Source organism: Salmo trutta, unplaced genomic scaffold (genome assembly GCF_901001165.1).
Source record: "Salmo trutta unplaced genomic scaffold, fSalTru1.1, whole genome shotgun sequence".
Lineage (NCBI taxonomy): Eukaryota > Metazoa > Chordata > Actinopteri > Salmoniformes > Salmonidae > Salmo > Salmo trutta.
Window position 1 is genome coordinate 1 of NW_021823065.1, and position 59,683 is coordinate 59,683.

Here is a 59,683-nt window from a genome sequence, read left to right on the forward strand (position 1 = left end):
CATCCAGCCCTCTAATATTAGTTGTGTTACCAGGGAATGGATGGTCCAGAGGCCTACATCGCTACCCAGGGTCCTCTACCCAACACTGTCGTCGACTTCTGGAGAATGAACTGGGAGTACAGTGTAGCCGTGAGTCTCTCTCACTCAAACACACACACACACACACACACACACACACACACACACACACACACTGAGACACACATATATATATACACACACACACACACACACACACACTGAGACACACATATATATATATATACACACACACACACTGAGACACACACACATGTATACATATACACACACTGTTTTTGCCACTGCTCTCAGAGTTTAATTCCTAGGAAGCGCTGTTTGTTAATGTGTTTATAACATATGCTGTGTGTCAGGTTTATTACCATGTGATGGAACAGAATACAGACATTGGAATGTCCATTTTTCTAGCGTGATGTAAATTGAAAACCTTTCCGTTTCTTATGTCGCAGGTCATCGTAATGGCATGTCGAGAATTCGAGATGGGAAGGGTAAGAGTTTGGTCCTGAAGCCGTCCATATGGTATTATACTATAGTAATATGGAAGAACCACTTTCACTGTTGATTTGACAGGAAGAGCCTGAGTGTCTGGAGTAAGATATTTCTGTTGATAATACTGAAGGGTTTTCATATCTCCCTCTTTCATATGTGTTTGATAGAGTTTCATATGTTCTTTTGTGGAGAATGTGGTTTAGGCTTTGAAACGGAGCAAAAGTCTCAAACGCAAACGTGTCTTTTTCCTCTTTTCTGTTAGAAAAAGTGTGAGCGGTACTTTCCCCAGTTTGGTGATGAGCCCATGTCTTTTGGCCCGTTCAGAATCTCCTGTGTAAGTGACACACACACACACACACACACACACACACACTCACACTCACACACTCACACTCACACACACACACACACACACACACACTCACACTCACACTCACACACACACATTCACACACTCACTCACACACACTCACTCACACACACTCACTCACACACACACATTCACACACATTCACACACATTCACACACATTCACACACATCACACACATCACACACAGTCACTCACATTCTCACACACATACACACACACCCCTTCATTGTATTTAGTGAGCGCCAGCCAGCCCATCCTCCAGCTATGCAGAGCCTCATATTAAAGGAGAGAGCTATTTTAAAGTGTCCTCTTTAGTCACAGCGTTGTACAGTGATGAACTTGTCCTCCAGAGACGGTGGAGGTCCATGCTCTGGGTTAGTATGCTGCCCAGTATGGAAGGGCTAAGTGGGAGCTACTTGGGCTGTGTTATTACATATGGAGTCTTTACTAGAGCCAGTCACTGTGGCTGTAGTATTCAGTATTCATGTAAAGGGAACGTGTACATTTGATACACACACACACACACACACACACACACACAGAGTCCAGTCAGAAGTCCTCAGTGTAACAGGCAGACAGAGGGCCAGACAGGACTGTATAAAGAGGCAGACCGTGGCCTTTGACTAACTGAAGAGACTCCGAGTGTTCTCTGTGTGTCCCAAGCCAATACACACAGTCAGAAGTAGCTTCTGTAGAAAGGCTCATTGTAACAAGTAGACTAGGACTTAGTGTCTTGTTGTTTTACAATAGAACATGTTAGCTGATCTCCGCCACTATGGTTAGCTGTTATTGGAAATAACAATTTGTTCTTAACTGACTTCCCTATTTAAATAACCATATATATATCTATATCTATATCTATATATATATATATATCTGAAGCATTGCTTTTTGAAGCCTGTTATCTGTTACAGTTGGGTTTAATCCTCTGTTTCTCCTGGCAGGAATCAGAACAGCCCAGAACGGACTATTTCATCAGGACCCTGACAGTGGAGCATGAGAATGTGAGTTCTCTTTTCTTCCCCACTAACATATAGAAACACAATGGCCTTTCAGTTTCATCATTCACATGACATCAATCTGCTCTTTCTGGAAACTCATTTCCTCTCTCTCCCCTTCTCTCTCACGCCCTCTTTCTATCGCTTCTTGCTCCTCGCTCTCTCTCGCTCTCTCTCTCTCACTCTCTCTCCCTTTCTGCGTGTCTCTCCCCCCTTCTCTTCCTCTCCCCCCTCCCCCCCTCCCTACAGGAGACACGGAGGATAACCCAGTTCCATTACATCAACTGGCCAGACCATGACGTTCCCTCGTCCTTTGACTCCATCTTGGATATGATTGGTCTGATGAGAGAGTACCAGGAGCATGATGATGTACCCATCTGTATACACTGCAGGTACACACACACACACACACACACACACACACACACACACCGTGAAGCCGTCCATTTAAAGCTAGAAGCAATGGATAGAGAAGTGCAGAAACAATATCACAGGAGACACACACATACTTGGTAGTTATCTTCAGACCACTGCTGCTCCGCAGCCACTGAAGAAAAGGTGATGTTAAGTCTGACACACACACACACACACACACACACACACACACAGCTGCGGAGGTCTGTGGGGGGCGCTCTCCAAACCATCAGCTCTTTCTATTCCCCTTTGATTTCTGGTCCTCAATTAATTAACGTCAAGAAGTCCCTTCAGGGCCGTCGTTATTATTATCATCATCAGGCTGATCGGAGCCACATGTATGTTCCTCTACTGGCCCTGGGGATTCACTGCTCACTACCGTGGGAGAATGGAGGGGGGAGACGGGATGTTGTGGCCAGGGGGGCTTAAGGATGTTAAGTGTGTCAACATAAACTCAGCAAAAAAAGAAACGTCCTGTCACTGTCAATTGCGTTTATTTTCAGCAAACTTAAAATGTGTAAATATTTGTATGAAAATAACAAGATTCAACAACTGAGACATAAACTGAATAAGTTCCACAGACTCGTGACTAACAGAAATGGAATAATGTGTCCCTGAACAAAGGGGGGTCAAAATGAAAAGTAACAGTCAGTATCTGTTGTGGCCACCAGCTGCATTAAGTACTGCTGTGCATCTCCTCCTCATGGACTGCACCAGATTTGCCAGTTCTAGCTGTGAGATGTTACTCCACTCTTCCATCAAGGCACCTGCAAGTTCCCGGACATTTCTGGGGGGAATGGCCTTAACCCTCACCCTCCGATCCAACAGGTCCCAGACGTGCTCAATGGGATTGAGATCCACTGACATTCCTGTCTTGCAGGAAATCACGAGCAGAACGAGCAGTATGGCTGGTGGCATTGTCATGCTGGAGGGTCATGTCAGGATGAGCCTGCAGGAAGGGTACCACATGAGGGAGGAGGATGTCTTCCCTGTAATGCACAGCGTTGAGATTGCCTGCAATGACAACAAGCTCAGTCCGATGATGCTGTGACACACCGCCCCAGACCATGACAGACCCTCCACCTCCAAATCGATCCTGCTCCAGAGTACAGGCCTCAGTGTAACGCTCATTCCTTCGACATTAAACGTGAATCCGACCATCACCCCTGGTGAGACAAAACCACGACTTGTCAGTGAAGAGCACTTTTTGCCAGTCCTGTCTGGTCCAGCGACAGTGATGTCTGGTGAGGACCTGCCTTACAACAGGCCTACAAGCCCTCAGTCCAGCCTCTCTCAGCCTACTGAGGACAGTCTGAGCACTGATGGAGGGATTGTGCGTTCCTGGTGTAACTCGGGCAGTTGTTGTTGCCATCCTGTACCTGTCCCGCAGGTGTGATGTTCGGATGTACCGACCCTGTGCAGGTGTTGTTACATGTGGTCTGCCACTGTGAGGACGATCAGCTGTTCGTTCTGTCTCCCTGTAGCGCTGTCTTAGGCGTCTTACAGTACGGACATTGCAATTTATTTCCCTGGCCACATCTGCAGCCTTCATGCCTCCTTGCAGCATGCCTAAGGCATGTTCACACAGATGAGCAGGGACCCTGGGCATCTTTCTTTTGGTGTTTTTCAGAGTCAGTAGAAAGGCCTCTTTAGTGTCATAACTGTGACCTTAATTGCCTACCGTCTGTAAGCGTCTTAACGACCGTTCCACAGGCGCAAGTTCATTAATTGTTTATGGTTCATTGAACAAGCATGGGAAACAGTGTTTAAACCCTTTACAATGAAGATCTGTGAAGTTATTTGGATTTTTACGAATTGTCTTTGAAAGACAAGGTCTTGAAAAAGGGAAGTTTTTTTTTTTGCTGAGTTTATATACCGTAGCTTAGAACATACACTCTCTGAATATTAGTTCCAGCTGTAAATCCACCAAGCCTAATGGAAGCTGTGAGATGTAGTCTGTGTGTCTCTAGGCTGTGCATTGTGTTTCTTTCTGATTGTTGTTGTGTTTTGACAGTGCTGGCTGTGGGAGGACAGGTGCCATCTGTGCTATAGACTACACGTGGAACCTACTAAAGGCTGGGGTACGTATAATATGAAACACACACACAGTGTTGCCTTTGCTGTTTCCTGGAGCACCGATAGACCACTGAGTGTATTGTTCTTGTTGGTTTGTAGAAGATTCCAGAAGACTTCAACGTGTTCCGGCTGATTCAGGAGATGAGAACACAGAGGCATTCTGCTGTTCAGACCAAGGTAATGAGGCATTCTGCTGTTCAGACCAAGGTAATGTGGCGTTCTGCTGTTCAGACCAAGGTAATGAGGCATTCTGCTGTTCAGACCAAGGTAATGTGGCGTTCTGCTGTTCAGACCAAGGTAATGAGGCATTCTGCTGTTCAGACCAAGGTAATGAGGCATTCTGCTGTTCAGACCAAGGTAATGAGGCGTTCTGCTGTTCAGACCAAGGTAATGAGGCGTTCTGCTGTTCAGACCAAGGTAATGAGGCGTTCTGCTGTTCAGACCAAGATAATGAGGCATTCTGCTGTTCAGACCAAGGTAATGAGGCATTCTGCTGTTCAGACCAAGATAATGAGGCATTCTGCTGTTCAGACCAAGGTAATGAGGCATTCTGCTGTTCAGACCAAGGTAATGAGGCGTTCTGCTGTTCAGACCAAGGTAATGAGGCGTTCTGCTGTTCAGACCAAGGTAATGAGGCGTTCTGCTGTTCAGACCAAGGTAATGAGGCGTTCTGCTGTTCAGACCAAGGTAATGAGGCGTTCTGCTGTTCAGACCAAGGTAATGAGGCGTTCTGCTGTTCAGACCAAGGTAATGAGGCATTCTGCTGTTCAGACCAAGGTAATGAGGCATTCTGCTGTTCAGACCAAGGTAATGAGGCATTCTGCTGTTCAGACCAAGGTAATGAGGCGTTCTGCTGTTCAGACCAAGGTAATGTGGCGTTCTGCTGTTCAGACCAAGGTAATGTGGCGTTCTGCTGTTCAGACCAAGGTAATGTGGCGTTCTGCTGTTCAGACCAAGGTAATGTGGCGTTCTGCTGTTCAGACCAAGGTAATGAGGCATTCTGCTGTTCAGACCAAGGTAATGTGGCGTATATAGGTGCTGTCTTCATCGTGTTCTGTGTTGCTGTATAATCCCAGTGGGTATTAGAGCGTTGTGGCCCCGCCCGCCTGTGGTGAAAACAGCCTGTGGTTACCTAGATTACCCCACTGGCTCACAGCAAAAACTTGACCTTTTTCAATTGCAATTTTCTTGTTTCTTGACAAAAGAGGTCAATAGGAAAGAATGTTGATTTTCCCTAATTTGTGGGTGTGGTTGAGGGGAATATGGACTGAGTATCTGGGCCTTGTTATGGTTTTAATATGAATACAAGTGTTGTGTTCTGTGTTGACTCTCTCTCCCTCCCCTCCCCCTCTCTCTCTCCCTCCCTCCCCTCTCTCTCTCCCTCCCTCCCCTCTCTCTCTCCCTCCCCTCTCTCTCTCCTCCTCCCCTCTCTCCCTCCCTCCCTCCCGTCTCTCCTCTCCCTCTCTCCTCTCCCTCTCTCCTCTCCCTCTCTCCTCTCCCTCTCCTCTCCTCTCCCTCTCCTCTCCTCTCCCCTCTCCTCTCTCCCTCCCCTCTTCCTCTCTCCCTCCCCTCTTCCTCTCTCCCTCCCCTCTTCCTCTCTCCCTCCCCTCTTCCTCTCTCCTCCCTCTCCTCTCTCCTCCTCTCTCCCTCTCTCCCTCTCTCCCTCTCTCCCTCCCCCTCTCCCCCTCCCCCTCTCTCCCTCTCTCCCTCTCCCCCTCTCTCCCTCTCTCCCTCTCTCCCTCTCTCTCCCCTATAGGAACAGTATGAGTTGGTTCACAGAGCCATCTCTCAGCTCTTTGAGAAACAGCTGCAGCTCCTGGAGAGCCCCACCAACTCAGAGATCCATGTTGGCATGGTGAGAACTACACTACACTACCCTACACTACCCTACACTACCCCTACACTACCCCTACACTACCCCTACACTACCCCTACACTACACTACCCCTACACTACACTACCCCTACACTACCACTACCCCTACACTACACTACCCTACCCCATCAATACACTACCCTACCCTACACTACACTACCCCTACACTACACTACCCTACACTACACTACACCTACACTACCCTACACTACCCCAACACTACACTACCCCAACACTACACTACCCCTACACTACACTACACCTACACTACCCCCACGCTACACTACCCCCACGCTACACTACGCTACCCCCACGCTACACTACGCTACCCCCACGCTACACTACACTACGCTACCCCCACGCTACACTACCCCCACGCTATACTTCCCCAACACTACACTACCCCCACACTACGCTACACAACCCCCACACTACGCTACACTACCCCCACACTACGCTACACAACCCCCACACTACGCTACACTACCCCCACGCTACACTACGCTACCCCCACGCTACACTACCCCCACGCTATACTTCCCCAACACTACACTACCCCCACACTACGCTACACTACCCCCACACTACGCTACACTATCCCCACGCTACGCTACACTACCCCCACACTACGCTACACTACCCCCACACTACGCTACACTACCCCCACACTACGCTACACACAACACTATAGCTTACCACCATGTCTAACATTACATTACATTACAGCGCCTGCACGTCTAACATTACAGCGCCTGCACGTCTAACATTACAGCGCCACCACGTCTAACATTACAGCGCCACCACGTCTAACATTACAGCGCCACCACGTCTAACATTACAGCGCCACCACGTCTAACATTACAGCGCCACCACGTCTAACATTACAGCGCCACCACGTCTAACATTACATTACAGCGCCACCACGTCTAACATTACATTACAGCGCCACCACGTCTAACATTACAGCGCCACCACGTCTAACATTACATTACAGCGCCACCACGTCTAACATTACATTACAGCGCCACCACGTCTAACATTACATTACAGCGCCACCACGTCTAACATTACATTACAGCGCCACCACGTCTAACATTACAGCGCCACCACGTCTAACATTACATTACAGCGCCACCACGTCTAACATTACATTACAGCGCCACCACGTCTAACATTACATTACAGCGCCACCACGTCTAACATTACATTACAGTGCCACCACGTCTAACATTACAGCGCCACCACGTCTAACATTACAGCGCCACCACGTCTAACATTACATTACAGCGCCACCACGTCTAACATTACATTACAGCGCCACCACGTCTAACATTACATTACAGCGCCACCACGTCTAACATTACATTACAGCGCCACCACGTCTAACATTACATTACAGCGCCACCACGTCTAACATTACAGCGCCACCACGTCTAACATTACAGCGCCACCACGTCTAACATTACAGCGCCACCACGTCTAACATTACAGCGCCACCACGTCTAACATTACATTACAGCGCCACCACGTCTAACATTACAGCGCCACCACGTCTAACATTACATTACAGCGCCACCACGTCTAACATTACAGCGCCACCACGTCTAACATTACAGCGCCACCACGTCTAACATTACATTACTACCTCGCACTACCCCAATACCTCCCAAATACTTGACAACTCAAGCTTGGGCGACGTCACCGCTCTAGCTGGGCGACGTCACCGCTCTAGCTGGGCGATGTCCTGCCTCTTCTTCCCCATCTCACAACACCCCATCACACTCACTCCCCCACAACACTAAGAAATGTCTGTCTTCCTCTGAAGTGCTTCAGGTTCTAAATTCCTCCTCAGAAACAGAACGGCTGGCCATGTTGCCCCATTCCCCCCCTCTCTACACTCACTCACTCATTCTGTGTCATACACAAACACACTGGACACACACACTCCCTCCCTTCCTCTCACACACACACACACACTGTTTCTCCCTCTTAAACACACTGTACTTTTTGTCTCCAGGAAATGTTATTAACTCACAACAATAAGAGCTTCTAAACTGATTCACTGAGCAGATGGGCTGGTCAGAGAGTTCTGTGAACACACACACACACACACACACACACACACACACACACACACACACACACACACACACACACACAGACACGGCTGTGTTCTAAGAATTTGACTGGCCTCAAGGTGTGGCAGAACTCTGTCTGTGTTGCTCTCTTCCTCCCTCTCTCTTCCTTTCTTCCTGCTATCACAGAAGCCTGTAGCGCGAGAGAGAGAGGGAGTCAGGGGAAAGATGGAAGGAGAGAGAGACCCTACCCATTTGCTTTAATTGGGTCCTCTGCAGATCTCTACTTCCCTACAGAACATCTGTCTGGCAGAACACACACACACATTTTCACTCTGGCTGGGATTTATATACTGTATCACACAAACACTGACTACTCACTCTCTCTCTCACTCTCTCACACACAGAGAGAGGACGTGTCCGAAGCTAAAGAAAGACAGGATGTTACTCCACTATGACGAACAGAGGCCAAGAGAGAAAGAAAAATTACTTAGTCACACGATAAATCAAATCAAAATGTATTTGCCACATGCGCCAAATACAACAAGTGTAGACTTTACAGTGAAATGCTTACTTACAAGCCCTTAACCAACAGTGCAGTTCAAGAAGAAGAAGAAAATATTTACCAAGTAGGCTAAAATAAAAAGTAATGATTAAAAGTAACACAATGAGAATAACAATAACGAGGCTTTATACAGGGGGCACCGGTACCGAGTCAGTGTGGAGGCTATATACAGGGGGCACCGGTACCGAGTCAGTGTGGAGGCTATATACAGGGGGCACCGGTACCGAGTCAGTGTGGAGGCTATATACAGGGGGCACCGGTACAGAGTCAGTGTGGAGGCTATATACAGGGGGCACCGGTACCGAGTCAGTGTGGAGGCTATATACAGGGGGTACCGGTACCGAGTCAGTGTGGAGGCTATATACAGGGAGCACCGGTACCGAGTCAGTGTGGAGGCTATATACAGGGGGCACCGGTACCGAGTCAGTGTGGAGGCTATATACAGGGGGCACCGGTACCGAGTCAGTGTGGAGGCTTTATACAGGGGGCACCGGTACCGAGTCAGTGTGGAGGCTATATACAGTGGGCACCGGTACCGAGTCAGTGTGGAGGCTATATACAGGGGGCACCGGTACCGAGTCAGTGTGGAGGCTATATACAGGGGGCACCGGTACCGAGTCAGTGTGGAGGCTATATACAGGGAGCACCGGTACCGAGTCAGTGTGGAGGCTATATACAGGGGGCACCGGTACCGAGTCAGTGTGGAGGCTATATACAGGGGGCACCGGTACCGAGTCAGTGTGGAGGCTATATACAGGGGGCACCGGTACCGAGTCAGTGTGGAGGCTATATACAGGGGGCACCGGTTACCGAGTCAGTTGTGGAGGCTTTATACAGGGGGCACCGGTACCGAGTCAGTGTGGAGGCTATATACAGGGGGCACCGGTTACCGAGTTCAGTGTGGAGGCTATATACAGGGGGCACCTGGTACCGAGTCAGTGTGGAGGCTATATACAGGGGGCACCGGTACCGAGTCAGTGTGGAGGCTATATACAGGGGGCACCGGTACCGAGTCAGTGTGGAGGCTATATACAGGGGGCACCGGTACCGAGTCAGTGTGGAGGCTATATACAGGGGGCACCGGTACCGAGTCAGTGTGGAGGCTATATACAGGGGGCACCGGTACCGAGTCAGTGTGGAGGCTATATACAGGGGGCACCGGTACCGAGTCAGTGTGGAGGCTATATACAGGGAGCACCGGTACCGAGTCAGTGTGCAGGGTACAGGCTAGTTGAGGTAATCTGTACATGTAGGTGGGGGCGAAGTGACTATGCATAGGTAACAAACAAACAGCGAGAAGCAGCAGTGTACAAGAGGGGGGGTCAATGTAAATTGTCCGGTGGCGATTTTTATGGATTGTTCAGCATTCTAATGGCTTGGGGTAGAAGCTGTTGAGGAGCCTTTTGGTCCTAGACTTGGTGCTCCGGTACCGCTTGCCGTGTGGTAGCAGAGAGAACAGTCTATAACTTGGGTGACTGGAGTCTCTGACAATTTTATGGGCCTTCCTCTGACACCACCTATTATATAGGTCCTGGATGGCAGGAAGCTTGGCCCCAGTGATGTACTGGGCCGTTCGCATTACCCTCTGTAGCGCCTTACGTTCAGATGCCGAGCAGTTGCCATACCAGGCGGTGATGCAACCGGTCAGGATGCTCTCGATGGTACAGTTGTTAAACCTTTTGAGGATCTGGGGGCCCATGCCAAAACTTTTCAGTCTCCTGAGGGGGAAAAGGTTTTGTCGTGCCCTCTTCACGACTGTCTTGGTATGTTTGGACCATGTTAGTTTGTTGGTGATGTGGACACCAAGGAACTTGAAACTCTCGACCCACTCCACTACAGCCCGGTCGATGTTAATGGGGGCCTGTTTGGGCCGCCTTTTCCTGTAGTCCACGATCAGCTCCTTTGTCTTGCTCACATTGAGGGAGAGGTTGTTGTCCTGGCACCACACTGCGAGTTCTCTGACCACCTCCCTATAGGCCTTCTCATCGTTGTCATTGATCAGGCCTACCACTGTTGTGTCGTCAGCAAACTTAATGATGGTGTTGGAGTCGCGTTTGGCCACGCAGTCGTGGGTGAACAGGGAATACAGGAGGGGACTAAGTACACACTCCTGAGGGGCCCCAGTGTTAAGGATCAGCGTGGCAGACGTGTTGTTGCCTACTCTTACCACTTCGGGGTGGCCCTTCAGGAAGTCCTGGTAATCCTTCTGGCCCAGCGGCTTTGTGAATGTTGACCTGTTTTAAAGGTTTTGTTCACATCGGCTACCGAGAACGTTATCACACAGTCATCCAGAACAGCTGGTGCTCTCGTGCATGCTTCAGTGTTGCTTGTCTCAACGCGAGCATAAAAGGCATTTAGCTCGTCTGGTATGCTCGCGTCACTGGGCAGCTCGCATCTGGGTTTCCCTTTGTAGTCCGTAATAGTTTTCAAGCCCTTCCACATCCGACAAGCGTCAGAGCCGGTGTAGTAGGATTCAATCTTAGTCCTGTACTGACCCTTTGCTTGTTTGATGGTTCGTCTGAGAGCATAGCGGGATTTCTTATAAGCGTCCGGATTAGTCTCCCTCTCCTTGAGAGCAGCAGCTCTAGCTTTTAGCTCGATGCGGATGTTGCCTGTAATCCATGGCTTCTGGTTGGGATATGTACGTACAGTCACTGTGGGGACGATGTCATCGAGGCACTTATTGATGAAGCCAATGACTGAGGTGGTGTATTCCTCAATGCCATTGCATGAATCCCGGAACATATTCCAGTCTGTGCTAGCAAAACAGTCCTGTAGCGTAGCATCCACGTCATCTGACCATGACTAAGCGAGTCACTGGTACTTCCTGCTTTAGTTTTTGCTTGTAAGCAGGAATCTGGAGGATATAATTATGGTCTGATTTGCCAAATGGAGGGAGAGGGAGAGCTTTGTATGCATCTCTGTGTGTGGAGTAAAGGTGGTCTAGAGTTTTTTTTCTCTGGTTGCACATGTGACATGCTGGTAAAAATGTGTTAAAACTGATTTAAGTTTGCCTGCATTAAAGTCCCCGGCCACTTCTGGGTGAGCATTTTCTTCTTTGCTTATGGCCTTATAGAGTTGGTTGAGAGCGGTCTTAGTGTCAGCTTTGCTTTGTGGTGGTAAATAGACGGCTATGAATAATACAGATGAGAACTCTCTTAGTATATATAGGCTGTGTATTAGGCAATATGTAAGCTGTGTATTAGGCAATATGTAGGCTGTGTGTATTCTGTGTAATCATGTCTATACAGGCACATGTATAGTCCCACTGTTGGCTATGTTTAGCAACTAGCTAGCAACAAATGAAAACTAGCTGTGCTTTTACACATAAACAATGTTTGGACACAGACTATCCAGTATAATCTCCCTATTTAGGATCAGGAGCCTGGGACAATGGCAGGACCAATAGCCACACACACCACACACACTGGCACACATGACCAGGGTGACCTGAGCTGACCTCCTTACCTCATCGTGTTCGATATAGGTTTGGACGCTGCACACACACCTACTGTTTTAAAATGTACTGTGAGTACACAGCCAGCCCCTGGGACTATGTATAGGAAAGCCCAGTGATGATATGAACAGGACTGGAAACCATGGTGCCTTGCTGTCATTAGAACCAGTGCAGACAGACCCAAAAGATATTTTCTTTTTTCTTCATCCCTCTGTTTCTCCTCCTCAGGACGATGGGCTCAGCCCAGAGAAAGCTGGACACCACTCAGACGAGGAGCGATGGGACACACCGCCCCCCAAACCACCCCGCATACGCAGGTACAGTACAGTGACTTCATCACGTATTCAGCAACACTGTATATACTCAGCCCTGGTTGGTGTTCTAGCCTGCGGTTTGTTTGATGTGGAACCACATCTCGGCCTCCTGCTGAGCTCTCTTTCTCTAGACCAGACTCTTTCTGGTCTGGTCTAGGACCTGTACTCAGTACTGGAGACTCTTTCTGGTCTAGGACCTGTACTCAGTACTGGAGGCTCTTTCTGGTCTGGTCTAGGACCTGTACTCAGTACTGGAGGCTCTTTCTGGTCTAGTCTAGGACCTGTACTCAGTACTGGAGACTCTTTCTGGTCTGGTCTAGGACCTGTACTCAGTACTGGAGACTCTCTGGTCTGGTCTAGGACCTGTACTCAGTACGTGTGGCCATTGCGTGAATCATACCCTCGGTAATGGTATATTAGGAGCTCTATGGTGGTCATCAGCACCATAATAGGTTGTTCTGAGCTTGTTCAGATCAATAGACAGGAACAGCTGTGATATTCTTCCCCCAAAGATCCCATCATGCCCTACTCATCAACAACATGCAGGTAACTGACAAAATAAAGGAAACACTAGAGTAAATGAGGAACACAGAGTATATTGAAAGTGTGGTCCATACATGTCTGATTCCTGAGTTAATTAAGCAATTAACATCCCATCATGCTTAGGGTCATGTATAAAATACCCAGTTGCCCATTATCTTGGCTACCATGGCTAGAAGAAGAGATCTCTGTGACTAAGTCTCAAAGGAGCATAGGGGGCTTAAAGTGTGTGTGTTTGTGTGAGTCATCAGATCTCAACCTAATTGAACATTTCTGGTAGATTCTGAAGCAGTGACTGAGACAGCGTTTTCAATAACCACCATTAAAAAAACAAATGATGGAATTTATCTTGGAAGAATGGTGTCACATCCCTCCAATAGAGATCCAGACACTTGTAGAATCTATGACAAGGTGCATTAAATCTGTTCTGGCTCGTGGAGGCCCAACACCCTATAAAGACACTTTATGTTGGTGTTTCCTTTATTTTGACAGTTACGGTAACGGAGATCTTCTTCAAGCCACTTGCCTGATTGTAGTCCTAGCTAGCTGACTGTAGTCTTAGCTAGCTGACTGTAGTCTTAGCTAGCTGACTGTAGTCTTAGCTAGCTGACTGTAGTCCTAGCTAGCTGACTGTAGTCTTAGCTAGCTGACTGTAGTCCTAGCAAGCTGACTGTAGTCCTAGCTAGCTGACTGTAGTCTTAGCTAGCTGACTGTAGTCTTAGCTAGCTGACTGTAGTCTTAGCTAGCTGACTGTAGTCTTAGCTAGCTGACTGTAGTCCTAGCTAGCTGACTGTAGTCTTAGCTAGCTGACTGTAGTCCTAGCAAGCTGACTGTAGTCCTAGCTAGCTGACTGTAGTCTTAGCTAGCTGACTGTAGTCTTAGCTAGCTGACTGTAGTCTTAGCTAGCTGACTGTAGTCTTAGCTAGCTGACTGTAGTCTTAGCTAGCTGACTGTAGTCTTAGCTGGCTGACTGTGGTCTTAGCTGGCTGACTGTGGTCTTAGCTGGCTGACTGTGGTCTTAGCTGGCTGACTGTGGTCTTAGCTGGCTGACTGTGGTCTTAGCTGGCTGACTGTGGTCCTAGCTGGCTGACTGTGGTCCTAGCTGGCTGACTGTGGTCCTAGTTGGCTGACTGTGGTCCTAGTTGGCTGACTGTGGTCCTAGTTGGCTGACTGTGGTCCTAGCCGGCTGACTGTGGTCCTAGCCGGCTGACTGTGGTCCTAGCCGGCTGACTGTGGTCCTAGCCGGCTGACTGTGGTCCTAGCCGGCTGACTGTGGTCCTAGCCGGCTGACTGTGGTCCTAGCCGGCTGACTGTGGTCCTAGCCGGCTGACTGTGGTCCTAGCCGGCTGACTGTAGACCTAGCCGGCTGACTGTAGACCTGGCTGGCTGGCTGGCTGTAGTCCTGGCTGGCTGGCTGGCTGTAGACCTGGCTGGCTGACTGGCTGTAGTCCTGGCTGGCTGACTGGCTGTAGTCCTGGCTGGCTGACTGGCTGTAGTCCTAGCTGGCTGACTGGCTGTAGTCCTAGCTGGCTGACTGGCTGTAGTCCTAGCTGGCTGACTGGCTGTAGTCCTAGCTGGCTTGCTGGCTGGCTGTAGTCCTAGCTGGCTTGCTGGCTGGCTGTAGTCCTAGCTGGCTTGCTGGCTGGCTGTAGTCCTAGCTGGCTTGCTGGCTGGCTGTAGTCCTAGCTGGCTTGCTGGCTGGCTGTAGTCCTAGCTGGCTTGCTGGCTGGCTGTAGTCCTAGCTGGCTTGCTGGCTGGCTGTAGTTCTAGCTGACTGACTGTAGTCCTAGCTGGCTGGCTGACTGACTGTAGACCTAGCTGGCTGGCTGACTGTAGTCCTAGCTGGCTGGCTGACTGTAGTCCTAGCTGGCTGGCTGGCTGTAGTCCTAGCTGGCTGGCTGACTGTAGACCTAGCTGGCTGGCTGACTGTAGACCTAGCTGGCTGGCTGACTGTAGACCTAGCTGGCTGGCTGACTGTAGTCCTAGCTAGCTGGCTGGCTGACTGTAGTCCTAGCTGGCTGGCTGGCTGACTGTAGTCCTAGCTGGCTGGCTGGCTGACTGTAGTCCTAGCTGGCTGGCTGGCTGACTGTAGTCCTAGCTGGCTGGCTGGCTGACTGTAGTCCTGGCTGGCTGACTGTAGTCCTAGCTGGCTGGCTGGCTGACTGTAGTCCTGGCTGGCTGACTGTAGACCTAGCTGGCTGACTGTAGACCTAGCTGGCTGACTGTAGTCCTAGCTGGCTGACTGTAGACCTAGCTGGCTGACTCTCTGAGAACACACTGACTGTATGTACTGCGTAGTCATGTGCAGGGCATTAACCTGCGTTTGTCATGTGATCTTTATTTGGCACACGACCACATCTTGCTGAAAGTGTGTGTGAGAGAGTTCAGGAGATGGAACTTGACAGTTCACACACGTTTCTGAAGTTCTGAATGTTCCATCCCTCTGTGGTTACCATGTCACCCACTCTAGCAGACAACCTCAGTTTCCTGGAAAGGAAGGCTGGTCGACTATCTCTCTCTGAGTTCCATTCAGCCAGATTCCACTGTGTTATGTTACAGTGGAGGAAATAGAGGTCTACTGTGTTACCCCCCCGTGTTCACTAGGTAACTGTGTTACCCCCGTGTTCACTAGGTAACTGTGTTACCCCCCCCGTGTTCACTAGGTAACTGTGTTACCCCCCCGTGTTCACTAGGTAACTGTGTTACCCCCCCGTGTTCACTAGGTAACTGTGTTACCCCCCGTGTTCACTAGGTAACTGTGTTACCCCCCGTGTTCACTAGGTAACTGTGTTACCCCCCGTGTTCACTAGGTAACTGTGTTACCCCCCGTGTTCACTAGGTAACTGCGTTACCCCCCCGTGTTCACTAGGTAACTGCGTTACCCCCCCGTGTTCACTAGGTAACTGCGTTACCCCCCCGTGTTCACTAGGTAACTGCGTTTACCCCCCCCCCCGTGTTCACTAGGTAACTGCGTTACCCCCCCCCCCATGTTCACTAGGTAACTGCGTTACCCCCCCCCCCCGTGTTCACTAGGTAACCTGCGTTACCCCCCCCCCCCGTGTTCACTAGGTAACTGCGTTACCCCCCCCCCACCGTGTTCACTAGGTAACTGCGTTACCCCCCCCCCCCCGTGTTCACTAGGTAACTGCGTTACCCCCCCCCGTGTTCACTAGGTAACTGCGTTACCCCCCCGTGTTCACTAGGTAACTGCGTTACCCCCCGTGTTCACTAGGTAACTGCGTTACCCCCCGTGTTCACTAGGTAACTGCGTTACCCCCCGTGTTCACTAGGTAACTGCGTTACCCCCCGTGTTCACTAGGTAACTGCGTTACCCCCCTGTTCACTAGGTAACTGCGTTACCCCCCGTGTTCACTAGGTAACTGCGTTACCCCCCGTGTTCACTAGGTAACTGCGTTACCCCCGTGTTCACTAGGTAACTGAGTTACCCCCCCGTGTTCACTAGGTAACTGCGTTACCCCCCCGCGTTCACTAGGTAACTGCGTTACCCCCCCCGCGTTCACTAGGTAACTGCGTTACCCCCCCGCGTTCACTAGGTAACTGCGTTACCCCCCGCGTTCACTAGGTAACTGCGTTACCCCCCCCGTGTTCACTAGGTAACTGCGTTACCCCCCCCGTGTTCACTAGGTAACTGCGTTACCCCCCCGTGTTCACTAGGTAACTGCGTTACCCCCCGTGTTCACTAGGTAACTGCGTTAACCCCGTGTTCACTAGGTAACTGCGTTACCCCCCGTGTTCACTAGGTAACTGCGTTACCCCCCGTGTTCACTAGGTAACTGCGTTACCCCCCGTGTTCACTAGGTAACTGCGTTACCCCCCGTGTTCACTAGGTAACTGCGTTACCCCCCGTGTTCACTAGGTAACTGCGTTACCCCCCGTGTTCACTAGGTAACTGCGTTACCCCCGTGTTCACTAGGTAACTGCGTTACCCCCGTGTTCACTAGGTAACTGCGTTACCCCCCCGCGTTCACTAGGTAACTGCGTTACCCCCCCGCGTTCACTAGGTAACTGCGTTACCCCCCCGCGTTCACTAGGTAACTGCGTTACCCCCCGCGTTCACTAGGTAACTGCGTTACCCCCCGCGTTCACTAGGTAACTGCGTTACCCCCCGCGTTCACTAGGTAACTGCGTTACCCCCCGCGTTCACTAGGTAACTGCGTTACCCCCCGCGTTCACTAGGTTACTGCGTTACCCCCCGCGTTCACTAGGTTACTGCGTTACCCCCCGCGTTCACTAGGTTACTGCGTTACCCCCCGCGTTCACTAGGTTACTGCGTTACCCCCCGCGTTCACTAGGTTACTGCGTTACCCCCCGCGTTCACTAGGTTACTGCGTTACCCCCCGCGTTCACTAGGTTACTGCGTTACCCCCCGCGTTCACTAGGTAACTGCGTTCCCCCCGCGGTCACTAGGTAACTCCCCGCGGTCACTAGGTAACTCCCCGCGGTCACTAGGTAACTCCCCGCGGTCACTAGGTAACTCCCCGTGGTCACTAGGTAACTGCGTTACACACATTGTATTAGATGATCTGCTCTTATGTTGTGATGTATTTCAGGTAGATTACTGTGGTAAATCCATGATATTATGTACGTTTGGAGAAGTTGTTTTGGATTTAGACACATGTTTTGCCCTGCTATTGTCGTGTACATTGAAGTCTGCCATCTAGTGGTAGAATTTTTTGCATAAATATGAAGTTTGAATTGCTATTCGCTGTCTTTATTTCTCTCTCCCATCCCCCCCTCCCCCCCCCCTCTCTCTCAGCAGTCAGTTGGAAGGGGACGTGAAAGAGGAGATCCTTCAGCCCCCAGAGCCACGCCCGGTTCCTCCCATCCTGACCCCGTCTCCCCCCTCTGCCTTCCCCACCGTCACCAACGTACGTCAGGACAACGACCGCTACCACCCCAAGCCTGTCATCCACGTCCTGGCCTCTGCACAACAACAGCAGCAGCCCCAGAAAGCCCAGCAAGCCCCCGACCTGAAGGAGAACTATAACAAGACATCGTTGGACAGTGTCCCCTCAGGAGGCCCCCCTGCCCAGGCCCCCTCTCCCTCCTCCCCAGTGGACGGGGCAGTGCGTCTAGAGAGGAAGCTGAGTATTGAGATACAGAAGGTTCCGTTACAGGAGGGTCCTAAGAGCTTCGATGGTAACAGCAAGCTGCATAGATCCCTTGCCTTCAAGGCCCGCTCCAACACCTCCAGTTCCTCTCTTTCTGAGGACTCAGGGGCCGACGGGGGGCCCCCCAACATAACGCACCAGGGCGCCTTCGGACCCCTCCCCTCCCGCCCCAACCACCTGCCCCTTAAGGGGGAGAAGGGGGGTCAGGCAGGCTGGGTCAGCCCAGAGAAAGCCCCCACACCTCCAGCCCTGGTGGCTGGGTCAGAGAGCCTCCCCATCTCCAATCTGTCCTCTTCCCAGCCCCTCTCCTCCACCTCCACCCCTGTCAGGACTGCTCTGAGCTTCACCAATCCTCTGCACTCAGACTTCCCTGATGTGAAGGGAGATGGAGGAGGGGAGGGTTCCAGACCTTCATGGTCCTCCAAGGCTACGGCCACGGTTACGGCGGCCCATGGAGAACACCCGCCCAGGAAGGTGTCGACCATGTCCATCGCCGAGCAACGGTCGCCGACGGAAACGGCATCAAGTACGTGGTTACGTTAGGGCTTTTACTACCTAACCTACTTCCCTAACTCTGTTGGGCTGTGGTACTACTGACCAAAACAGACTAGGGACCAGACACAGGGACAGAAGATGGGCTGGGAGTCAGGGTCAGAGCTGGGTTCAAACACCATTTGAAATCATTGCAAATACTTTATCTGTGCTTGACTGAGCTTGCCTGGGGGCAATGGATCAATTTACGTCTCCAGGAAGACTAAAGCAAACGCTGAAAGTATGTTAAAGATTTCAAATAGTATTTGAACCCAGGTGGTCTGGTTGGGGTCCTATTATAAGGGCTGACTAAGGGTCAGGGGTTGTTGTGGTCAGCTGTAGGGTGGAGTAGCAGCTGACAGGCAGATCTAGGGTCAGTTTGTGGAGAGCTGGAGACTACATCCGTGGCCAGAGGGCACTGGCAGGCCACACTGTAATGACAGGCTGTCGAAACACACACACACACACACACACACACACACACACACACACACAAGGTATGTAGACCACAGGTCTATATAAACACACAGCACTGCGAGGGACAATGGAGACTGACCAGTCCAACTGCCAGTTTCAGACCACTGACTTGCAATATAGACTAATTATATACACACAGACTTGCTTATGGATGGCTTATGTGGAGAATTAACATTTTAATTATGTATAAAACAGATACTGTTTGTATACATTGAATATATTGTTATAAAATTTGTTAAACCATGGAACTAAAATGATCATGTCTTGTAACCCCCCCCCCCAAAAAGCGTCAATAAACTGAATTATTTCTGTATTTTTTCTTCCAACTCTGACCTGCTATAGTCACTCATTTTCTGAAGTACAGTAAATGTGTAATCTGCCGTTTTACCATGGTAACCCAGTCCTAGTCCACTGTAGAATGAGGACAAGACACACACACACACACACACACTCACACATAATGGTCTCACTGGAGGCTAATAAACGGACCAGGGCACGATAGTGTCACACCACACTGTGTGTGTTATTAGATGGTGTCTAGTTGTGTATTTCAGCTGTTCTAGCAGGCCTTGGCTTAGGGTTTAGGCTGTAGACTCAAGGCTCACGTTGGAGTTACCATAGTATTCTGTGACAGTGAAGGGACAGGACAGTACAGGACAGGACAGGAGGCTATGTGGGGCTATGTAAAGATGGTGGGGTTATGTCTATGGGTTGTGTGGGAGATGGGGCGGCCTGAGTGGGAGGAAGCATCTTATGGTAAGTCTTAAGATGAGAGGGGTAATGGTAAGTCTAAGGTGGGGTTATGTTGATGGGTAATGTAAGACTTGTCAGACAGTCTGTTATTGGATGATTTGTTGACTATGTGAAATGTTCTGAAGGTGAGATGAGTAAACATCTGATCATGTGTCTTCGGGCTCTGCTGTTCATGTCTCTGAGCTCATGGCATGTGGTGCTTTCTGACCATCCGTGCTTGGCGGGGGAGGTGTCTGCCTGCATGTCACCCCATTGGATGTGAGCCATTAGTGGTGCTCTGTGGGCCAAAGCATGGATTCATCTAACATCTGTCTGTGGTGCAGACATGGCCCACGACTGAGCTGGTTTGCAATGTAGGCTATATCCCAAATGGCTCCCTATATAGTGCACTACCTTTGACAAAAGGGTGCCATTTGGGGGACAGACTGTAATGCACCAGGCTGTTCTGCTTTCCCCAAGGAGAAGTATTGCTCGGCCTCAACAGGGTGTTTCAGACAGGAGAGGTGTTGCTCGGCCTCAACAGGGTGTTTCAGACAGGAGAGGTGTTGCTAGGCCTCAACAGGGTGTTTCAGACAGGAGAGGTGTTGCTCGGCCTCAACAGGGTGTTTCAGACAGGAGAGGTGTTGCTAGGCCTCAACAGGGTGTTTCAGACAGGAGAGGTGTTGCTAGGCCTCAACAGGGTGTTTCAGACAGGAGAGGAGTTGCTAGGCCTCAACAGGGTGTTTCAGACAGGAGAGGTGTTGCTCGGCCTCAACAGGGTGTTTCAGACAGGAGAGGTGTTGCTCGGCCTCAACAGGGTGTTTCAGACAGGAGAGGTGTTGCTAGGCCTCAACAGGGTGTTTCAGACAGGAGAGGTGTTGCTAGGCCTCAACAGGGTGTTTCAGACAGGAGAGGTGTTGCTAGGCCTCAACAGGGTGTTTCAGACAGGAGAGGTGTTGCTCGGCCTCAACAGGGTGTTTCAGACAGGAGAGGTGTTGCTCGGCCTCAACAGGGTGTTTCAGACAGGAGAGGTGTTGCTAGGCCTCAACAGGGTGTTTCAGACAGGAGAGGTGTTGCTCGGCCTCAACAGGGTGTTTCAGACAGGAGAGGTGTTGCTCGGCCTCAACAGGGTGTTTCAGACAGGAGAGGTGTTGCTAGGCCTCAACAGGGTGTTTCAGACAGGAGAGGTGTTGCTAGGCCTCAACAGGGTGTTTCAGACAGGAGAGGTGTTGCTCGGCCTCAACAGGGTGTTTCAGACAGGAGAGGTGTTGCTCGGCCTCAACAGGGTGTTTCAGACAGGAAAGGAGACAGTAGAATAGCCATTTGAGTGTCCGTGCATAATCGCAGACTTCTAGACAGGAAATAAAGTGGGCTATGGATGTGCAAAAGGCTCTGCTAGCAGGCGAGTGGTGTGGATAACCTGAAGCACAATCCAGTACAGCTCAATAATGTGTTTTCACAATGAACAATGTCTCCTGGAACCTCTTGTGTTTCGCTCCGTGCCCTCGTCAGAGTTGTTAGGCTGAGTGAGGAAGCAGACAGCGTCTGGGAGGATAGTTGATGTGGAAAGACTCCTCAGTAGAGATGGAAGGATGGAGATAGTGGTGAAGGGAGGGATGGAGCGGAGAGTGCTGTGAGCATGTGAGAGGTCACACTTGGATGAGCTGAGGCAGGCTGTGTGTGAGACTGAGAGCTGGCTAGTGGTCAAGCACCATGAAATGTTTCAGTGGGTCCTGGAAAGGGGATCGGTGGGTGCCTGGATGGATTTGTGTGGGTGGGGGGTAACAGTGCATGTGTGCACGGGTGTAAAGCCTCCTATATTGCCACGCTATGCACAATGTCCTGACAATCACTTAACTGCCCAGAGATGGGATTTTGATCAAAAGCAGCTGATGGGAATCGAGCGATATCCTAATCATGATCTCAAAATCACCTGATCTCTGATTGTATGATCTCTTGGCTTGTGATGTAAACAGCTGTGATTTGATGGGAATGATTGAATGTTTTGGTGTTGATTTTGGCTCTGCTTGGCTTTGTGGTGTGTTGTCTTGGTGGTTATGGCTCTGAATCTGGGAGGATGTATTCTGAGCTTCTCTCTGGCTGCATCTGAAATGGTACCTTTGTCTTTACACTGCACTGCTTCACCTAGTGCACTGCTTCACCTAGTGCACTGCTTCACCTAGTGCACTACTTCACCTAGTGCACTACTTCACCTAGTGCACTACTTCACCTAGTGCACTACTTCACCTAGTGCACTGCTTCACCTAGTGCACTACTTCACCTAGAGCTCTGGCTAAAAGTGGTGCACTACTTCACCTAGTGCTCTGGCTAAAAGTAGTGCACTACTTCACCTAGAGCTCTGGCTAAAAGTGGTGCACTACTTCACCTAGTGCTCTGGCTAAAAGTAGTGCACTACTTCACCTAGAGCTCTGGCTAAAAGTAGTGCACTACTTCACCTAGAGCTCTGGCTAAAAGTGGTGCACTACTTCACCTAGAGCTCTGGCTAAAAGTAGTGCACTACTTCCCCTAGTGCTCTGGCTAAAAGTGGTGCACTACTTCACCTAGAGCTCTGGCTAAAAGTAGTGCACTTAATCATTAGGAATAGGGCACCATTTCAGATGTACCTGTTTCTCGCTGTCGTTTGATTGTTGATTGGCCGTCGATTTGACCTTTGACCCCTGGTAGTAACCCCTGCTGTACTCTGACCTCTGACCCAGACAGTGACCAGAGTGAAGATTCCCCTCCCCCTCTACCTGAGAGAACCCCAGAGTCCTTCGTTTTGGCCACAGGTGTGTTTTAACGGTCCGAGACGAGGGATCAACTTGATCTCCCAGTCTTGGTCTCATACATCAGGAATGGTGAGATGTAGTAAGATGAATGGCGTCATGAGACTACAGACGAGGGTCTGCAATTTCCAACATCCTGGAGAGCCACTGTGTTGCAGGCTTTTGTTCCAGCCCAACTGTAAGTTAACACATCTGATTTAAAATGATCAACTAATCATAGTCTCCTATTTTAAATTGTGAAAAGGTGAATTGAGTGTTTTTGACCTGGGCTGGAACAAAAACCTGCACCTTCGGGAATTCTTCAGCCCTCCAGGACTGGCTCCACCCCTTGGTCTGCCTGCTGTCTTCTGCTGCAGTGTGGTGGCTTGACACAAGAGGGCGCCAGAAACAACTCTGCAGACCCTGAACATGGATGGGTTTGCCTTCTCAATCAGTCATCTCAGCTTCAGAACTCTTCCAGATTACTGTTGATATGACTGTTGTTGAGAGAGCACGGAAATGAAATTACGGCCTTTTTAATGAAGTCATCTCGGATTCTCTGCAGTATATATCCAGTCTGTAGATGTAAGCCGGACACCACCATACAAAAGGGGGGGGGCTCTCGAGTGGCTCAGCGGTCTAAGGCACTGCATCTCAGTGCTAGAGGCGTCACTACAGACCCTGGTTCGATTCCAGGCTGTATCACAACCGGCTGTGATTGGGAGTCCCATCGGGCGGTGCAGAATTGGCCCAGCGTCGTTAGGGTTTGGACGGGGTAGGCCGTCATTGTAAAAATAATTTGTTGTTAACGGACTTGCCCAGTTAAATAAATAAAAAGCCTTGAGGTTGCCCAAACATCTCCTTACTGTTCCAACACCACTCAACTTCTATTAGGGACGTACATATGGCCAGGAGGTTTTCATCACCATGTGACCAGACCAGGAAGTACTTCAGGCCCCAGGAAAAGTCTACAAATACAACTAGGGCCCTGAGTTTTTACAGATCAGCTCAGATGATCTGAAAAACTCCTGATCCTATGTCTCCCCAGCAGCAGTACCTGACTGACATTGATACTATGGTGATGTCATTAGGCCCAAGGGCAGAAGTTGCAGGACCGCCAGATAATTCATTCTAGAGATCATTATAAGCAGAGTCCAACTGGGTCCAGCTCTGAGGGTTAATGGTAATGGACGTTTCCCCAACTAGAACTTTTCATCATAGCCTCCAGAGAGCTGTGTTATTGTTACCACAGGCAGCAGGGCTACTGACTGGTTCATAGCCTCCAGAGAGCTGTGTTATTGTTACCACAGGCAGCAGGGCTACTGACTGGTTCATAGCCTCCAGAGAGCTGTGTTATTGTTACCACAGGCAGCAGGGCTACTGACTGGTTCATAGCCTCCAGAGAGCTGTGTTATTGTTACCACAGGCAGCAGGGCTACTGACTGGTTCATAGCCTCCAGAGAGCTGTGTTATTGTTACCACAGGCAGCAGGGCTACTGACTGGTTCATAGCCTCCAGAGAGCTGTGTTATTGTTACCACAGGCAGCAGGGCTACTGACTGGTTCTCAATGCAAGATTGTTTTTGTTTGTTTACACATATGATAATGCGGTGCCACAATTACCAAGGTGGCACAAATATTGCCACTTCCAAATTAGCTTCTGAGTTGGTTAAGGAACTTTTTGTACCAGCAGGGCGATGTCAAATAACCCTGGTCCGCTCAAACCAGAGTCCCACCCCCCACTGTCCTCTAATGGTTCCTCTCTGAATCCCCATTCAACTGTTATGTACCCCTGTGCTGCTGTGAAGGGAGGGAGGTAGGGATGAATGGATGGAGCGAGACAGGGATGGAGGTAGGGATGAATGGATGGAGCGAGACAGGGATGGAGGGAGGTAGTGATGAATGGATGGAGCGAGACAGGGATGGAGGGAGGTAGGGATGAATGGATGGAGCAAGACAGGGATGGAGGGAGGTAGAGATGAATGGATGGAGCGAGACAGGGATGGAGGGAGGTAGGGATGAATGGATGGAGCGAGACAGGGAGGTAGGGATGAATGGATGGAGCGAGACAGGGAGGGATGGAGGTAGGGATGAATGGATGGAGCGAGACAGGGATGGAGGGAGGTAGTGATGAATGGATGGAGCGAGACAGGGATGGAGGGAGGTAGGGATGAATGGATGGAGCGAGACAGGGATGGAGGGAGGTAGGGATGAATGGATGGAGCGAGACAGGGATGGAGGGAGGTAGGGATGAATGGATGGAGTGAGACAGGGATGGAGGGAGGTAGGGATGAATGGATGGAGTGAGACAGGGACGGAGGGAGGTAGGGATGAATGGATGGAGCGAGACAGGGACGGAGGGAGGTAGGGATGAATGGATGGAGCGAGACAGGGACGGAGGGAGGTAGGGATGAATGGATGGAGCGAGACAGGGACGGAGGGAGGTAGGGATGAATGGATGGAGCGAGACAGGGATGGAGGTAGGGATGAATGGATGGAGCGAGACAGGGATGGAGGTAGGGATGAATGGATGGAGCGAGACAGGGAGGTAGGGATGAATGGATGGAGCGAGACAGGGATGGAGGGAGGTAGGGATGAATGGATGGAGCGAGACAGGGATGGAGGGAGGTAGGGATGAATGGATGGAGCGAGACAGGGACGGAGGGAGGTAGGGATGAATGGATGGAGCGAGACAGGGATGGAGGGAGGTAGAGATGAATGGATGGAGCGAGACAGGGAGGTAGGGATGAATGGATGGAGCGAGACAGGGATGGAGGGAGGTAGGGATGAATGGATGGAGCGAGACAGGGACGGAGGGAGGTAGGGATGAATGGATGGAGCGAGACAGGGACGGAGGGAGGTAGGGATGAATGGATGGAGCGAGACAGGGATGGAGGGAGGTAGGGATGAATGGATGGAGCGAGACAGGGATGGAGGGAGGTAGTGATGAATGGATGGAGCGAGACAGGGACGGAGGGAGGTAGGGATGAATGGATGGAGCGAGACAGGGATGGAGGTAGTGATGAATGGATGGAGCGAGACAGGGATGGAGGTAGGGATGAATGGATGGAGCGAGACAGGGATGGAGGGCAGAGTTAACATGCTCTCATTAGATTGTGTGTTCGTGACATTTATCAAATGACAGTTTTAGTAACGTGAACAGGGTACAGTGAAATTCTTCAGCTCCAAACTACAACATGCAGGTCAAAGAAGTTAATAGAACAACTAATATTAATAATAATACTAAGTCAAATACTAGAATATAAAAAGATCACAAGACCGCATATATACGTTTCCAACTGGTGTTGCGTTTCCAACTAGTGTTGCGTTTCCAACTAGTGTTGCGTTTCCAACTGGTGTTGCGTTTGGTGTTGCGTTTCCAACTGGTGTTGCGTTTCCAACTGGTGTTGCGTTTCCAACTGGTGTTGCGTTTCCAACTGGTGTTGCGTTTCCAACTGGTGTTGCGTTTCCAACTGGTGTTGCGTTTCCAACTGGTGTTAAACACAATGAAGACAGGAAGGGCAGGGTCAACATTAAAAGCTGAGGAGACAGAGGTTGATCAACGGAACAGTCGTAATTGGCGCTTAAATGACCTCCAGCATGTAAGAACAGTTACAGCTACAATGGAATGAATGAGGAGGTCAGTGGTTCATAAAGACGGTTGAAAAGGGACGTCTCATGGCCAGACTCTTGTGTCCGCAGCCTAGAAACCTGCCACCTAAGGCTACCAAATATATAGAGTTATGGTGTCTCTCTATGGAAGTCTCTCTCTTGTCTTTTACTTTCTCCCTCTTTCTCTCTCTCTCTGTGCATCTCCAGACCCATCAGAGTTGGAGGCACCAGGATCATCAGACTGGACTATCTCAGAGGACCAGTCAGGAAAAGGTTTTCCTAAGGTAAACACCATTATCACCAGCTTCATAGAAACAACCTCTAGACTTCTGTTCTCCAGTCCTGCTTCTGGGGACCCACGGGGTGTGCAGGGTTTTGTTCCAGCCCAGTACTAGCAGACCTGATTCAACTCATTAAGGGCTTGATGATGCGTTGATTGAGTTGTGGTATTACTAGGCAGGAACAACTGCTTTAGGCTACTTTATATGTTCCGTTGAGATACGCCCTCATCAACTCTTCTTCAGCCCTGTTATTAATCTGTGTCCTCTGTCTCTGTCCACAGGAGCAGAGGAGTGCACAGGTAGCAGAGAGAGGTAGGTGGCTCATCTCTTCAGTGTTTAGGCTAAATGATTGGCTGCCCAGGCTTCCTCTGATGGCATGGTGGGGGGGCGATCTCATTGCCCAACATAAGCCCTAATATGCATCCCAAATGACACCCTATTCCCTATATAGTGCATGGGCCCTGGTCCAAAGTAGTGCACTATGAAGGGGATAGAGTGCAGTTTGGGCCTCACTATGAAGGGATTAGAGTGTGATTTGGGCCTCAGTCAGTCTCAGATGTGGTTTTGTCCCTCCCTCTCAGATGGGTGATTAGGAGAGAGCAGGGGTTTGGCTGTAAAACACCACTCTGTTCTGCTGTTTGATGTTCAGATTGGTGATTAGGAGAGAGCAGGGGTTTGGCTGTAAAACACCATGTCGTTAAATGATCTAAAAGGTCTGGTCTGGAGGTCTGTCTGGTCTGGAGGTCTGTCTGGTCTGGAGGTCTGTCTGGTCTGGAGGTCTGTCTGGTCTGGAGGTCTGGAGTTCTGTCTGGAGGTCTGGAGTTCTGTCTGGAGGTCTGGAGTTCTGTCTGGAGGTCTGGAGTTCTGTCTGGAAGGAGGTCTGGAGTTCTGTCTGGAAGGAGGTCTGGAGTTCTGTCTGGAAGGAGGTCTGGAGTTCTGTCTGGAAGGAGGTCTGGAGTTCTGTCTGGAAGGAGGTCTGGAGTTCTGTCTGGTCTGGAGTTCTGTCTGGTCTGGAGTTCTGTCTGGAAGGAGGTCTGGAGTTCTGTCTGGAAGGAGGTCTGGAGTTCTGTCTGGAAGGAGGTCTGGAGTTCTGTCTGGAAGGAGGTCTGGAGTTCTGTCTGGTCTGGAGTTCTGTCTGGAGTTCTGTCTGGTCTGGAGTTCTGTCTGGAGTTCTGTCTGGTCTGGAGTTCTGTCTGGAGTTCTGTCTGGTCTGGAGTTCTGTCTGGAGTTCTGTCTGGTCTGGAGTTCTGTCTGGAGTTCTGTCTGGTCTGGAGTTCTGCCTGGAGTTCTGTCTGGTCTGGAGTTCTGTCTGGTCTGGAGTTCTGGAGTTCTGTCTGGTCTGGAGTTCTGTCTGGTCTGGAGTTCTGTCTGGTCTGGAGGTCTGGAGTTCTGTCTGGTCTGGAGGTCTGGAGTTCTGTCTGGTCTGGAGTTCTGTCTGGTCTGGAGGTCTGGAGTTCTGTCTGGTCTGGAGGTCTGGAGTTCTGTCTGGTCTGGAGGTCTGGAGTTCTGTCTGGAAGGAGGTCTGGAGTTCTGTCTGGAAGGAGGTCTGGAGTTCTGTCTGGAAGGAGGTCTGGAGTTCTGTCTGGAAGGAGGTCTGGAGTTCTGTCTGGTCTGGTGTTCTGTCTGGTCTGGAGTTCTGTCTGGTCTGGAGTTCTGTCTCTCTGGTCTGGTCTGGAGTTCTGTCTATCTGTCTCTCTGGTCTGGACTGGAGTTCTGTCTGTCTGGTCTGGACTGGAGTTCTGTCTGTCTGTCTGGTCTGGACTGGAGTTCTGTCTGTCTGTCTGGTCTGGACTGGAGTTCTGTCTGTCTGTCTGGTCTGGACTGGAGTTCTGTCTGTCTGTCTGGTCTGGACTGGAGTTCTGTCTGTCTGTCTGGACTGGAGTTCTGTCTGTCTGTCTGTCTGGTCTGGACTGGAGTTCTGTCTGTCTGTCTGTCTGGTCTGGACTGGAGTTCTGTCTGTCTGTCTGTCTGGTCTGGACTGGAGTTCTGTCTGTCTGTCTGTCTGTCTGGTCTGGACTGGAGTTCTGTCTGTCTGTCTGTCTGTCTGTCTGGTCTGGACTGGAGTTCTGTCTGTCTGTCTGTCTGGTCTGGACTGGAGTTCTGTCTGTCTGTCTGTCTGGTCTGGACTGGAGTTCTGTCTGTCTGGTCTGGACTGGAGTTCTGTCTGTCTGTCTGTCTGTCTGGTCTGGACTGGAGTTCTGTCTGTCTGTCTGGTCTGGACTGGAGTTCTGTCTGTCTGTCTGGTCTGGACTGGAGTTCTGTCGGTCTGTCTGGTCTGGACTGGAGGTCTGTCTGTCTGTCTGTCTGGTCTGGACTGGAGGTCTGTCTGTCTGTCTGGTCTGGACTGGAGGTCTGTCTGTCTGTCTGTCTGGTCTGGACTGGAGGTCTGTCTGGTCTGGACTGGAGTTCTGTCGGTCTGTCTGGTCTGGACTGGAGTTCTGTCGGTCTGTCTGGTCTGGACTGGAGTTCTGTCGGTCTGGTCTGGAAGGAGGTCTGTCGGTCTGGTCTGGAAGGAGGTCTGTCTGTCTGTGGTCTGGTCTGGAAGGAGGTCTGTCGGTCTGGAGTTCTGTCTGTCGGTCTGGTCTGGAAGGAGGTCTGTCTGTCTGTGGTCTGGTCTGGAAGGAGGTCTGTCTGTCTGTGGTCTGGTCTGGAAGGAGGTCTGTCTGTCTGTGGTCTGGTCTGGAAGGAGGTCTGTCGGTCTGTGGTCTGGTCTGGAAGGAGGCAAACACTGTTCCACAAATGACCCTGAAATGATAAGACTGTAGGCATTTATTAAAGGAACAGCTGTGTGTGTGTGCTACGGTGTGTTACTGCGTGACAGGGAAACCTGACACTGTGTCTGTTTGTCCTAGAACCGTCAGGAGAGAGGAGTAAGAAGATTTCAGATGCAGCAGGAGTAGAAACATCAGCTGCCAACACCACAGTAGCAGACAGCACAGCAGAGAGCAAGGCTTCCTCAGAGATGGGTGGGTGAGAGGAGGAGGAGGAGGGAAAGTCATAGTAAATATGGTCATGTTGTTTACTATAACTAGGGCCCTGAGTTGTTCCTGACCAGGAAAACTCTGCTTTCTAGTCATAACATATAACCACAACCAAGAACCAGAATTTTTCCTGGTCAGGTGACGTGGCCTGAAAAACTCCCAAACGCTTTAATCATATCACTGTTCTTCTCTTGTCTTCCAGGTTACGGTAACCGCTGCACACAACCCAAAGGCCCCAGGGACCCCCCTACACAGTGGACATGATCATGGCTTCTACCTATAGCCAACGCCTCCTTCACTGCCCTCCTCCACCCTCCAAATCCTCCTTGATCCTCACCTTGTCTCTTTCAAGTGCCACTGTGTATGAAGGAGATGACTGGGTGCTGTCCCATCCTTGGACACTGCCATCTTTTCCTAACTAATAGGGCAGATGTGAAATGGCACCCTATTCCCTATATAGTGCACTGTATATTTGGCCAGAGTCTTGTACATGTAGGTAACAGGGTGCCATTTGAGACAAAGCCTAAAACACAATCTGCAAAGCAATTTAGATAATCTACCCAGGATGCAACGGTACACCTTTCTGCTGTACTTGTGCCAGTTGCCAGGGGCTCTCTGTGTGCTGGTGCTATTATGTGTTTCCCAAATGGAACTCCATTCCATATATAGTGCACTACTTTTGACCAGTGACCATGGGCTCTGGTCAAAAGTAGTGCACTACTTAGGGAATAGTGTGTCATTTGGGATGTACAATTATCTTATCTCCTTCTCTGCTGGGACCATACAAACCTGCCTTATTCCCTTTGGGGGCAAATCCTAACTTCCACTTAAGTTGAATTTTCACTTAGTCATGAGGATGTGAATGGGAGACAATTTGTCTTAAATGCAAGTTAGGATTTGACTCTTAGTCCGAAACAATCCGTCACATTGGATCCTGATTCATCTTTTTGTTTAGTTTTCTATTCCAGAACAATACTTGACTTTCTTATCTTCTGTACTTTTAGACTTGTATTATGCCATGACAGAAGAAGACATTTATCACTAGGGACAGAGGACTACTGTTATTATTTACTTTCATTTTCATTTCTTTGCTAACTTCTCGATAGCTATATATGCATTGTTATATAAATGTACAGGGCAACTAGGTATATAATATTTAATGTGCTATCTCTAAATATTCTTATTAACAGAAGATGTAACATCTGTCCATGACACCCCTCCCTCTCCCCAGTGTTCCTCCAACTGTAAATTATTTGCCCTCTTGTTCTAGCAAATATTGCAGGGTTTTGTTCTAATGATGTTTAAAGGTTTTGGATCAGCTGGACCTGGCATAGCGCCGTCCTCTTGCTGAGATGGCAAACGGGCTCAAGATTGTGTGATAATGCTCTTTTTGTAAATTCTATTGTAAAGGATATTTTTGTATATGCCGTTTCTCCTCTCTTCAGTTTCTGCCCTACTACACCAGGGATAGTCCACTCCAGTCCGGGAGGACTTCAAGACTCCTGGATTTCTTTCTCTCTCGCTCCTTCTAATCAGACTAATTAAGACCTGGTGATGACATCACCAGATGATTAGACTCTCTGGCCAATCAGAGACATGATTCAATCAATCAATTAACTAAACCAGGAGTACTTTGTCGTTCCAGGCCTGGAGTTGAATTCCCTTGGACCCTAACTGCTACCACTAGCATTTGTTTTGGAGCCCGCCTGTGCCTTTTGGAGAGTGCTGCCCCCTCCCATCATCAGCAGCTGCAGCACGTGTAGCGACGTGCTCAGCCGTGTTGGTTGGTCCACTCCTCTTGGAAACTGCTTGCATCCCAAATGGAACCCTATTCCTTATATAGTCCACTACTTTTGACCAGACCAGTCTCGAGTCAAAAGTAGTGCACTATGTAGGGAATAGGGCCCTATGGGGACTCTGGTCAAAAGTAGTGCACTATATAGGGAACATGGTGCCATTTTGGGACACAGGCCTCTCTAAGAAACACCCCTCCTCCTCCCACACAACACAGACCTGTTTGTATGTTGCAGAAATCAATGGACCCGTCAGTAAAGACTAAAGACATCAAGTAGAACATGCTTCCTTGTTTTCCTACATCGTGTTTTAAAGAGTCTCTAGAGGGGCTGGGGGAGTAGTGCTGGGGCTTCCTGTGTGTGGGTGGGGATTCTCTCTCTCTGTGTATGTGTGTGTGTGTGTGTGTGTGAGATCATGCTGTAGGTGTTCAGAGGGATGAGTACATTGCACTGTCTTGGGACTTAGCAGGAAGTGAGCTCAGCGGGAGTTCTCATCAACCTGGGGTTTTCCCCACACACAGACACACACACACACACGGTTCCATATAAGGTCCACTTAGGCCTGGGGTTTATCCTTCATATGTTCTAATGTGACACATTTTCTCACTGTAGGTTGGCACATGATGCATGACACACACTTCATTTGGAAGGGTTTTAGTATGTGTTAGAAATGACTTCCCACACACCTGGGGGTTTCCTCTGCATGTGTTTGACACTCATTTCCTCCCTGTGACTGCAGGTGGGGGAGTTATTGATGAGGCATGTCACACTGACACCAACACACTTCTATCGGGGGCAGATTTCTGGAATGTATTGGGCTCACGTGTTCCAATAACATGACATTGTTTACACGTTTCAAATCCGAAGCTACTGGTCCCATTGAGGAAGCTCAGTTTAATGAATAAAGATCTACAACTGGAATGAATTGTGTACTGGCCAACACTCTTCTTCGCTTCATATCTGGCTCAGGTCCTGGACTAGTCTCTCAGATAATTATTGAGAAAGCGGAGCTGTGCAAACACCAATTTTAAAGGTATTGATTTATGAATAAGTGTGCCTAGCAGTAGTAGTGCATCCTTCAATGATCTGGAGAGAATAACGGTAGAGTACAGTTGGGAAGTGCTTTGTGGCTTAATAACACACACACACAGTATACATTACAGTATCTTTAGCTTGTTAGCTACCTAGCTAATCAAAATATCAGTTTGCATGTATTGATTAACCTCAGCTTGATACCACCATATAGCTAGCTATATGCAGTAGCCTAGGTTTGTTCCAATACACTTCTTATGACTGGCGGTGGTAACATGGTCCAATCAGCTGTGTTGTATGTAGCCTATGTTCATGGTGTGCCAACTCCCTATTGCTTGGGAAATGAAGATGGATTCATATTTAATGCCAGGGTAGTGTTTCTGTTTCCAAAGAAAAGACGGATGTTGCAGACGTGACTGGCCGTAACAGCATCCACTTCTGTCTACTTCAGTGCCTGGCTGCCACACAGCCTGTCTGCGCTGCTGCGCTTCAGTTTCAACTCTAGTTCTGTAACTCTTACGTCTTAAACAGAACATAAACCATACAGACATATTTCTCACTGACATACTGAACTCAAGGCCGCATATCTCTGTGATCAGTGTATCCTGTGTGTGTGTATATATATATATATATATATTGCAATGAACCGATGCAGCGATGTCTTGACTGCCACTGACTGCACTCACACATGATTTCAGAGAAGCTGACAGATGAGAAGTGATTCAGAACACGGAGGGCCGGTATTATCTCAGAGTATTCTATTAGTCTGTTTCTATGTTCTCTGTTCTCTCGCTCTGTGGTTGAACTGGTGTTAGCGGCACCAGAAAAGGGGAATAATGAAATGGCATTTTTATTCAGCATCAGTGGCATAGCAGGTCTTGGTTTACCGTCAAGTAATTGCGAAGGGACTGAGATATTCTATTGTAGGCCGTTTTTAGATTGCTAAAGCACGCCACGGACAGACTTAAAGCACAAAGGGGATTATATCATACTAATGCGTGGCTTGCTGTTCTGGACTGTCATCTCTCACTGTCTGTTGCTCTGAGGGGCAAGGGGGAAGACTGCACTGTTTTCACAATGAGTATTGAGCAAACTCTCTGGTTTCCTGTCAGATCTCATGAGAAAATAAAGTGCTTCAGCAAAACTGCATGGGGCTGATTTAGTTCATCTATGGTTGACCATGTAACCATGGTGAAAACCTGTCCTTGATCATCCAATAAGGTCACTGAACAAAGATCTCTCAAAATCGGCATTTCACACGTTAGTAGATGCTTTAAAACTTTGCAATAACGATGTAGTATGACCATGAATGGTTTCATGATGCGCACATGTCCTTGATCGTCCATTAAGGTCACTGAACAACATCCTATCCGTGTATACTTCCTAACATTGTAATTGCATGTAGCATTGGGGCCATATGGGTCTCTTTATAAAACATATGTTAATCACAAAGACTAACCTGGATAAATCAAGGTTAAAAAAATGTTACTCATAATTTGCTCTGAGAGCATTTACAGAGAAATACTCAACAATGAACACATCCAGAGAGAATTGTCAAACAGCAATTTTCCTCCCTATCTGTGAACAGTTGGCACCTGTAAACGGCAGACAGCAGGTGAGCCTGTGTAGTGGCCAGCAGCACTAAATAGACCTTCAATCATCACCTGGGGTTTGTCAATGGATAAAAGCATTTATAAACCCCCACATTACAGCATTCACACAGAGACAGCTGGTGGTTGTGCACAGTAGCCTACTAAAACGGTATATATGGCTGTAACAGCCTGGATTTTTTTATAATGGAAAATGCAGTCAGATCTCCCTTAGGAAAGAGGTCTTCTGACCACAATGGGACTTGAATTGTTAAATAAAAGACTGAGCAGAAGGTAAGGTTGTTCAGAGCCCAAGTTGCAGGTTTATCCAACCAAGGATGTACTGTTTTATATCTTTGATCTTATTGGAAGTCCACCTCAGTGAATAGGTCTGGCTCGGCCTATAGGAGCATGGCTTTCTGTCTCAGTGAGTGCACTACCAGATAGCCACTCCTGTCCAGTGGTGGTTCTAGACCACTTGAACTGGGGGGGCCAAGCTGGGGCCAGTTACATTAGACGTTATTGTTGTCATATCGTTTTCTTCACTGCATTGCAGGCATTAGCAGGCAGAAGACCATGTTCATAATGCAGATGCATGTGGTACGATACTGTTGTGTTTCGCCTAAAGCCGTCCCTCTAGAAAATGTGGGTTAAATTAGTGTTCCGCGTTGCCACTGTCTAATAACGGATGTAAAAAAAGAACGATAGCAAAAATGAGTTATGTAAAAATGATTTCATACCCCACATTTAGGGGGGCCACAGGGCCACAAGGGGGTCCAAAATTGTTGTCACAGGGGCACTGCCCCCCGCCTCCCCTCCCCAGAACCGCTAGTGCTCCTGTCCCGTCTCTCTCCACATGAGTGCACCAGTGAGAAGTGTGTCAGCCAGAGTTAAGCCCCAGGGCCAGCCAGGGTTGAGGTGGTGCTCTGCTCTCTCTCTCTGCCCAGGCCATTTGCCATCCACCCAGGCTGGGTCACACACATACACAACCTTTTGGTTACTGGCCCAACGCTCTTAACCCTAGACTACCTGCCGCAGGTCAAAGGACCAGATGGTCGCACGATGTCGGAAGGATCAAGCGCAAGTACCAGAACACTTTCCTTGCACAGTGCACAAAACTTGGCACATTGAGTGTGAAGGCCTAATGGGCTATTCATTTATTAAACTGATCCTCCTCAGTTTTAATATGTTTTAATAGAGTTTAGAGGAGCTTATAATATATTTATTTTGGGTGTTAAATCAACAGACACTAATAAAGGGGTCCCTATAAACAGATGTGTATAAATATATTACCTTAGGTTGGCTAATGTAATGTTATGAAGCCGAGGGCATATGTGTGTAATAATCTGTTGTTAATAATAAGATAGGCTTATACACCCTCCACGACAGAGTTAAGGCTGTTCTGCGGTATGTTTCCCGCGTAATGTGTCCCATTTCTCCTCGCACCAATCCGTATACTTAGTCCAGACCCCACCTCCAACCCGGCCTGCCTGTCAGTTAGCCACCAGACTCCGCCCCTGCCTGCCTAGCACAAACAGCGGTCGGAGAGTAAATACAGAAATCCCCAAGATGGCGGAGTCACTGAGCTTCATTCACTTTGGTGCAGCGACCAAAAGCCCGCTCGCCAAATCTAGAGAACCGAAACTAGCGTCGGACACCCGGCCGCAGTCTTCCCGGGACATTCACCCGCCGCCGCCCAAGCGAGTCCGAAACGATGAGAAGAGCCTTAAACCTAAGAAACTAAATGGGGAAGGAGGTGGCGGCGCAGTGGAAAAGCAGCACCAGAAGCAGAGTTCAGGCAACCCGACAACATGGAGCTTCAGCCCCGTCAAGGCGAGCAGCAACCCCTCGGCGCCCCTCCAGCCTCCCATTCACACAGTGTTCAAGCAGAGCGCTTTCCTCGCCTCCCATACCAAACCACCATCCAAAAAGCCCAAGGAAAAACGAGAGAAAGAGAAGGATTTCAAGGAAAAGAAGAAACATAAACCAGTCCCTGGTACTCCTGGAAATATTAGCAGCAGTCTGAGTAACGTCACTACTGTAATGAAGAAGGAGAACGGGGAGATGAAGTTGGTACAAAAAGGTATTTTATATGTATGCGCAATTTTACGCACAAAACGATTGGCTGGATATAACGTTACATGAATAGAAAGTGTTAGTGCACGTTATTGTCCATAGAAAGACGTCAGGGTCCATTAACCACGTAGCTGTTCAGTGCTAGTGGCTGTCGCTCTTCAGGACTATGAAGCATGTGGGGCCGACAGTGTGACAATGTGTCCAGTCCACAACTGCGTCTGTTATCGCATCTTATTCCAAATAGTTTTGGCGTTATTTTGGAAAGGACCGTTTACATTTCTAATTCTAGGCACGATTGTACATCTAAGGACATTTTTTACGGTGAAATGGTACGGTTTTTGTCGGAGTTTCGCTGTTCTTCTCGCTTGTTTGGCTAATGGCTGCGGATTTACCCGCTCTTGAACCTGCATAGAAAATGCTCGGTCGAATGTTACAAAGTATCGAGCGATCTTCTGCAAGCTGTTACATAGCGGTCCACTGATTTCAAGCCACGGTTGGAAACATTATTGCACATTTTACAAACACACGTTTTAGTTCAATTCAAACGGGAAATACAATTGATCAACCAGAGCGGAACAAATTGTCGTGGTTGTATAAACAAACAACTGTAAGATCAGCATTACGCTCTGGGAGAGCGTTAGAGACGTGTTGGCGAAACATTGACCGATCGTTCGGCCTACACATAACTGGTGTTTTAATTGTAACGGGTGGTTTTAAGACGGTGTTCAAATGACGGTTTATTAAACAATCGCCCGCCATCAACTGTTGTTTTTGTATCACCACCACGCCCCCCAAATAACACCGGAGCAGCGAGCGAGGCAGTGGAGTCGAGGAACAGCTATCTCTACCTCTGAATATTATTACATGCTGCTGCCACTATCAACCACATGAATAGATCTGTCTCAAACTGCCATTCTAACACAAAGGATGTTATGCATACAGTTTAGTTTGCATCCAATCTTTTAGGACTAATTCATTTCTTAAATTTGACCAATGTGAGAGAAATGAAGACTGTACGTATTATAAAACGGAGAGCCCCCCCCCCCTTCTCAGGGCATTAGAGGGACCTTGTGACAGATACTTAAAAGGGGATAAAATACATATTCCAGCATTGTAATTCGATGTTTAACAGGATGATTTCAAGTAGGCCTACAAAATATACATTCAAGTTTATATTCGAATTCTAGGTATTCCAATAATATTTAAGTTCAAAATAAGATTATAATTCTATGTATTCCAAGGTAATTTAAAATTCAAAATAAGATTATAATTCTATTCCAAGTTCACCTGGAGTTGATTCTCAGCATTAAAAAACAGGCCTACTGCATTGCTGTTGGATCCCAAGTTCAGGCTGGTGTTGGCTCCATTGAGATAAGCAGGTGTGAGCTGGTAGGACAGAAGGCTGTTGAGAGGGAGAGATGTGAAAGCTGGAGGACTTGAACTCAAGTCAAGCAGAGAGAGAGAGATTGGCAATTCCAGGGTAAGAGTGTTGCTTAGACACATTTTAAAGCGAAAAATCTGGATGTCAAACACACATCAATGATGTCAAATTTAAACAAATCATATACCTCTCTATGCACAAGGATTACATTTAACAATGTCCATGGAACATTTCACAAGAACACATTTACTTGAACAACAAGGCAGATGCAAAGTTTGACGTCATTCTGTTACAAAACAGTACATCTGCATTGCTTGCCGTTTGGGGTTTTAGGCTGGGTTTCTGTATAGCACTTTGTGACATCGGCTGATTGTAAAAAGGGCTTTATAAATACATTTGATTTGATCTGACCTGTTCTCATGCACACCTCCAACATGTTTTTGGCAGATAGAACACCAACACTTGTAATAATTTCTATGACCCCGGTGGAATGTCCCGAATGTTGATAGTCTATTTATTGAATTTCTGTATGTTAAATAATATGATTTTAGGTGCTGTTTTAGACTGATAAAATCCCCACTAGGGAGTAATATTGTAGGTGCTGTTTTAGGCTGATAAAATCCCCAGTAGGGAGTAATATTTTAGGTGCTGTTTTAGGCTGATAAAATCCCCACTAGGGAGTAATATTGTAGGTGCTGTTTTAGGCTGATAAAATCCCCACTAGGGAGTAATATTTTAGGTGCTGTTTTAGGCTGATAAAATCCCCACTAGGGAGTAATATTGTAGGTGCTGTTTTAGACTGAAAAAATTCCCAGTAGGGAGTAATATTGTAGGTGCTGTTTTAGGCTGATAAAATCCCCACTAGGGAGTCATATTTTAGGTGCTGTTTTAGGCTGATAAAATCCCCAGTAGGGAGTCATATTTTAGGTGCTGTTTTAGGCTGATAAAATCCCCACTAGGGAGTCATATTTTAGGTGCTGTTTTAGGCTGATAAAATCCCCACTAGGGAGTAATATTTTAGGTGCTGTTTTAGGCTGATAAAATCCCCAGTAGGGAGTAATGAGTCACTTATTATTTTATATGAATGAGTAACAAGTTATTGAACAATCGGAAGCCTCGTGCTGTGCAATACTATTACTTCTCCCTTTTGTCCGCAAAAACAATTAGGCCCAACGTTTGAATTTGAAGCTTGCACACATTCCAGTGGTGTGACATGGTGTCAGATTTAAGGTTTTGTACTGTAACACCCTAGTAAACATGCCTTTTGTTTACATGTCTTATACCTGCTGTTGAACCCCCCCCCCCCCCCCCGTGTTATTTGTATTTCTTTTACTGACATTCTTGCACTGGACTCTATATATACACACACACACACACACACACACACGTATATTGACTTCACACTCTTCACATACGCTGCTGCTACTGTTTATCATCTGTCCTGATTGTCTAGTCACTTTACCCCAACCTGCATGTACATATTCCCTCATACCCCCGCACACTGACTCGTTACCAGCACTCCTTCTATAAAGCCTCATTGCTTTTTTTTATTGGTAATATTTAAAAAAGTACATTTTTTTCCTTCTCTCCATTGTTGGGAAAGTGCTCCTAAGTCAGCATTTCACTGTAAAGTCTACACCTGTTGTATTCAGCGCATGCAATAAATAACATTTGATTTGACAAGGCAGTAGCGTATGTGATGAGTCGAAGTTAGTGCAAAAAGGCTCAATGTACATAGACCGGGTAGCTATCTGGTGAACTGTTGAACTATTTCTCAGTCGTATGGCTTGGGGGTAGAAGCTGTTCAGGGTCCTGTTGGACAACACACTGCCGTATTGGTGAAGCATGTATAGTTCCCTTATGGTTACTTGGCTTTTCAGTTCCTCTGAGTGTTTCACTGTAGATGTGATGATTACACGTACGGTGGAATTACTGACTTACTGTGATGGGTTACTACAATTTCTGTCTGCCTTTGTCTTTTAATTGGATTTTACCTTGCTGTTTCAGGGCCCTGTTCTCCACTGAGCTTCCCACCTACGACGTGTTCATAAATGGCTAGGCCTAGATTATAATCATTTTCATATAATACTATTTTGATCATGTTCATTGCAGTTTGACATTTACTGCAGCTTCTGTAAATTGGCATAATACTTTTCTACCTGCCATTTGTGAAAGTGTCCAGTAATGCCGAGCTGTATAATCATGCTAGCTACCGATCAAGTAGTCATCAGTGATACCACTAATTACATTGTCCTGTGTGTTTTAACAGCTGAAAATCTAACAGGTCGCATTTCAGCGACGCCCTTAAATTGCTTTCCTCAAATGTCAGCAATAGCCTATCTTGTAAAAAAGTCTGTCTTTCTTTGTGAGAACCTGTCATACTTCAGACTGGAAAGCAGTTAGGAATCAGTAAATTATAGAGTCAGCGTCCCAAATGACACCATATACCCTGCATTACTCTAGACCAGGGCCATTAGGGAATAGGGTGCCATATGTAGGGAATAGGGTGCCATTTCTGCATTATTCTGAATAGGGTGCCATATGTAGGGAATAGGGTGCCATTTCTGCATTATTCTGAATAGGGTGCCATATGTAGGGAATAGGGTGCCATTTCTGCATTATTCTGACCAGGGCCATTAGCGAATAGGGTGCCATATGTAGGGAATAGGGTGCCATTTCTGCATTACTCTAGACCAGGGCCATTAGGGAATAGGGTGCCATATGTAGGGAATAGGGTGCCATATGTAGGGAATAGGGTGCCATTTCTGCATTATTCTGAATAGGGTGCCATATGTAGGGAATAGGGTGCCATTTCTGCATTACTCTGACCAGGGCCATTAGGGAATAGGGTGCCATTTCTGCATTACTCTTGACCAGGGCCCTTAGGGAATAGGGTGCCATATGTAGGGAATAGGGTGCCATTTCTGCATTACTCTAGACCAGGGCCATTAGGGAATAGGGTGCCATATGTAGGGAATAGGGTGCCATTTCTGCATTATTCTGAATAGGGTGCCATATGTAGGGAATAGGGTGCCATTTCTGCATTATTCTGACCAGGGCCATTAGCGAATAGGGTGCCATATGTAGGGAATAGGGTGCCATATGTAGGGAATAGGGTGCCATTTCTGCATTACTCTAGACCAGGGCCATTAGGGAATAGGGTGCCATATGTAGGGAATAGGGTGCCATTTCTGCATTATTCTGAATAGGGTGCCATATGTAGGGAATAGGGTGCCATTTCTGCATTACTCTGACCAGGGCCATTAGCGAATAGGGTGCCATTCTCTTTTGGGATGCTGGCTAAATTACTGTGGAGAGTGAGTCTTTTTATCTACTGTACCATAACCTGCCCCTCTCCTGAAATGTCCCTCAAGGCCTAACCCTAACGTCTTGCTGTCGTCCCCTCTCTCTTTCAGACCACACCAGTAAGGACAAGACGAAGAAGAAGAAGAAACACAAAGTGATGAATGAGATCAAGAGGGAGAACGGAGAGGTGAAGCTCCTTCAGAAAGGTATGTTGATAATGATGTGGCATGGTTGTTTCAAATGGTTCTCTGTTTAGTGTACTACTGTTGACCATTCACCCTGTTTAGTGTACTACTGTTGACCATTCACCCTGTTTAGTGTACTACTGTTGACCATCCACCCTGTTTAGTGTACTACTGTTGACCATTCACCCTGTTTAGTGTACTACTGTTGACCATCCACCCTGTTTAGTGTACTACTGTTGACCATTCACCCTGTTTAGTGTACTACTGTTGACCATCCACCCTGTTCCCTGTTTAGTGTACTACTGTTGACCATTCACCCTGTTTAGTGTACTACTGTTGACCATTCACCCTGTTTAGTGTACTACTGTTGACCATCCACCCTGTTTAGTGTACTACTGTTGACCATTCACCCTGTTTAGTGTACTACTGTTGACCATCCACCCTGTTTAGTGTACTACTGTTGACCATTCACCCTGTTTAGTGTACTACTGTTGACCATTCACCCTGTTTAGTGTACTACTGTTGACCATTCACCCTGTTCCCTGTTTAGTGTACTATTGACCATTCACCCTGTTTAGTGTACTACTGTTGACCATTCACCCTGTTTAGTGTACTACTGTTGACCATCCACCCTGTTTAGTGTACTACTGTTGACCATTCACCCTGTTTAGTGTACTACTGTTGACCATTCACCCTGTTTAGTGTACTACTGTTGACCATCCACCCTGTTTAGTGTACTACTGTTGACCATTCACCCTGTTTAGTGTACTACTGTTGACCATTCACCCTGTTTAGTGTACTACCGTTGACCATTCACCCTGTTTAGTGTACTACCGTTGACCATTCACCCTGTTTAGTGTACTACCGTTGACCATTCACCCTGTTTAGTGTACTACCGTTGACCATTCACCCTATTTAGTGTACTACCGTTGACCATTCACCCTGTTTAGTGTACTACCGTTGACCATTCACCCTGTTTAGTGTACTACCGTTGACCATTCACCCTGTTTAGTGTACTACCGTTGACCATTCACCCTGTTTAGTGTACTACCGTTGACCATTCACCCTGTTTAGTGTACTACCGTTGACCATTCACCCTGTTTAGTGTACTACCGTTGACCATTCACCCTGTTTAGTGTACTACCGTTGACCATTCACCCTGTTTAGTGTACTACTGTTGACCATTCACCCTGTTTAGTGTACTACTGTTGACCATTCACCCTGTTTAGTGTACTACTGTTGACCATTCACCCTGTTTAGTGTACTACTGTTGACCATTCACCCTGTTTAGTGTACTACTGTTGACCATTCACCCTGTTTAGTGTACTACTGTTGACCAGAGCTCAGTATAGAGAGTAGCTACATTCAGGGTTTCCCCCTTACCGTTGTACAGGCAGGGTGCCTCCCCTAGAGCATCAGCACTGGAAACTGGTTAGGGACAGGAGTTTTACCTTACCTCATCACCTGATGAGGATAAACTCCAGACCCGAGTTAGCCGTATAACTTAGACCCAGAGTATTTCCTTGGCAGGGCTAGGCTATATCCAGGGCCCAGAGTATTTCCTTGGCAGGGCTATAACCAGGGCCCAGAGTCTCTCCTTGGCAGGGCTATAACCAGGGCCCAGAGTCTCTCCTTGGCAGGGCTATAACCAGGGCCCAGAGTCTCTCCTTGGCAGGGCTATAACCAGGGCCCAGAGTCTCTCCTTGGCAGGGCTATAACCAGGGCCCAGAGTCTCTCCTTGGCAGGGCTATAACCAGGGCCCAGAGTCTCTCCTTGGCAGGGCTATAACCAGGGCCCAGAGTCTCTCCTTGGCAGGGCTATAACCAGGGCCCAGAGTCTCTCCTTGGCAGGGCTATAACCAGGGCCCAGAGTCTCTCCTTGGCAGGGCTATAACCAGGGCCCAGAGTCTCTCCTTGGCAGGGCTATAACCAGGGCCCAGAGTCTCTCCTTGGCAGGGCTATAACCAGAGCCCAGAGTCTCTCCTTGGCAGGGCTATAACCAGGGCCCAGAGTCTCTCCTTGGCAGGGCTATAACCAGGGCCCAGAGTCTCTCCTTGGCAGGGCTATAACCAGGGCCCAGACTCTCTCCTTGGCAGGGCTATAACCAGGGCCCAGAGTCTCTCCTTGGCAGGGCTATAACCAGGGCCCAGAGTCTCTCCTTGGCAGGGCTATAACCAGGGCCCAGAGTCTCTCCTTGGCAGGGCTATAACCAGGGCCCAGAGTCTCTCCTTGGCAGGGCTATAACCAGGGCCCAGAGTCTCCCCTTGGCCGGGCTATAACCAGGGCCCAGAGTCTCTCCTTGGCAGGGCTATAACCAGGGCCCAGAGTCTCTCCTTGGCAGGGCTATAACCAGAGCCCAGAGTCTCTCCTTGGCAGGGCTATAACCAGGGCCCAGAGTCTCTCCTTGGCAGGGCTATAACCAGGGCCCAGAGTCTCTCCTTGGCAGGGCTATAACCAGGGCCCAGAGTCTCTCCTTGGCAGGGCTATAACCAGGGCCCAGAGTCTCTCCTTGGCAGGGCTATAACCAGGGCCCAGAGTGGCAGGCTATAACCAGGGCTAGAACCAGGGCCTAGAGTTGCAGGGCTAGGCTAGAACCAGGCCCCCAGAGTGGCAGGGCTAGGCTAGAACCAGGCCCCCAGAGTGGCAGGGCTAGGCTAGAACCAGGCCCCCAGAGTGGCAGGGCTGGGCTAGAACCAGGCCCCCAGAGTGGCAGGGCTGGGCTAGAACCAGGCCCCCAGAGTGGCAAGGCTAGGCTAGAACCAGGCCCCCAGAGTGGCAGGGCTAGGCTAGAACCAGGCCCCCAGAGTGGCAGGGCTAGGCTAGAACCAGGCCCCCAGAGTGGCAGGGCTAGGCTAGAACCAGGCCCCCAGAGGGGCAGGGCTAGGCTAGAACCAGGCCCCCAGAGGGGCAGGGCTAGGCTAGAACCAGGCCCCCAGAGGGGCAGGGCTAGGCTAGAACCAGGCCCCCAGAGGGGCAGGGCTAGGCTAGAACCAGGCCCCCAGAGGGGCAGGGCTAGGCTAGAACCAGGGCCCCAGAGGGGCAGGGCTAGGCTAGAACCAGGGCCCCAGAGTGGCAGGGCCAGGCTAGGCTAGAACCAGGGCCCAGAATACTCAGCCTGTGACTAAAGCCTTTAACTGGAACAGCTGCTGAAGTGATGGTTCTGGCTCAGACTGAGAGTTGGCTGATCCCTAATGTCATGCTATTCCCTTAAAAGTGCTTCTGACCAGGGTAGTGCACTATATAGGGAATAGGGTGCTATTTGGGAGGGAGAGGCCCTGAGAGTAGGCTGTGTTCACTAGATGGTTCAGTCACACAAACAGACTCCTGTTCTCCAATCCAGAGTTTAGCTGAGACAGATGGCTGTCTTATGATTCCCCCCTCTCTCTCCATCTCTCTGTCTCCCTCTCTCTCCCCATGTGAATCAACGTATGATTTGGACACATTTAGCCCACTGTGAGCCAGCCTTAGCTATTCATATCTGATGTTGTCCTATATTTCTGTGATAGAGACTGGCCTAAGTGCTGCCAAATTATTCATAGTTGTGTAATAGCAATAATGATGTAATAATTGTGCTATATTAGCAGCTACAGCTGTCTTTTAACTAGCAGCGTGCCCTCTCCTCAACCTGCTCTTCAATAGGCTGTAATGACTGGTGTGGTGGTGGGACTGAACTCCCCAGACCTGCTGCCATTTTCCTGACCTTACACAATGTCCATGACATGATGCAGCGTGCCGGGCAGCCTGCCGGGCAGCCAGAGTTTTATTTATTTAGACTGTTAGAGTGACTTCCCATGTCTGTAAAACGATCGCTCAATGTCCAGACAGCCAGCACAGCTAGTCAGTCAGGCAGCCAGTCAGTCAGTGGTGGAGTCAGAGGGAAGCCTCCCAGCCAGCCAGCCAGTCAGTCAGCCAGTGGTGGAGTCAGAGGGAAACCTCCCAGTCAGTCAGTCAGGCAGTCAGCCAGAGGGAAGCCTCCCAGTCAGTCAGGCAGCCAGTCAGAGGGAAGTCAGCCAGGCAGCCAGTCAGCCAGTGGTGGAGTCAGAGGGAAGCCTCCCAGTCAGACAGCCAGGCAGCCAGTCAGCCAGCCAGTGGTGGAGTCAGAGGGAAGCCTCCCAGTCAGTCAGGCAGTCAGCCAGTCAGAGGGAAGCCTCCCAGTCAGTCAGGCAGCCAGCCAGGCAGCCAGTGGTGGAGTCAGAGGGAAACCTCCCAGTCAGTGGTGGAGTCAGAGGGAAACCTCCCAGTCAGTCAGCCAGTGGTGGAGTCAGAGGGAAACCTCCCAGTCAGCCAGTGGTGGAGTCAGAGGGAAACCTCCCAGTCAGTCAGTGGTGGAGTCAGAGGGAAACCTCCCAGGCAGCCAGTCAGTCAGCCAGTGGTGGAGTCAGAGGGAAGCCTCCCAGTCAGTCAGCCAGGCAGCCAGTCAGCCAGTGGTGGAGTCAGAGGGAAACCTCCCAGTCAGTCAGTGGTGGAGTCAGAGGGAAAAGCCTCCCAGTCAGTCAGCCAGGCAGCCAGTCAGCCAGTGGTGGAGTCAGAGGGAAACCTCCCAGTCAGTCAGCGGGTGTTGTGTTAATGTGACGTGAGGTTGAGAGAGCAGAGTTCTGTATCAGTTTACTCTGCTGCTATTTATACCCGTCTGTCCTTCAACTATACCAGTGTACCAATATGTACACACACCCAACATTGTATGTGTGTATGCACATTCAAAAGTCACCAAATGAGTTCCTGGTGTGTTAGCAGGTGAACATGCTGAAAGAGGTAGGTCATTGTTAGCTGTGCTGAATCATGTTCACCGTTGGACTGACCTGTACACAGTCCTAACACTATGACTGGTGCTCTGCTTAGTACAGTGGCGCTGACCCCTCTATCAATATGACCCCTCTTTCTGTGTGTCTGACTGCTCTTAATGCTGTACTCCAGCCCCCTCTATCAATATGACCCCTCTTTCTGTGTGTCTGACTGGTCTTAATGCTGTACTCCAGCCCCCTCCATCAATATGACCCCTACACTGACTGTGTGTCGGGCAGAAGGCTTTCAGCACAACACCAGTCTGCTCTAAAGGTTATGACCCTAAACCCCAGCTGAGGACTAACAGTCAGGGGCTTGACTATCGCAGCAAGGCAACACAGACTCAGATTTCCCTCTCTCTTTTGCCCCTTGTGTACACACACACACACACACACACACACACACACACACACACACACACACAGGTTTTTCTGCATAGAAAATAGTTTGGGGGAGTTGCTTAGCTGTTTTTTTCGGGCCACTTATGTTCAAAATTAAAAAAAGAAAAGATAAGGTATGTAGAAAATATAATGGACTTATATATATTTAAATAAGTCCATATTTGGGAACTAACAATCACCTAAATAAAAGCTAGACAGTCAGGGAGAATCTCCAATGTTATAAATGGTCCTTTCAGGAGTATGTTTGTCATGGCATGGTGCCCCCTGTGGTGTTTGAGTCACTCAGACAGCATCATCCATGGCAGAATGTGTAGGATAGTGAGTATTATCTTTCATAGTGTACTGACTACTACTGCAGTGTGACTGAGCCTGGTCTCTGTGTGAGAGGCTGAGCTGGGAGTCACAGGCCTGTGTCTGTATCTCTGACTGGGGACAGGAAACGGACAGGCTGCTCTTCCTGCGTGGTGCTGCTCAGTCCTAGCAGGAGGGAGACCTGGGAGTGAGCCTCTGCTCACACCACCTAGCACTGTCTTTAGTACAGTCACTATATGTTATGTAGTGTTCTCATCCAGGACTCACTCCACCCCGTAGTGTTCTCTATCCCTCTGTAGAGCGCTCCCCCTCTGTAGAGCCTTGCCCCTCTGTAGAGCACTGCCCCTCTGTAGAGCACTGCCCCTCTGTAGAGCCTTGCCCCTCTGTAGAGGACTGCCCCTCTGTAGAGCACTGCCCCTCTGTAGAGCGCTGCCCCTCTGTAGAGCGCTGCCCCTCTGTAGAGCGCTGCCCCTCTGTAGAGCGCAAGCCCTCTGTAGAGCGCAAGCCCTCTGTAGAGCGCAAGCCCTCTGTAGAGCGCTAGCCCTCTGTAGAGCGCTAGCCCTCTGTAGAGCGCTAGCCCTCTGTAGAGCGCTAGCCCTCTGTAGAGCGCTAGCCCTCTGTAGAGCGCTAGCCCTCTGTAGAGCGCTAGCCCTCTGTAGAGCGCTAGCCCTCTGTAGAGCGCTAGCCCTCTGTAGAGCGCTGCCCCTCTGTAGAGCACTGCCCCTCTGTAGAGCCTTACCCCTCTGTAGAGCACTGCCCCTCTGTAGAGCCTTACCCCTCTGTAGAGCCTTGCGGTCGGATTGCCAAGCTGTTGCTATACCAGGCGGTGATCCAGCCAGTCAAGATGCTCTCTGTGGTGCAGCTGGAGAACCTGTTGAGGATCTGAGGACCTGTACCAAATCTTTTCAGCCTCTGTTGTCGTGCCTTCTTCACGACTGGGTTGGTATGTGTGGACCATGATAATTCCTTAGTGATGTGGACACAGAAGAAATTGAAGTTCTCGACTCGCTCCAATCCCGTCGATGAGAATGGGGGCGTGCTCGGCCCTCCATTTCCTTTGTCTTGCTGACGTAGAGGGTGAGGTTGTCACTTACCTCCTCCCTATAGGCTGTCTCATCGGTGAGCTGGCCTACCCCCGTCGTGTCGTCAGCAAACTTAATAGTGTTGGAGTCGTGCGCGGCCACACAGTCGTGGGTGAGCAGGTAGTACAGGAGGGGTCTCAGTACGCACCACTGAGAGCCCCGTGTGTAGAGGATCAGCGTATTACTCAACAGAGACGGTGCATTGTGTCGTGGCAGAGAAAGAGAAGTAGGATTAGAGGGGAAACGACAACAATTGGAAATCAACTGAAAAAACATGTCTGGTTTAGTGAAATAGTCACACTGGTGTGTGTGTGTGTGTGTGTGTGTGTTTTTAAGTGCCTATATTATCCAGAGCACCGCTGGGCAGGCGGTATCGGTCTGTCGCCGCCGGGCAGGCGGTATCGGCCTGTCGCCGCCGGGCAGGCGGTATCGGCCTGTCGCCGCCGGGCAGGCGGTATCGGCCTGTTATGGTAATCATCTGTGACCACAGCTAATTGACTTCCTCTTCTTCACCCTCACCACTGATGTAGATTTTACTGTGGCTTTAGGAACACAACGCTGTCAGTTCCATGCATGTGGCTTTAGGGTGCTGATCAATTTATGGCATTTTGGAACCATTTCAGTGGCATTGTTTGGTGCTCTGTCAAATGCTGCTTCAGCTATGTAGGGGGAAACGGATGCTGGGCAGGGGGAAACGGATGCTGGGCAGGGGGAAACGGATGCTGGGCAGGGGGAAACGGATGCTGGGCAGGGGGAAACGGATGCTGGGCAGGGGGAAACGGATGCTGGGCAGGGGGAAACGGATGCTGTGTAGATGCTGTGCAGGGGGAAACTGTGTTCTCAATGTCATGTCTCTCTCCTCAGGAATGAATTATGTTTAAACAAAACTGTACTCCTTGAGCAAATATTTAGTACTTGCTTGCTTTGTGTGCATACAAAATGAATCAATCATATTTGTAAACTTCCTGCAGGCTTTTCCAGTTGACTATCGGTCTCTGTTTATAGTTGGTGTTTTAGGTGCAGGCAGATTGACCTAGATAACTAGACTATGCACTGTGACACTGGAGGTTTGTTTGTATGCACAGCAAGCTTAGTCTCTGTAATACGTAGTCTGAGCGTCAGGGTGTCCTAGATTAGGTCATCAGCGGCCTGTTAGTGAGCAGCTAGTAGCCTCTCTAGACTGTAGAGATACTGAGCCGTAGTGTAGACTGGGGGGAAATCCAGAGCATTCTAGCTACTGCTGAGCTCACCCAGTCTATTAGTCATATTAAACCCTCTCTCTCTCCCATTCTGTTTGTCTCTGTCTTCCAGTATTTCTACTGTTTGTTTCATAACATTTAGTGGATTATGTTTTAGGGGCTGGTTGTATGGCCTCTCCAGCTGTGAGGCACATGTTCTCTGTGTACTGGCAGGGTGTTTTCAGCCATTGAAATCCTTGGGCGGGCTGCCTAAAGTCCAAAAATCTGTTTTTAAGATGGAAAAACGCTTTCAGTGTGAATTTAAAACTGAAACCCGTTACAAAGTATGAAGAAATTATAATGGACCCTTAATATTTTTATTATATAATCTTTGAGAACTGACATCGCCAAAATAAAAGCTAGACATTCAGGGAGAATAGAAAATTCAAAAAACGATGAATTTAGCAGTATTGATTTTATGTTTGAGCAAAACAAACAAAGCATTTGCCATGGCAGAAGGTGTAGAATTGCAGGAAATTGGCTTAAAAATGTTTTTAAAAACCATAAACAAATCTACATCGTCAAGATGGGGGCCTCCTGAATTTTAGAGGCGCCGACAGAGGCGCCGACCGCGCCGTTGCCACGCCCACCACCTAAGCTCCGTTTTGATAAACCCTGACGGTGTACTCTGTGTTTAGACACATCTGAACTCTCTCACACAGGGATCATGGTTTGAATAACTGTCTGGCCTGCTGTCCTACTTGTAAAATGGTAGAGGGGGGGGGGGGGGGGGTGATGGGGGATGAAGAGCTCTCTGGATTAACAGCATCACAGTATAATACACTGTTTTCTCCTGCTCCCCCCTCTCCTTCTCTACCCCACATACTCTCTCCCTCGCTCACTCTGTTTTCTCCTGCTCCCCCCTCTCCTTCTCTACCCCACATACTCTCTCACTCGCTCACTCTGTTTTCTCCTGCTCCCCCCCCTTCTCTACCCCACATACTCTCTCACTCGCTCACTCTGTTTTCTCCTGCTCCCCCCCCTTCTCTACCCCACATACTCTCTCACTCGCTCACTCTGTTTTCTCCTGCTCCCCCCCTTCTCTACCCCACATACTCTCTCGCTCTTACTCTCTCGCTCTTGCTCTCTCTTGCTCTCTCTTGCTCGCTTGCTCTGTCTCTCTCTGTGTGTGTGTGTGTGTGTGTGTGCTCCAGAGGCGTGTGTGTTGGGGCTATAGTGAAGCAGCAGCTCCTCTGAACCAGGCCATGTCACTGTAGCAGGCTCCCCTGTTCTGACAGCCATGTGCTCCCAGCTACACCATCCTGCCATAAACGCACACACATCACACATACCAAAATAAACACGGGCTCGGACTAGTCGCTACCATGTATACAAATCTACTGGTAACTGCCAAAATAAAGGAAACACTTGAGTAAATGAGGGATGCAAAGTATATTGAAAGCAGGTGCTTCCATACAGGTGTGGAATTAACATCCCATGGTGCTTAGGGTCATGTTTAAAAATGCTGCCCAGTCGCCTGTTATTATGACTACCGTGGCTAGAAGAAGAGATCTCTGGGAGCTTCAGTGACGAACGCCGCTCAACTTGCTGACGTTTCGCCATATGCCACTGCCGTCTGTCACCAGATCTGACGTTTCGCCATATGCCGCTGCCGTCTGTCACCAGATCTGACGTTTCGCCAAATGCCGCTGCCGTCTGTCACCAGATCTGACGTTTCGCCATATGCCGCTGCCGTCTGTCACCAGATCTGACGTTTCGCCATATGCCGCTGCCGTCTGTCACCAGATCTGACGTTTCGCCATATGCCAGTCACCATATCTCAACCCAATTCATCACTTACGGAAGATTCTGAAGCGGTGACTGAGACACCGTTTTCCATCAACAAAACAGCAAATGGAATGTTTTGTTCCAGACACTTGTAGAATCTATGCCAAGGCACAGTGAAGCTGTTCTGGCAGCTTGTGGTGGCACAATGCCCTATTGACATACAATGTTGGTGTTTCCTTTATTTTGGCAGTTACCTGTATATCTACATATCACACCGTTGTTGTACTATTATTATGTCATAGAGGAGTGGGAGACGGGGCTTTGAAATGTGTTTGGGCGTGGCAGGGTGGTTGTGACGGATCAGACAACCAACCGCAGGCCTTTAGCTGTCTGTCTACTGTAAAGGGCAGTCTGGCTGGATCTTATGGCTGGGTGGTTTTGTTGATGTGTGTAGTGGAGAGTCAGTCCACACACAACCAGCAGATTTTTACTTAAAAAATATACATATTCAAATGTGACTCAATATTGAGGTTCTGAATAGGGCTGAATTGCCAGTGACCTCACTATACTATATAATCGCGATACTGAGGTGCCGATATACTCAAATAATTGTATTTGTCACATACACATGGTTAGCAGATGTTAATGGCCACATGCACATGGTTAGCAGATGTTAATGGCCACATGCACATGGTTAGCAGATGTTAATGGCCACATACACATGGTTAGCAGATGTTAATGGCCACATACACATGGTTAGCAGATGTTAATGGTTACATGCACATTGTTAGCAGATGTTAATGGTCACATACATACACATGGTTAGCAGATGTTAATGGTCACATACATACACATGGTTAGCAGATGTTAATGGTCACATACATGCACATGGTTAGCAGATGTTAATGGTCACATACATGCACATGGTTAGCAGATGTTAATGGTCACATACATGCACATGGTTAGCAGATGTTAATGGTCACATACATGCACATGGTTAGCAGATGTTAATGGTTACATACACATGGTTAGCAGATGTTAATGGTCACATACATGCACATGGTTAGCAGATGTTAATGGCTACATACATACACATGGTTAGCAGCAGATGTTAATGGCTACATACATACACATGGTTAGCAGCAGATGTTAATGGCTACATACATACACATGGTTAGCAGCAGATGTTAATGGCTACATACATACACATGGTTAGCAGCAGATGTTAATGGCTACATACATACACATGGTTAGCAGCAGATGTTAATGGCTACATACATACACATGGTTAGCAGCAGATGTTAATGGCCGCATGCATATGGTTAGCAGCAGATGTTAACGGCCACATGCACATGGTTAGCAGATGTTAATGCGAGTGTAGCGAACTCATTGTGCTTCTGGTTCCGACAGTGCAGTAATATCTAACAGTTCTCCAACATCTACCTCATACACACATCTAAAAGGGGTGAATGAGAATATGTACATATAAATATATGGATGAGCGATGGCTGAGCGGCATAGGCAAAGTGCAACAGATGGTAGAAAATACAGTATACATATGATATGAGTAATGTAAGATATGTAAACATTAAAGGGGCATTATTTAAAGTGTATGCATTGGGACATTCATGATTCTGTATGTATTGCGGTTTAATGTTCCAAACATATGTCTGCTGTAGAGAGATGAGAAAATGAGTCATCAGTCATGGAGATAAGTGCTGAAAACATGTTGACTCACTATTTAAAAAGGAGAACAAGCTATAGGATGGAAAATATCACTTTCTTATATTTTACAAATCGATACTTTGAGTCTATATAATGTCGTCCATATCACAATATGTAACTATCGATATAAAAAACCTTTTTTTATTTTTTTATATATATATATTTTTTGTTACCATCACAAGTTCTGGTGTGTGGACTTTCCAAAATGCATCAATACTTCCTTCCTTCTGTAAATGGGTGATGTGTTATTATTACTTTGCTAAATGACAGCCGGTAACATTTTCACTCTAATACTCAGTGTTTTATTTTGTTCCTTGTTTTTGTTCTTTTTCCAGTCATAACCTTGATGTAATTTCTGAAAAGCAGCTACTAATTATTTAAATATGAAATATTAAGTTATTTTTTAAATTTTATTTAACGTTTTATTTAACTAGGAAAGTCAGTTAAGAACAAATTCTTATTTACAATGAGGCCTCCACCGGCCGAACACGGACCACGCTGGGCCAACTGTGCGCCGGTCTATGGGACTCCCAATCAAATCCAACCTAAAGAAATAAATAAAAGTTACAAATAATTAAAGAACAGCAGTAAAATAACAATAGTGGGGTTATATACAGGGTGTTATGGTACAGAGTCAATGTGCAGGGCACCGGTTAGTCGAGGTAATATGTACATGTAGGTAGAGTTATTAAAGTGACTATGCATAGATAATAACAGAGTAGCAGCAGTGTAAAAGGGGGGTGTTCAGGCTTGGGGGTAGAGCTGGTTAGTCCTGTACATAGACTAACGAGAGCAGAGCATGGAGATCACGTCGGGCTGTTATTTTGTCTGCTCTTAAAGAGCTGCTTCCCACAGGTAGCAGCAGGCAGGTAACAACGGGTCATTTGGCAGGTGATCTGAAAATATTACACAGTTCTCTGGTTCTGATGAGATGCCAAACGGCCCCACCTACAGTAGCTCTGCCTCCTGAATTGTGCTGTGTCCCAAATGGCACAATCTGGCCCTATGGGCCATGGTCAAAAGTAGTGCACTAAACAGGGATTATGGTGCCATTTGGGATGTATACTGCTACTGCTCTCCCCTGGACCGCTACGGCCGTCCCCCGTTCCACCCCCTGGACCGCGACGGCGCTCCCCTGGACTGCGACGGCGCTCCCCTGGACCGCGACGGTGCTCCCCTGGACCGCTCCCCCGTTCCACCCCCTGGACCGCTACGGCGCTCCCCCGTTCGACACCCCCTGGACCGCTACGGCGCTCCCCCCGTTCGACACCCCCTGGACCGCTACGGCGCTCCCCCGTTCCACCCCCTGGACCGCTACGGCCCTCCCCCGTTCGACACACCCTGGACCGCCAAACCAAAATAATACACACTGAACTGATCACTCCACTGAATCCAGTTTATTACAGTTTTCTAACAGCAGTGTCCAAGCTCTCTGGTTACTGTAATGAATAATTCCTCAGAGTTGTCCTCTGTCTAATTGTAAGCCCAATTGTTTTGCTCCTTTTGAGTGGTAATATAATCATGCCACATGTCAGTAGTCAGAGGAGTTGGCTGAAGCACCTAGGCCTATAGCTGGGACCATGGTAATAATACAGGGCTAATGAAGCTCTTCATGTATTGATGGCAGTAGTTGTTCCTCTGGGTTTAGAGCTACAGTAACACCTCAACCAGAGCCTCCTCTCTTCCTCCTCTACTCTCCTCATTGATTCTCTATATTCCAGACGTGCTCTGGGTAGTAGTGGATCTCTCTCTCTCTAGATTCCAGGCGTGCTCTGGGTAGTAGTGGATCTCTCTCTCTCTAGATTCCAGGCGTGCTCTGGGTAGTAGTGGATCTCTCTCTCTCTAGATTCCAGGCGTGCTCTGCGTAGTAGTGGATCTCTCTCTCTCTCTAGATTCCAGGAGTGCTCTGGGTAGTAGTGGATCTCTCTCTCTCTCTAGATTCCAGGCGTGCTCTGGGTAGTAGTGGATCTCTCTCTCTCTCTAGATTCCAGGCGTGCTCTGGGTAGTAGTGGATCTCTTAGATTCCAGGCGTGCTCTGGGTAGTAGTGGATCTCTCTCTCTCTCTAGATTCCAGGCGTGCTCTGGGTAGTAGTGGATCTCTCTAGATTCCAGGCGTGCTCTGGGTAGTAGTGGATCTCTCTCTCTCTCTCTAGATTCCAGGCGTGCTCTGGGTAGTAGTGGATCTCTCTCTAGATTCCAGGCGTGCTCTGGGTAGTAGTGGATCTCTCTAGATTCCAGGCGTGCTCTGGTAGTAGTGGATCTCTCTCTCTTCCTCTCTAGATTCCAGGCGTGCTCTGGGTAGTAGTGATCTCTCTCTAGATTCCAGGCGTGCTCTGGGTAGTAGTGGATCTCTATCTCTCTCTCTCTAGATTCCAGGCGTGCTCTGGGTAGTAGTGGATCTCTCTCTCTCTCTCTCTCTAGATTCCAGGCGTGCTCTGGGTAGTAGTGGATCTCTCTCTCTCTCTCTAGATTCCAGGCGTGCTCTGGGTAGTAGTGGATCTCTCTCTCTAGATTCCAGGCGTGCTCTGGGTAGTAGTGGATCTCTCTCTAGATTCCAGGCGTGCTCTGGGTAGTAGTGGATCTCTCTCTCTCTCTCTCTAGATTCCAGGCGTGCTCTGGGTAGTAGTGGATCTCTCTCTCTAGATTCCAGGCGTGCTCTGGGTAGTAGTGGATCTCTCTCTCTCTAGATTCCAGGCGTGCTCTGGGTAGTAGTGGATCTCTCTCTCTCTAGATTCCAGGCGTGCTCTGGGTAGTAGTGGATCTCTCTCTCTCTAGATTCCAGGCGTGCTCTGGGTAGTAGTGGATCTCTCTCTCTCTAGATTCCAGGCGTGCTCTGGGTAGTAGTAGATCTCTCTCTCTCTAGAGATTCCAGGTGTGCTCTGGGTAGTAGTGGATCTCTCTCTCTCTAGATTCCAGGCGTGCTCTGGGTAGTAGTGGATCTCTCTAGATTCCAGGCGTGCTCTGGGTAGTAGTGGATCTCTCTCTCTCTGGATTCCAGGCGTGCTCTGGGTAGTAGTGGATCTCTCTCTCTCTCTCTCTCTCTCTCTAGATTCCAGGCGTGCTCTGGGTAGTAGTGGATCTCTCTCTCTCTCTCTCTCTCTCTCTCTAGATTCCAGACGTGCTCTGGGTAGTAGTGGATCTCTCTCTCTAGATTCCAGGCGTGCTCTGGGTAGTAGTGGATCTCTCTCTCTAGATTCCAGGCATGCTCTGGGTAGTAGTGGATCTCTCTCCTCTAGATTCCAGGCGTGCTCTGGGTAGTAGTGGATCTCTCTCTCTCTAGATTCCAGGCGTGCTCTGGGTAGTAGTGGATCTCTCTCATCTCTAGATTCCAGGCGTGCTCTGGGTAGTAGTGGATCTCTCTCTCTCTAGATTCCAGCGTGCTCTGGGTAGTAGTGGATCTCTCTCTCTCTCTCTCTCTAGATTCCAGGCGTGCTCTGGGTAGTAGTGGATCTCTCTCTCTCTCTCTCTCTAGATTCCAGGCGTGCTCTGGGTAGTAGTGGATCTCTCTCTCTCTCTCTAGATTCCAGGCGTGCTCTTGGTAATAGTGGATCTCTCTCTCTCTCTAGATTCCAGGCGTGCTCTGGGTAGTAGTGGATCTCTCTCTCTCTCTCTAGATTCCAGGCGTGCTCTGGGTAGTAGTGGATCTCTCTCTCTCTCTAGATTCCAGGCGTGCTCTGGGTAGTAGTGGATCTCTCTCTCTCTCTAGATTCCAGGCGTGCTCTGGGTAGTAGTTGGATCTCTCTCTCTCTCTAGATTCCAGGCGTGCTCTGGTAGTAGTGGATCTCTCTCTCTCTCTAGATTCCAGGCGTGCTCTGGGTAGTAGTGATCTCTCTCTAGATCCAGGCGTGCTCTGGGTAGTAGTGGATCTCTCTAGATTCCAGGCGTGCTCTGGGTAGTAGTGGATCTCTCTAGATTCCAGGCGTGCTCTGGTAGTAGTGGATCTCTCTAGATTCCAGGCGTGCTCTGGGTAGTAGTGGATCTCTCTAGATTCCAGGCGTGCTCTGGGTAGTAGTGGATCTCTCTCTCTAGATTCCAGGCGTGCTCTGGGTAGTAGGGATCTCTCTCTCTAGATTCCAGGCGTGCTCTGGTAGTATGGGATCTCTCTCTCTAGATTCCAGGCGTGCTCTGGGTAGTAGTGGATCTCTCTCTCTAGATTCCAGGCGTGCTCTGGGTAGTAGTGGATCTCTCTCTCTCTCTCTCTCTCTCTCTCTAGATTCCAGGCGTGCTCTGGGTAGTAGTGGATCTCTCTCTCTCTCTCTCTAGATTCCAGGCGTGCTCTGGGTAGTAGTGGATCTCTCTCTCTCTAGATTCCAGGCGTGCTCTGGGTAGTAGTGGATCTCTCTCTCTAGATTCCAGGCGTGCTCTGGGTAGTAGTGGATCTCTCTCTCTAGATTCCAGGCGTGCTCTGGGTAGTAGTGGATCTCTCTCTCTCTCTAGATTCCAGGCGTGCTCTGGGTAGTAGTGGATCTCTCTTCTCTCTCTCTAGATTCCAGGCGTGCTCTGGGTAGTGGATCTCTCTCTCTCTGGATTCCAGGCGTGCTCTGGGTAGTAGTGGATCTCTCTCTCTCTCTCTCTAGATTCCAGGCGTGCTCTGGGTAGTAGTGGATCTCTCTCTAGATTCCAGGCGTGCTCTGGGTAGTAGTGGATCTCTCTCTCTCTAGATTCCAGGCGTGCTCTGGGTAGTAGTGGATCCTCTCTCTCTCTAGATTCCAGGCGTGCTCTGGGTAGTAGTGGATCTCTCTCTCTATCTAGATTCCAGGCGTGCTCTGGGTAGTAGTGGATCTCTCTCTCTCTAGATTCCAGGTGTGCTCTGGGTAGTAGTGGATCTCTCTCTCTCTAGATTCCAGGCGTGCTCTGGGTAGTAGTGGATCTCTCTCTCTCTCTCTAGATTCCAGGCGTGCTCTGGGTAGTAGTGGATCTCTCTCTCTCTCTCTAGATTCCAGGCGTGCTCTGGGTAGTAGTGGATCTCTCTCTCTCTAGATTCCAGGCGTGCTCTGGGTAGTAGTGGATCTCTCTCTCTAGATTCCAGGCGTGCTCTGGGTAGTAGTGGATCTCTCTCTCTCTCTAGATTCCAGGCGTGCTCTGGGTAGTAGTGGATCTCTCTCTCTCTAGATTCCAGGCGTGCTCTGGGTAGTAGTGGATCTCTCTCTCTCTAGATTCCAGGCGTGCTCTGGGTAGTAGTGGATCTCTCTCTCTCTAGATTCCAGGCCGTGCTCTGGGGTAGTAGTGGATCTCTCTCTCTAGATTCCAGGCGTGCTCTGGGTAGTAGTGGATCTCTCTCTCTAGATTCCAGGCGTGCTCTGGTAGTAGTGGATCTCTCTCTCTAGATTCCAGGCGTGCTCTGGGTAGTAGTGGACTCTCTCTCTCTCTCTCTAGATTCCAGGCGTGCTCTGGGTAGTAGTGGATCTCTCTCTCTCTCTCTCTCTCCTATCTCTCTCCTCTCTCTCTCTCTCTCTAGATTCCAGGCGTGCTCTGGGTAGTAGTGGATCTCTCTCTCTCTCTAGATTCAGGCGGGCTCTGGGTAGTAGTGGATCTCTCTCTCTCTCTCTCTCTCTAGATTCCAGGCGTGCTCTGGGTAGTAGTGGATCTCTCTCTGTAGATTCCAGGCGTGCTTCTGGGTAGTAGTGGCTCTCTCTCTCTCTCTCCTAGATTCCAGGCGTGCTCTGGTAGTAGTGGATCTCTCTCTCTAGATTCCAGCGTGCTCTGGGTAGTAGTGGATCTCTCTCTAGATTCCAGGCGTGCTCTGGGTAGTAGTGGATCTCTCTCTCTCTAGATTCCAGGCGTGCTCTGGGTAGTAGTGGATCTCTCTCTCTCTAGATTCCAGGCGTGCTCTGGGTAGTAGTGGATCTCTCTCTCTCTAGATTCCAGGCGTGCTCTGGGTAGTAGTGGATCTCTCTCTCTCTAGATTCCAGGTGTGCTCTGGGTAGTGGATCTCTCTCTCTCTAGATTCCAGGCGTGCTCTGGGTAGTAGTGGATCTCTCTAGATTCCAGGCGTGCTCTGGGTAGTAGTGGATCTCTCTCTCTGATTCCAGGCGTGCTCTGGGTAGTAGTGGATCTCTCTCTCTCTCTCTAGATTTCTGGCGTGCTCTGGTAGTAGTGGATCTCTCTCTAGATTCCAGGCGTGCTCTGGTAGTAGTGGATCTCTCTCTCTCTAGATTCCAGGCGTGCTCTGGGTAGTAGTGGATCTCTCTCTCTCTCTCTAGATTCCAGGCGTGCTCTGGTAGTAGGGATCTCTCTCTCTCTCTAGATTCCAGGTGCTCTGGGTAGTGGATCTCTCTCTCTCTAGATTCCAGGCGTGCTCTGGTATAGTGGATCTCTCTCTCTCTCTCTCTCTAGATTCCAGGCGTGCTCTGGGTAGTAGTGGATCTCTCTCTCTCTCTAGATTCCAGGCGTGCTGGGTAGTAGTGGATCTCTCTCTCTCTCTAGATTCCAGGCGTGCTCTGGGTAGTAGTGGATCTCTCTCTCTCTCTAGATTCCAGGCGTGCTCTGGGTAGTAGTGGATCTCTCTCTCTCTAGATTCCAGGCGTGCTCTGGGTAGTAGTGGATCTCTCTCTCTCTCTCTAGATTCCAGGCGTGCTCTGGTAGTAGTGGATCTCTCTCTCTCTCTAGATTCCAGGCGTGCTCTGGGTAGTAGTGGATCTCTCTCTCTAGATTCCAGGCGTGCTCTGGGTAGTAGTGGATCTCTCTCTCTCTCTAGATTCCAGGCGTGCTCTGGGTAGTAGTGGTCTCTCTCTCTCTCTAGATTCCAGGCGTGCTCTGGGTAGTGGATCTCTCTCTCTAGATTCCAGGCGTGCTCTGGGTAGTAGTGGATCTCTCTCTCTCTAGATTCCAGGCGTGCTCTGGGTAGTAGTGGATCTCTCTCTCTCTCTAGATTCAGGCGTGCTCTGGTAGTAGTGGATCTCTCTCTCTCTCTCTAGATTCCAGGCGTGCTCTGGGTAGTAGTGGATCTCTCTCTCTCTAGATTCCAGGCGTGCTCTGGGTAGTAGTGGATCTCTCTCTCTTCTAGATTCCAGGCGTGCTCTGGGTAGTAGTGGATCTCTCTCTCTCTCTAGATTCCAGGCGTGCTCTGGGTAGTAGTGGATCTCTCTCTCTCTAGATTCCAGGCGTGCTCTGGTAGTAGTGGATCTCTCTCTCTCTAGATTCCAAGGTGCTCTGGGTAGTAGTGGATCTCTCTCGTCTAGATTCCAGGCGTTGCTCTGGGGTAGTAGTGGATCCTCTCTCTCTCCTCTCTAGATTCCAGGCGTGGCTCTGGGTAGTAGTGGATCTCTCTTCTCTCTCTCTCTCTCTCTAGATTCCAGGCGTGCTCTGGGTAGTAGTGGATCTCTCTCTC

General features: G+C 49.0%; 2 protein-coding genes across 4 annotated transcripts; both read left to right on the forward strand.

The window, feature by feature from the left end:
- Positions 1-33: 33 nt before the first annotated feature.
- On the forward strand, positions 34-32,438 carry LOC115188680 (tyrosine-protein phosphatase non-receptor type 12; the record flags this gene model as incomplete). Of its 3 annotated transcripts, none has more annotated exon segments than XM_029747391.1 (15): positions 34-129; positions 489-527; positions 791-862; positions 1,845-1,904; positions 2,148-2,290; positions 4,327-4,393; positions 4,488-4,565; positions 6,145-6,243; positions 12,589-12,677; positions 17,992-18,872; positions 22,804-22,875; positions 26,670-26,746; positions 27,025-27,055; positions 29,596-29,709; positions 29,927-32,438. In XM_029747391.1, coding segments are annotated over 15 exon segments (1,980 nt in total), but the record flags the coding sequence as incomplete, so codon positions are not given.
- Positions 32,439-35,678: 3,240 nt separating this feature from the next.
- Positions 35,679-41,176, forward strand: LOC115188679 (round spermatid basic protein 1-like). The gene is made up of 2 exons (XM_029747390.1): positions 35,679-36,221; positions 41,012-41,176. The coding sequence occupies exons 1-2, from the start codon at positions 35,708-35,710 to the stop codon at positions 41,155-41,157; spliced, it is 660 nt and encodes a 219-aa protein (XP_029603250.1). The 5' UTR covers positions 35,679-35,707; the 3' UTR covers positions 41,158-41,176.
- The last annotated feature ends 18,507 nt before the right edge of the window (positions 41,177-59,683 follow it).

Bases quoted from the DNA above. Each gene is read 5' to 3' on its own strand.
- LOC115188679 (XM_029747390.1), top strand. From the start codon at position 35,708: ATGGCGGAGTCACTGAGCTTCATTCACTTTGGTGCAGCGACCAAAAGC. The intron at 36,222-41,011 runs GTATTTTATATG...TCTCTCTTTCAG, and splicing joins GATGAAGTTGGTACAAAAAG to ACCACACCAGTAAGGACAAG.